Source organism: Psittacula echo (genome assembly GCF_963264785.1).
Source record: "Psittacula echo genome assembly, chromosome: 2".
Lineage (NCBI taxonomy): Eukaryota > Metazoa > Chordata > Aves > Psittaciformes > Psittacidae > Psittacula > Psittacula echo.
This window is the reverse complement of record NC_137737.1, coordinates 25329465-25393839: the sequence shown is the minus strand read 5'-3', so window position 1 is coordinate 25393839 and position 64375 is coordinate 25329465. Positions and strand designations below refer to the sequence as shown.

The following is a 64375-nucleotide window of genomic DNA, read 5'->3' as shown; positions in this document are numbered from 1 at the left end:
AACAGTATGTTTGACTGTTCTGGCAACTAGAAAAGTAAGTTATTAAGAGTTGCAAATAATGTCAACAATTAACAGCAATAATGTTGAATATTTTGTAATACTTCATGGGCCTAAAAATCTCTTCCATTACTCAAAATTAAATGGAAAGTGAGCATTTTACTTGAGGGTACTGCATGATTGTGAAATAGTTTTGAGTGAGGAGAGAAAGCTGTGCAACTTGCAAGTGTAAGAGTGTTGTTTGAGTTACATAGATAAACAGAGTATGTATTTCCCTTCTACACAGAAACATGCAGGGGAAGACTTTATTTTTCTAGTCAGAAGGCCAAGGAATGGATTCTCTTCTCAAGATAAATACAAAATAATTTTGCCAAAGGAGTATCCTGAGATTGACACTGCTATACTTGAGAAATTCATGCACATATTTGAGTCTCAAACATGAGTGAATGCAGCAGACCAGTAAAGCAATTATTTAATTATTCAGTTTCATTAACTGGGACATGGGATAACTACATGTGTCAAGAGCTAGAAAGAGGAAAGCTACTTTTAACATGCTTAGGTCCTGGGATTAGACAATCACCAGAATTTCTGCCTGAGGATTGTGGCACTGAAATCTACCAAAGGTTATTATCATAACCAAACACAGTGGTGGTGGCTGAGGAGAGCCTGTGTGATCTTAACTGCAGTTTCTGCCTCACTGCATTACCTTGTCACGACATTAGCGCATATTTTACATTCTGTGAGGGGAATGCTTCCCTCCTCCTCTGTGCTGCTTAGAAACAGTGAAGAGATGAGATCTGACACTTGAAAATGCTGTGACCTCATCAGGGTATAAGATGGTTTTAGTGGATGCAGAAAATTCAGCCGCCCTCAGTATTTTTGCTTTGTCCAGCTGATGTCCTGCCGTCTCCAGTAGGATCTGAAATACAAAGCTGCTTCCAGACAGCACTGCCTTGTTACACACTTGGCTTTACTGGCCTTGTCAGAGTTAACTGGATTTGTGACATAGTCAGACATTTACTTCTTGATTCTGTTGTCCCTTGCCTTACAGGACACATACAGCAGGGGAAGCTACAGTACATATAGCGCATACTAAAAACCTGAAGAGACACATGGACACTGTCAAAAGTTTTAGGAACTAAATTTAAGGAAATGTGTACTTAAAATACTTTTTATTATTATTCTAACCTATGCCAATATTGTCACTTGGCTCCTGATTTATCAAGACAATTGGAGCACTTAACAAATCTATTTATTTAAATATATCCATAGCTCTCTAGACAGTCTACTATTTCCCTCATTAGTTTGGTCAAGCATATAAGCCCAACTAAATCTTATTGAAGATGAATGATATTTTGGGGAAGAATGCACATAAAACACAAACATGAGGTTACATTTCTAGTAAAATCTTAGCTTTTTTAAGTATTAAAAAAACTATACTGTTTATTAAAGCCACTGCCCAAAGCCATGATTTTATCATCCCTTCTTTTGTGTATGAACTTAAATTTTGTATAAGAGATGACAGTCTCAGGCTATAAAATAGTTCTTGTGCAATTCACTTTCTAAATCTTTGCTACTATTACTAATGTGATATTTTGCTGTAAACATTTTAAAATACAGTGAAAACCAGGTATCAATAACTGTGATAAGCAGCAAGTGATTTAAAAGAAAAGCCACAAAAGAAGAGAACTCCATTTACATCTACCGCAAAAAGCATGAGTTTGGGCACAAATTCACTGGAAAGGATTTATTCTTAAATGCTGTCTACCTGATTACAGGAGTTTTGGTTAGATGAGGCACATGCATCGCCTTTGAGAACAGATAAACATACATGCACGCTCACACCCAGGGCATACCACTATAGAGGTCACAGTGGATATAGTCTCATATTTGGGCTTGAAACAAGAGTAAAAAACCACAGGTTTGGGTACAAAGTACATACAGAAATAGCTGAACATTCATATGTCAGCATAAGCTAAATTTCATGGCTTTTGTATGATGTTAAGAGCAACAAGAGAAGGAGAGACAGACTGACAAAGCAGTTAAGCATGGACTTTAAGCTTGTATCTAAATCCTTTGCAAAGTCTATAGCTATGCAGCTGGAGCTATGCCAGTATGTAGCTGATTATATGATTGTGAATGCTCCATCCTTGGCGGTCTTCAAGGCCAGGTTGGATGAGGCCTTGGGTGGCATGGTTTAGTGTGAGGTGTCCCTGCCCATGGCAGGGGGGTTGGAACTAGATGATCTTAAGGTCCTTTCCAACCCTAACTATTCTATGATTCTATGATCATAGTCTATTTTATATATGCATGTTGTTATTAAGTTTGTCAGCAGAAATGGAGTTAGGCAATTAATTTTAATCTGTGTTGTAAACCCAGTTAACAATACTTTCATATCAACTAGTGCAAAAATAATAACATCAAAGAGAAACTGCTTGTCATCATTTGAGCAAGAAATGAAGTGTATGATTTACTTCTATTTTGCTCTAAATTTATTATTAGCATAGCTCCAATGTTTTCAACACACATAGAGCTGGAGTAGCACAGAGGCAAAGCAGTTGAGCTTGGTTTCATTTTGGACAGCTCATTGGAGGCATCTGCTAAATGCACATCAAGGCCAACATTCTCCATCACAGTATATTGTATTACCTAAGAAACAGGCGAGGAGGTTTGGGTTTTTTTAAAATATGGTGCTTCCATACTTTGAACTGATTTTGATAAGCCATTGATCCAAGCAAATTCTTCAGTTCTTGCACTGCTAGGTATAGGCAAAAAGATTATCCATCTAGATTCTGAAACCACTATTCTACCCAACTAGGAATAAAGGAATGGACTTACTAACTTTAGTGGGGCAAGATATGAAGTAAAGTTGCTGAAAAAGTTACAAAGCTTGAGAAAAATCTACCAGTATGTCATCTTTTATAGCATCATTGTTTCTATTTGACAAATTTATGATAAGAAACATTAATTATATTATGCTCTAGTGTATTATGTTAATTAAAAATTCTTCGTTAATTTAATTGAGGGTAATTATATATAAAAATATATAATCTCCAGGCAACAGTCCATAAAATATTTGGTGTATCACAGTTGCTTCATTAATATGTCACTTTCAGTATCATTATTTAACCTTGGTAAAAGAGAGATTTGTTTGTTTATATGGCATCTAGGAGCAATCCACAAGCAGTAGCTGGAGCATAAAAAGTTCTTCTCTAACCATGCCTGCTGTTGTAGAATTGATTTATTTTTGGGTTAGAGCTCCATTAGGAAAGATAAGTTTTCTAACAAGCTATTTAAAATGCAGTGAACTATTAAAGAATAATCAGGAAAAGAAAGCAAAGTTGCTTTGTATGCTTTTATTATTAATTAACCTGCTTGAGTAATGGTTAGTACTTTACAATACACTATTCATTCCAAGGGTGTATTAACTATCATAAACATATAACCGATTAAAAATTTGCCTGTTAGTCCAAAAGATGTTGCTGAGGTCTGGATGAATCTAAAATAAGATTAGATGTTTGTAGGAGAAACAAAAACAATGTTAAGATAAAAAGAAAAGCCAAAATCCCAGCAAAACCTAGTACTCTGTCAGGAGCCAAATTCGAACTTAAAAAGCAACATTCCCCTACACATGCTGTTTCTTTTTGTGTCATTTCTACATGAACCTTGGAAAGCAGGACTGCTACAAAGTAACATGTTAAATGCATAAAGCCCTCTTCACGGATACAAGCTCTTCCTTAGTGCCAGGAATAGGATCTCCACTTGTAAACCAATTTCTTAGAAAATTACTAAAAGCTGGCACAAGATAAAACATCGCCAGACCTGAAGCTAACACCTTGCCGGGTAGCTGTCTGCACAGTACATCATCCCGTCACCATGGGGACCCTTTGAGTGATACCTGGGAGGAAGTCCATCTGGCCACCTGCTTCGGAGCCTGCAGCTCTGGAGGTGCTGCCATCCCTGATTCAGGGGGAGCTGCAGCTTTTGGAAGACTGGGCAACCTGCCACATGGATGGGTAGATGAGTTGGCATGAAATCAGCAAGTTTCTGGCAAAAGCCTGACAAGCTTGGGTTCCACAAGATTTCCCATTTAAAACATAAAAATTATGATTGCTATTCATACCAATGCACTAAATAGCTTATATTAGACAGTGCTTTTTGTAAAACTTCATTTTATCCCTTCAAAATACACACTGAATAGAATTTAGCCTGACAGTTTTTCATTAAGTTCAGCTAAAAACCACACAATATATGTCTAATTAAAATAAACAAATTAACATTGAAGTAAGTAGATCCATATAATCTACCTGGTAAGTCCATGCCTGCATAGTGCATTTTGGTGCATTCTAGAAATTCTGCAACTATTTCTAAGAGACACTGCTGAAATATCTCAAGCAATGTATCTGCTTAACTGTGGCACTTCCTCAAGGAGGCTATGGCCACACATGGCCAGACATTGACTATAAAAAAAAGGTTTAAAATGTTACCACTCTCCAAAGTTTTTGTTGGCTTCCCTTAGCTGGAACTAGTAAAAAGGATAATGTGATCTCTTGATTTAGCTCAGCATGAAGTTGCCTCAACACAAACTTTATCAGTCTCCAAAAGTATTTTAGACAAAGTAGCACATATTAATGGAGTTACACTGCTTATTGTATCCAAGCTAGAACCTTCAGCTTGGGTTGTGCAGAGTTTGCTTACGTATTTAGAAGAGCAGGAAAACTTATAGCACTTCCACTGCTAAACAGCATATTAATAAAGTAGTTAAGTAACAACTACTTAGCTCTTGGTATAGGCAAACTTCAAAGAAGTTTAGTAGCCTGTGTAAAACATTATTTTGGGACTGAAGGTTGAATCCAATTTTCCTTCACACTTTTGTCAGTGCTTTACACTCTGACAAGGTGGCTGGCAAGTCATGACACAAGTACATAGTGCTTTACAGTCAGGAGTTCGTGGTAAGAAATGCTGACAGAGTTGCCCCCTGTGAGTACCTGCATCTCACTGCATTTGGTTTTCAACATTCCTCTGCCATCTCAAAGCAAATGTATCCACTTTAGTATTACTTAGCTTGAGCCCTATCACTTGGGAGCAAAATAGCTTCATGCCATGTTATGTTCTTTCAGCTCTTAAAACTGCTAGAATCAGTTTCTGCTGTTTTGTATACTGTAACTTCTGCTTTTTTGCCAGAGCCTAAAGAATCTGTTAAGGAAGGTAGGAATCACTGTAGCAAAGAAGGATCCACATCAGATATTCTGTCCTTCCCCTACAAGAAAATACCAGCATATATGATACCCTTTTGCAACCTAGAGTTTCTGTCATACCAGTACGAGATTTCAGAGAAAAAATAGCTTGCAAAAGACAGTGAAAAACCTTGTCTCAAAGTCTCCATTTTATATATTCCACAATTTAATTTGTTTGACCAAGGAAGAAGGTGAAGGCCAACTCTTCTTCCCTGATAGCCAGCAGGGGGAATAGATCACAGAGGCAGTCAGTACACATTTTAGTGCACTGCTGTCTCACACGCTCTTGGAGCACCAAGAGAAACTTGTGTGATCCTTGTAAGGCTTCCACTTTGGTGAATCTCATCTGTTTGGCTCCCTTCCTAATCATGTCTAGCAGCATAAGCATTCATGCTCATATTGCACTAGAATATAACAATAATTCTGTAAATGTGGAAAAGACCCATATTTGCTGAAGTCAATGACTGCAGCTAGCAAAAGCCATACAACATATAAAGGACTATAGACTATACTGCAGACCACCTTGTGTAAGTCACAGCATTTTCTACAGAGAAAGATCCTTTATTTCACGCACTGGTATTAAGCTGAATTTCTTTTTCCATCTTACATGTCCTTGGTCACTGTCATTTTTCATGAGACAAAACAAATGCTGATTCTCTACGGTCTGTAAGGGAAAACAGCTGAAAGTTATAACAGGGGTTTCAAGAACACTTGGTCAACCAGTCCTCATAGAAGGTTAAAGTACCTCCAGACTACGTTACATCTGTCAAAGCAGCAGCAAATACAACAAAATGTAGAGTAGATCCGATTTTTAGTGTGTCAGTAGAATCAGCCTGCAGTTATTTTTAACTGCCTTGGAAAGCTTAGCAGGCAGATACAGTTAATCCTTTAAAGGATTTGCAGGTATTCATAGTTTAATAAGTAACCATAGTGGATTAAGCCAATAGAAGATGGTAGAGAGTCAAAGACAACTTTTATATGCTGTAATTCAACAAATAAAAAGAACAGTTTATTTCATATACTTTTTCCTGACAATCACTCTCAATTGTCTGTATGTGCCAGAATCCCATACACTGATAAAATAAAAATGTTAAAGCCATTAAACTCAATATATGTGATAATTAAATCATCAAACAGCAGTGAATGTTTGTTGTCATTTTCCCGTTGCCCAACAAACCTTTAGAATAGCAGAACTACATCAGGAAGATGAATTAAAAATGCATCTACTTACGCAATAAGTAAACAATTAAACTAAAATGGTAATATTGCATTTTAGGAAGAAGGGAAAAAAGGATGAGTGGCTTTTATAAGTCAGGGTTTACATGGCTTGTATTCTTCAGAATGAAATATTCACTATGAAACTCTCAGGGTTCGCAGACATAGGCCCAATTGAGAGTTTTGAGTCCTTCAGTATATTCATACATGATGTAGAAAAGTACACATAATAGAACAAAACCAAAAACCAAACAAACAAAAAAAACCCCACAAAAACACCAAACCACAACAGATGACACAAAACTATTGGGCTGAGGAAATCTAAAGCTGGCTATGAAAAGCTTCAGAGGATGGTTCAATAATGAATGGGTAACAAAATGCCAGAGGCTATTTAGCATCAGCAAGTGTACTACACATCAAGAGAGGAAGGGAAAATGCACATATACATATATACATAGGGTGTTAGTATCACCAGGAAAGAAATCTGAATACACCTGGTGCTTGAAGAAGCAAACAGAAATTTAGGAATTATATAAAAATTAACAGAGAATAAGCACAAAAGGTCCACATCTGTATACATTCAAGCCCCAGACACATTATGAATACCATATGCAGTTTCAGTCATTCCATTATCAAAAAGGTTATTGTAGAATTAGAAAAACTATCTGAAGGAGGATATGGTAGAGCTGTATTAAGTCATGAAGTTTATGAAAATGGGAGCTGGCGACAGTTATCACTGGTTTTCATAGTATAAATATTGGAAGGCATGCACTTTTTTGGTAATAATAAACTAATTTTCATCAGACATTGCAAGGCTCAAACTGCACATGGATCAAAAAATTCATGACTTTAGGAATCCAGTATTCTGTTCAGCAGGTCAGTGGTAACTATTAAACAAGAGTCTCCTAGCCACTGAAGGCTAGAAGAACATGATGGAAAAAATCACATAAGCATGACTGCCTCCATGCATTTTTTCTGGAAGTATCTACTTACTAAGACAGGATACTAGGTCAGGTGGACTTTTCTGTCTGAATTTAGCAGTTCTCAAGTCCTTATGACTAGAATGACTGAAATGTGTAAAAAAAAAGAAAAAAAAAAAAAAAGAAGCCAAACAATAGACAAAAAATGTGTGCAACCAGGACCTCTCTGGTTCTATCACTGTTATTTAAAAAGAAACAAGATTGAACAGAATTGTTTCATTTACTGTACAGCTAAAGAAGCCCAATTCCCTATGCGTTTTTAAGGTGTCTGACTCCCAGAGAACCCACTCCTTTCACCCTTCAACTCTGTTAACTGAAATACGTATATATACACACAATAGTTGAAATATATGGACAAAGATATGAGCAGGTTATTACTCCACAAGGTTATAATTAGGACTCTGCTCTTCCCACATTATTCAGTAGTAGAATTTATTGTTGACTCTGACACTTGAACAGAACTGTGAGACATAGGAGCACAGGAATAGAAGGGAACTCCTGAATGATCTGAACACTGCAGATGATCCACTCTTTCACTTACAGTCATATCATTTAATCCTCTTCAGAAGTTGACCAAATTCCCTCTTATAACTATTCAATCAGATGGCAATCTCAAGGCATCTCTGCCCTGACAGGAAATTCTTTTTGATTTTTAGACTCTATCCTATCCCTAGCCACTCAATGACTTACGCTTTTCTACTAACACTGTCCCTCAGTTTAAACAGAGCTTTCTCTCTCTGGTGGTACATTCAGAGAAAGAAATAATACTTTCCGTTAATACTCATTTTGCCTGGCTAATCAAGTCAAGATCCTTTATAGCACTTCTATCTTACAACATGGTATGCAACATGAAGAGGTTCAAGCTGACTTGGGAACTCATGCCAGTCTCTGCAGTATACTACAAGTACTCTAGACCTGTATGCCCCTGATTCCAAGAGCTGTATAAAATCTGCTAGTGCATTCCTTTTGAGCCGATGTGCCCTACCACCAAGACAGCCAATCTTCCTCTACAAGTATTCATGGCTGTACTAATTCACTTCTGGAAATAGTTTAGTGGTGGTTAGATCGATCATTTCTATACCATACTTCACTGTGTAGTGTAATTATGCTCCTAATCTCACACTGTACACTTCTAATCCCATAGATTACCATACTCTTCTCTTCACTGACTCTGTACTGATTTGCCTTTCTGGAAAGCAGAATTTCCATGAAGCAGGCTCCAGTTTTTTCATAATATCAAAGTCTATGATAATCTTTGACATGCAAAGTGAAAAGATTTTCAGGGTTTGCACTGACAGCTTTGCTGGAATGCTCAGCCCTACGAGCCACCACAAGACTGAAGCTTAGTGACAACTCCATTATAATGACATCCCTCATCATCTTGGAAGAAACATCTCCTTAATATAGCAGTGGCAGAAAACTGGTATCATCATCACTAAGTTCCTAAGAGATGCCCGAGAAGGGAAGAAATGCAGTTGTAACAGTAGGAAATGAAGATTGACAGAACACCTAAACAATGGTTCTCCACTTTTTTTGGTCCTTTCTTAAGAACAGTCTATCTTAATTTCTCACACATTCCAATCTTTGCTCTATACAATCCAATTTGCTTAGCCAGCCTGGACATTTTCCATTCTTCATGGCTTCTCTGGCTCTGTTCCACACTGCAGATCTGTTCTTGCGAGTCACTAACAGACACTGCACAGAGAACAGTCTCAGAAAGTCTACCATTTATATGACTGAATGTTCACTGTCATATTGGTTAGCACTTGTTTTGAATTGAGGAAAGGCAAGAGTCTAGGAATGGGAATGAGAGCAATTGCTTGGACAGCAGGCTTTGTCCTGACACAAGAATGAAGGAAAGACTCACAGAAAGATCAATATAAATCTTAACAAAAGGATTTGAGGACAGAAAAGGTAACACAAGGACATAGGAAAAGCTTTCTTACAAAGCAAAGAAAATATGAGAAGCTCCAGGACCCTAACGGCCCAGAGTGGCTTGGTGCGTGGAAGGATGAGGAGCTTTCATATTTCTAGAGTTGAATAAAATGCAGAGAGGAAAAGGGCTGTGAAAGACACAATGGATTAGGAAAAAGGACATGCTAAAAAAGCTGATTACACGCATTTTTTCTTGTGGAAGCAAGGCAAAATATTAAATCAAATATGCAGACTATATGTATTTACCACAATATGAAACCATGAAGTTTAAAGCAATTTATACTTCAAGATATGTTTTGAAAATATATAACATCTGAAATAAGACTACAGAAAGAGATCTGTATTTGCTTAGCAGAGGAAGCAGGGCAGTGGTTCTTCCTCATTCCCTTTATGCCATCATGATACACGTGCTATTGGCACTGTGCCTGGCTTCTGCGCGCCTCACATGCTGAAGAAATGAGTAAGAAGGATCAGCCTGCAGAAAGTTTCCATGCTTGACTATCCTTTCACACTCATTTTGTATTGCTGCAATACCTCTGGTTTAAGAGACGTTTCACATGATTTAGTTCAAGTTAAGAGAAGAATCAGCCCCACAATGTGCCTCACCACCACTGAACCATACACCTATGCAACAAGCCCTTAGCGCTCCTGACCAGCATTTTGAGTGTCTGTCTGAAGGCAAAACAAAGCAATTGAAGATTTCAGATGCAAACTGACTGTAATGTGATCTGAATCAGAGAGATTCTTCAACTGAAGAGCCACTGTTAACTTGTTTCCAACACAGGGAATATTGCATTAATAAACACCAATACTCATTTCAAAGCCTCAAGTACCTCACTAAAACACTTCCACTGTATTCCTACAATCAAAGTTCAGCAAGCTTCCACTATAAATGATAATTTAAAAGACAGCGATACATTGCATTTGCACATGCAAAGAATTTGAAGGAAAAAAATTCAACCAAACCCAGCAACCCCCAATGAGAAATGGAATGCTGCAGAGCCATCAATAAACACTTTTTTGACCAAAACTCCCACAAACAACCCAATCTGTAACTTCTTATAAAACATGCATAATGGATGAAATGGGAATATTACTTTATTTTCCTTGGTACTTTAAAAACTCAGGTGTTCTTGCTGTGAATCAGCTTCATAGCACGATACCCCCCTGAAGTAAGATTTGAACCCTTACTTTGACAAGATTCTTACCAAAGTAATGAGAAATATCAGCCATGAGGTGCAAGATTTTTTCCCTTTATTATGAGTAAATAAATATATACAAAACCCCCCTATTAAGAGTCTGGGGCTTTTTTCATTTTTATATAAAAATCTGAATCACAACTGCAGATAAAATTAACATTATTTTAAAAGATCAGTTAACCCTCAGGTATATCCATAGACTTGCTCCCATCATATGGGGATTAAGAATTAAACAGAGGCCTATTGACTACTGACTGCAGCTTCAGTGAGTGAAGGTCAGGGAGGAACCTGAGAGGGTGCTGTGAGAGGGACAAAAACAAAGCATCCGTTTCCCTGGGGATTTTTCTCTCCTCCCACACGTTAAAGAGAGGGATGCATATGAAGTGTGTACAGTGTTTATTTTTAGCCAGCCAGGCAAAGGGCCATGGCCCTGTCCCATTACTCTGTTTATCTCAAGGGCAGCGACAAATGCCTGGTGGCGAGATCCAATTTTGTCCACTCGCTACTTTTGAAATGTTGCCTTACAGGTTAAAAGTGTGCCTGGACAGTATGTCACTCTAGGTGCAGTTCTGCTAATTGGTTTTGCACATAACACCTCAGTACAACACAAGGATAGATTTTATCAGCACTTAAAGGAAAGCCAAACCGCCCACCACCGTCCCCCCGTCCCGTGTCCCTCCCCCCCCCCCCTCCCCCCCCCCCCCCCCCCCCCCCGCAAACAACCAGGCCTCTTTCCACTCTAAAGAACCTAAAGAATTCTGCTTACTCAATATATTATTTCTTTAAGGTCTGCTTTCAAGTAGGAACTCTTACTGCCAGTATTTCCCCTCTCATCACATTAATAACTTGTTTCCCAAACATCCTAAGATACTGTGAGGCTATTTTAAAACAATTCTCAATACTTCAGATTTTTGTTTATCTTCTGTTTGGGCTATATTTTTCTATCAATTTGCAGAGTAGAAAGCAGGTTAGTCTTACATTACTTGATTATACTAACCAAATTCATCCACTTATGCAGTTGTGAGGATGAAGATGATTTTAACAGGCAGTTTTATTGAAAAGGACATCATCTTTTCCAGAAATACTATTCACAATTCACAGAAAGAGAAATATGGAAGAGAATATCCTCCTCCAACATACAAAACAACATATCACTTAGTTAAAATATCAGTTTCTAATCTACTAGTTTAAGGAAGTGAGTATATATATATATATATGAACTCTGTAGACCTTCAATGACTGGAGTTTGAAGAGAAAGATGAAGGGAATCACATTAGTTCGTGTTAATAAAAATTAAAAATTTTGGAGTATGTTTTATTTAACAGATAGCAAGCTGAAAGTAGAGATGTCTTTTGGCAAGTAGTAAAACCTGTAACAAAATGTCTCCTATGAAGAGCTAAGATAAAATGGGAGTAGGTCTTAAGATCATTAAATCACTGAGATGATAGAAACCTAAACCCAATATATTTAATACAATACTCACATAATTAGAATAGTTTTTTCCAAGTTAAGCCCTCTAGAATGCTTACTTAAGTGGCAGCTAAAAATGCTTAGTGTCAAAGGAGGACTCCAAATTTTGAAACACTACCCCCTTTCAAGGATTTTATAGGTTTTGGAAATACCACCCAAGGACTAGGCCTGAGGGAAATGACCAATTAGAAACCAAGTCCTGCAGATGAGATTCTCAGACCACACAACAGAGCAGTTAGGTGATGGTGTGGCAGCCCCAGCTTAGAAGAGCATGTTTCACGTTTACATTAATTATGGGCAAGGCAGCCTGAGTACACATTTGCACTTTTGTAGATACTCTGCATCAACTGTCTCTATGAACACTCTCATTTTGCTGACTGGAAAAGTGGAAATATAACCCCCATTTTTGAAAAAGGGAAAAAAGGAAGACCCAGTCAGTCTCACCCCAGTACCTGGCAAGATCACTGAGCAGATACTCCTGGAAACTATGCTAAGTCACAAGGATAATAAGGGGGTGACTGGTGACAGCCAACATGCACTCACAAAGGGCAAATTGTGCTTGACCAGTTTGGTCTCAGTAGGGCCACAGCATTGGTGGATAAGAGAAGAGCAACTGACTTCATATACCTGGACTTGTGCAAAGCATTTGACACTGTCGCACACAACATCCTTATCTCTATAAATGCACAGCAAGCACATATTTTTAATCATCAGCCAGACAGGCAAAGAACATCTTAAATTCCATTGACTCCAAGTAAATTTCAGGGTGTACTTAAACACATGTTAAGGTGTTCTGCTGCATCTGCTGCAGAACAGTAACAAATTTAGTTTGAAGAAATAAAACATTGTCTCTGAAATGAAACAGTCTTTATCTTCTTTGCAGCAAGCCATAATACTCTGCTTCATAAGATCAGTTATCCCTGCACATTCGTAAAAATTTACAGTGCAGTATGTAGAAAATAAATGTAGAAGTACATTGCTGCATGCTCTGCAGAGCTTGTATTGCCAACCAGCAAAAAAACCCCATAATTGGATGAAGACTTAGGTTCAAATGAAGGTCAAATGAAACCCACAAATGTGATATGCAAAACTGGCCATAGCCTAATATTAGTTATGGATTCATCCCATGAGGTCTCCTGAGACATTTTTGTTACTCCTAAGTATTATCCAGTTTATGTTAACAAGTGTCAGCATACAGACTGAAATGTTAAACCTGTGTTGAAGTTGCCCATTTGCAATTTGTGCTGTTGTCATCTGCTCAGCTAAGTCATACAAGATTTTTCATTTCCTGACAGAATAACTTGAGCGTTGTAAAGAAGGAAAATTACCAGTAACTCACTTTCAAGATTAAATGATGATTAGCTGTTGATATTAAAACACTTTCAAAAGTCATTACCATCTCCATGAATGCTTTCTGGATATTGATTGCACATAAATTCAAATAATGACAATTCACTTTTTCCTCTTTTTAAGGTTTATTTTTGTACTTTTTATAAACTACAGCCAAAGGCAACAAAACATCCTGTCGGAAATTGTATGTATTCTACTTTTTCATTTCTGCCTTTTCAAAGAGATTCTTTCTGCACCGCAAATTACTGCTGTGTATTGAGCACTGTGACCTTTATGATTTTGGTTTCAACAGAAGGTCAACACTGCTAAGAAGGCAGTTTTGCCTTCAAGGCAAAACCTCTCTAACAACCCAAAATGGATCTTCTAAATGTAATTGAATATAACAATTCATTTCCATAGGCTTATGACAAAAATGCATTCTAAACTCATAACCAATTTTAGAGTATTTAGCCACTGACAATAACTGCAGAGAAGCTGGCCCATTACTTTTTGGATTTCATACAATGCTAATTCAGACAAAAGTTTTTATGTGAAAAGAGACAGCCAACAAGGAACCCTCTGTTAAGAACAAGCAGAGGGGTACAGAATAATCAAAGCACATCAGAAACTGAAAAGGCACAGAATATGAGAGAAACCACGAGTCCGTTCCCACAATCGCTAGCCAGCTGTGCACAGGAGGTGCTGGTCCTTTCTTGGTCAGCATGGCATAGCAAGCTCACAGCTACACAACTGACTCCCTCTTGGGGTCTGCACTTTGCCATCACCCCACAGCAGCTCACAGAAGGATGTGAATCTTGCTTGTATTAGTAAATGACATCATTTCACCAATGACATGTCATAGCTTGCCATTATTTATGCATAGTTAAGCCATTGGCAATACTTTTTCCAAGTTAAAACTGTTGCTAATGATCAACAGCTGAAACATCACAGTTGATGGACCTGATTTTTCATTATCTTGTCTTTTATAGTCATACCTACTCTCTAAGTGTAACAGCGATTTGGTGCAAGATACTATCAAACCAAAATGGTAATTTTAGGTAAGAAAACATAGTTTAAACTTGTAACTTCAAAACTTAAAATTTGATAGTCTGGATAAATAGCTAAAAGTTGAATGAGGTAGGAGAAAATGAGGCTTTTATGTTTGCTAGGTATCGTTAACATCAGTTCCTGTCCACAGCTACCTTTTGGAAAAAGCTGTGTGGAATGTTGTTCCCATATATTCACAAGATCACTTTGCCAGACAGAAAATTATTTCACAGGAAAGAATGTCTTATTGATTCCCTCTCCCCTTTTTTATGGTTACTTCATCTTCATTACAGGCTTTTCCTTAATTTCCTCTTCCTATAATGCTGCACAGCTAACTCTATGAATAATTCAATCAAGATACTGTATCAGCATACTGAAGTTGATGAAGACTTCATTTTCTCAACATTTTTGTTTCCATTTTGATTCTTTAACCTAATCTGAGAGGATGACCACCAAGCATTTCCATTTTCACCTTCACCTCTGCAGCTCCTGAGACAGAAATAAAATGGAGAGGAGGCAGAATAGGAGGGAGGGATTGCTTCTGGTAAAGGTAGCAAATATACCACACAAGCATCATCAGAACTGTTAGGTGTGACAAGCTGGTAAGTGAATCCTCAGAGAATTTTGACTGCGCACATCTCTTTCAAAGGGACACAGCAAAATCCTCCATTACAAGAGCATGAGACAGTGAAAGCCACCTTAAAAAGACTCCAGAGTGAATGGATGTCAGTGAAAGAAGGAGGGGAGAAAGAAAAGAAGTGGTCTGTCTCTCACTATGAATAATCTTCGGTAGATTTACAATCACCATATATATATATATGTATCTTTTTTTTTTTTTTTTTCCCAACTAGCAACATTAGCAGGAAAACTGCACCATTTTTCTCAACATCAGCATGTTCCCTATTAAGCACAAAGCAACATGCTGTTATTATTTTTCCACGTAGCCTTTTATTTTCTACAACTTTCACATTATTATTTACTTAATTATAAATTGTTATAATAATTTATAATTATTATATACACATTCTGGTTTCAAAAAGTTGTAAGGGAATATAATTTACATACCTCAAGTTTATATAATTCACACGCCAACAATATGATATGGAGTATTAAAATAACAAGTAACATGAAATAGTTCAACACTCTTGTTATTTTTGGTGCCTTTGGAGTGAGGTGCTAACAGCTAATTCATTGAATTTTAGAGATTCTTAGAAAGGCTTCACAAAAATCTCAAGACCACACATCAGGATAAATAGCAATCTATTTCTATGATTGTGTTAAAACAAATGTAATCCTTTTTGATTGAAAAAGGTTGCTAAAGTGTAGACTCTTCAAACTTGTTTCAGTTAGAAAATGTACGACAGAATCTGCTGGGGTTTTAAGTTCGGTTTTTCCTTTCTCTGAGAACTGCAACTTGACCTGCAACTGAGCTGACCTAACAGTTTACTGTAACTGAAATGGCATTCCCATCCCTCTGCTTTCCAAATTCTAACTCCTTCTGCTCTTCCTTCTCTCCTTACTCTCTGGTCAGTTCTGTTCCCCACCCTGTGCTCTGGCTCTGCCACTCAAACCCTTTTCCATGGCTGATTCCACTCACTAAAGTGGAATAGTTCTTCCACCATGCCAGTAATCAATTTTCTGCTATTACAGTGATTTAAATCAGTTGATCTGGCAGTGATAAAACCCAAAGATAACAGAAGAAGGGAGTTCACAGCAGGCCACAAGAAGGCCTTGCAGAGGCATGCAGCAAATGCTTTTTTCCTAGTGGCTTTTCAGCTCTATTTAGTTAAAACTGTTTACTGGATGACACATCTCCACCAAAACTTTGACAGTTTTCTGCAGCTGCTGTCTCTCCAAAACAAAATACTTTGGTCCAATAACTCTGTTATGGACCTGTGCCTCTGTTATGACAAATATCTGTAATTCAGTATATGGCACCTATTTTATACCTAATGAGCCTCACCAAAATTTACTTTCAGATTGGTGACCTACAAATTCCAATATCTGATCTCTACTAAAACAACACATGAAAGGAACATCTTTAGTTTGGGCTGCAAAGCAACAGAAAGCCATTGAGAGAAACACATAGATTTAAAAATAATAACAATCCTGGTTTAAAATACTACTTTGAAAGCAGTCTTTTCTGAATGAATAAATAAATGCAGGAACAAGAAAAAACCTGCAAGCAGGAACTGCTGACATACATAAACTGTTAACACTGACACTACCCTTCTGTATATCCAGGGGCTCTGGGAACGTTCCTCCTTTGTTAGAAAGGATGTACACAAGGAAGCACCCCCGTGTTACGTTTTTCCTGAACCGAAGGGGTAAAACTCGCCCAAGGGGTTTTTAAAGCATTTAAAGCTGCTCATGTGTTACCCTAGCAAACATGTTACCTCTGTAAATAAAGGGAAAAGACTTGACATGCTTGCTTGCTTCTTCTGGGACTTCTAGCAGGAATCGAGTTGTGAAAACGATAGCGATTTGACCCATCTTCTCCCAGCTCTAAAACGATACTTGTGAGAGAACAAGTAACAGGAAGGCCTCTCGGAGAAGAGAGGACACCCCTGTCCTCCCCAAAATGCATATCTCACCCCCAGCCGCACTTACTCTCCTGGATGCGAGGTGCCTCCTCTAGGGCTGCGGCTGCCTAGGGAACGGAGGGCACTCTGCCCACAACACCTCACCGCGGCAACCGGCGCAAAGGCGGACAACGACCACTTTCCCTCGCTCCACCGGGACAGGATGGGACGGCCCATCCCGTAGGGCTGCGACTCGCACTGCAGAGAGCCCGAAGGAAAAGCACCCGCTCCCTTTCACTCTACTCTGCTCTCCCAGAGCAGCTGGCAAGGACAGACCCGAGCAACCAAGACCCTCCAGCTCAGGCGCAGCGCCCTCAGAGGAGTAGGTGGAAGGGGAGCCGCTCGAGCATGGAACTCCGCCCCCCGCCCTCCCAACATCCGGGTTCCTGTGAGCCGCCGCGGCGCCGCCGCCCGCTTCGTGTCTCAGGGAAGCAAAGGGGCAGGGAGGAGGCAGGGAAGATGGCGGCGGCGGTGGGGAGAGCCGGTTCCTTTGGCTCCTCTTCGTCCGGACTCGGTTCGGTTGCCGGTTTTTCTTCCTCTTCGTCAGCCACTACGGCCACGACCAACAACAACGCGGAGCTGCGGGCAGGCGGCGATGAGGACGATGGGCAGAACCTCTGGTAATCCCCCGCCCCGCGGTCGAGCAGCTGGCTTTGCCGCCCTCGGCGCGGCTTCTTGCCCTTCGGGGGAGGTGGGATGGTTAATCCCCCCTGCTGGCGCTCGGCCCCTCTCAGTCACTGAGCTGGGGGGGCAGGAGAGGCTCCTCCCCTTGGTGGTGGCAGCTCCTGCCCTGCCCACCACCCCGATGCTGCTCCTGTACCCACCGCGGAGGTGGTGGGGTGTGAACCCCCGGCAGCGCCTTCCTAAGGGTTGTCTTCTCTCCGCCCCAGGTCGTGCATCCTCAGTGAGGTGTCCACTCGGTCCCGCTCTAAGCTACCTTCGGGGAAGAACGTCCTCCTGCTTGGTGAGGAAAGCATCCTGATCCCTTCCCTGCCGCACGCTGGTTTGCTCCTTCACCTGCTTTTGAGCGTCTGGGGCTTCTGTTTAGTGCTCGAAGGGGGGTGGTGTCGGGGCTGTGATGGTGGAAGGGTACTGACTTAACCCTCTCGCTTCTTCCCTTGTATGTTTTTCCTTCATTTTGAATATCCAGCATCCAGAGATGCTTTAGATATCCCTCTCGTTGTAGGTGCCTCGCCATAATACCCTTACTATCCTCCCCCCACCCTACCTCCTTAGGTAGACATGGCTTGGAAGGCTGGTTTCTATTGTCTTTCTCCCCTGATGAGTGTTGAGTTCGGGGACCTGTTACGAGACCTCCCCAGTTCATGCAGCCCGTGTTGCTTGCTGGTCCTTATGGTGTGTCATGCAGACACAAAAATCGCTTCCGTGGCCCCAGCGGTGTCAATGACGGATGCTGCCTGTTGGCCGGAGGGCGGAGTAGTCTGTATGGGCGTGTTGGCTGTGTCCTGCCCACACGCACCGAGCTTGTCAGCAGCAATATCATCAGCAAGTTGTGCGACAGCAGCGGCAGCGTTTGGCTGCTGGCTTTTATTGTGTTCTCTTATCTCCACCCAGTGTGTTAGTGCAACCTCGCGTTTGGCAGGGTTAGGAGTAACAATGGGACTATGGTAGGGCAATAGTGAGAGACACAGCTATTTTTCAGTGTTGAGAGGGAAAGAGGAGAAATGATTATGCCAAGCAAAACCAAAAACTTTGTGGAGGAGGAGGAGAAATGGATGCTCCCAAGTGTATGTGTGTTAACTGCTATTATATATATGTCTGAAAGACTAGTAAACAATACTACCAGTAGACAATTCAATGAATCTGAGTGGATGGATTTGTCAACTAGCTGCTTCTTCCCTCTTTTGCCAACATCCCTGTCCTTAGCAAGAGTTATGAATTGCTAGTATTTGGAAACCTGGTTAAAACCCAGTAAAGATATTCATGTGGACCCTATGCACACTATGATTCTGTGTAGTCATGTGGTTTGTACTCTTTTGAGGTTTTTCAAGTTAGGTTTTTTCCTCCATAATCCTAAAGCAATCACTGTGACTCTTTTTATCCAGTTTTGATAAGCTGAGTGACTTAAAACTGACCATGATGAAGACTGTACAAGGTTTAGTGAATCTGTTACAGGACTTCCTAGCCTTTAATTTGTTGGCCTTTATCTTACATGATTAAGTAGGATATTGAGATTGGAAGTTCTGTTGCTATTAAAGAAAGGAAAGATTTCATAATCATTGACAGCTTTTATGTGATATTTTGAAATTAACTTGGATGATTGTCCTGCTTGAAGTTGCAAGATTCTTCTTAAAACCGCGAACCTTGACAAGAAGATTACACTCTTGTTCTTTCTGTCTCTGTAGTCAGGCAATCCTTAGTACTCTGTAACTTGAGACCATGCTTCCTTCAGAACTAGAGGGGGCACAGACCACAGAATGCTTCTAAATGCTCACTTAGTTTGTGATGTTGAATTTTTTCTATAGAAAATTTCTTTTTACCTGTTTATATAGAGCTTATGGAATTATTTCCTTTAATGCTTTTATTTTTCTTTTTTGACTGACGCATTTTTTTAAAAGACTGGCAGATTTGTAGAAGAAATGCTAGTTCTTTCTCAGGAATCATGTTTTTTAGAAGGCCACAGTCCAAGGGAGAAAAAACAGTTTGTCATGTGTTTAGGGGAAAAATCATCAGATGTGAGGACTGGCCAGTAAGGACCACAGGCATGTTCTTTGTGAAGATACCTAATCCATGTGTTACACTTTGCTGCTCACTTGCAAGTCCTGATGCTGCTCCTGAAGCACACTAGCACAGGAAGATGAGAGCTCTTATGTATTCTGTGTTGGACAAATTCAGTATGTGAAGTTCTGTCTCTTCAGGTTCTTGAGCTGTGTGTTTGCAACTTTTGTTACCTCACATTTCTGCTGTTTCTAAGCTCTGTTCCTTCAGTTTTGTGCTAGCTTTTGTTGTTAACATAGGTCACTTCTTGCCATGACTATTTTTAGTTTTGTTGTTCTTGGAATACTTTTTAAGCAGGAGTTGTAAAGTTGGCCAGGGTCTTGATGGTTTTCACTGGTTTTGTGGTAGGCAAACATTTGCAGTATAAACAGTTATATTGGTCAAAATTCCCAGCTGAAACATGAGACGTAGTGATAAATGAGTGCTTATTCTCAATACAAACTGCATTAAACAAAGCAAATTCTCTAGGCCTTCAACACACCTCACCACAACCCCTGCCCAAAAACAAACCCCACAGAAAGACCAACCAGAAAAACCCATCACTTGTAGTTTTTTTGTCTGCTAGGACAAGTTTTCTAATTTGCCTGCAGAATTTATATTTCTCAAACCCTGCATGTACTCGTACACCCAGTTGTTCGGGAACCTGGATGTGTCTGGCATGCTAATTCTGTTATTTCAGTCTTTATTTTTTAGCTATATTAACATTGTGTTTTTAAGAACCTGGTGTCGTGGTTTAAGCCCAGCACGTATCTCAGAACCACGCAGCCGCTTGCTCACTCCCCCCCCCCGCCTTCCTCCCCCCACTCCCCAGAGAGCTGAACCCAGGACACCTGGAAAGCAATTCAAGACATCACAGAAATAACTGAAGGAAACTGGAATGCCAAATGTTAATCTCTAGATGTGGCACGTAGTTTTGTGAAGTGAAGGTTAATGTCTAATTCTGGTAATTCTCTGCTCAAAATCAGCCCCCCCAAATTAATTAACTTACAGTTCTACTTCTCCAAATTGTTTCACTTATAGATATTTCTTCAATATTATTTTCGTGTGAAGACTTTAAACTTTGATTGGCACGATGTGTAGCATAAAAGGATTTTTCTGTTCTTGTATGAACAGATAATAGAAATGGAAGTTTTCCTAACTTTTCTGTAAGGCAGGGATGCTCTGATTCCTGGGTAGCTCTTCATAGTGACCGTAGCTACCTCATTTAGTAAACTATTCCAGCAGAAAATGTAAGATGTCCCTGCTTTCTTAAGGAAATTAGGTGCTGTCAGTGACATTTCTAGCTGTTTTTTACAGATAGCCAAAGGAGTGTGGCTTTCTTCTTGTTGCTTGGTTGGGTTTGGTTTTCTCTTTTTTCTCTCCTGGACTATCTTCTCTTCTCACTTGTGTAACAAAGGTAGCTGATCAGAGGAGATGCTTTTTGCTGAGCTTCATGAGAAAACTGATGCTTATAACTGGAACCTCTCTTGTTCATTCCCTTGCTGGTGTATCTGAACCAGCAAGTAGAATAGAGGGAGCAGCTAAAAAGTCATCATTGCAGGTTATGGATGGAATCCATCATGCTTGGATGCAGGAGCTTGAGCTAGTCATTTATGCAGTAAACTGCAGCATGCATTCACGCAGTGATGGTCAAAGTCATTCCAGGCTGCACAAGACAACAGGCTCCCAGCCTGCAAGTGAACTGAGTAGTTGCTTTCTATCTGGCTCTGTATTTCATCCACTCCTCTCTCTGAAGCATAGTAGATTCTTGGCCTGCAATTCTAATGATGTCAGACCATGTGGTGACACATGTATACCTGACTGCAAGTGTCTGTGTTGCATACTTACACTTCTACTGAATCGCCAGCATTTTGATTTTATTCATGCATTTTACCCCACTTGATGACAAAGGCTTTGAGTTTAAAGGGCAGTGAGCATTCAACTGCCTTGTGTCCATGTTTTCTCTTTACCCCAGATATCTCAGTCTTCAGGGCCAGGCGTGTTCGTTTGAGTCTTTGAGCTCTGCTCCTGTCCAGTGGCTGTCAGGATGCCTGAGAAGAAGTTTTCACAACCCACAGCTAACTTACAGATACACTTTTCTATGTGTACACGTATTGGGAATGGCTGTTACTGTAGAAAATGGTGCATCTTGAAGAGCAGTTTTAGCTTGCTGCTTTCTTTTAGTGGACACATGCAATATAGTGAACTTCAAAATTAAGTTCTGATACACCATGAGAGTATGTACAATCACTATAAAAGCTGCTTGCTTGAATTTGTACTCAATGCTAGGAAAAGTAATTTTCTTCTTTATTTTTTCCAATTCATATAGCTGAAAGTTTTGCTGTGATCATTTAGTCATTACAATTGATGAAATACTGTCTGTTGATACTGTCCATATTGTTCATCACAAATGTTCCTTAATTCTCTAGTACTGCAGAAGTTGTCAGATTCTTTTCCTCTTCTTGCTACTTCTTCACCTTCTACAGGCTATGAAAGGCTTCCAAATATAGCCAATTTCTGTTTCAATCAGCAGAGCTACGCTGTGAAAGTGTCAATTGTTTTGATGGGGCATTGACCTAGATAAAATTCTAATTGCTTGTTTTGCAGTTACGTTTGTTTAGAACTAAGTAGTACTTCTTCATAATATCCTTGCTGCTGGAATACCTTTCCAAAAAGCCAGAGTTACATGGATGTTGCGTAGCAAAATTTACTTAGAACAGTTATTGAATTGCATTTACTGTAATTTGCCTCTGCTTTGCCAGAGGTGCTGCTGGTTACTGGTTATATCTCTGAAATAGCTCCAAAGGTGAGGAATAGTGAAAGGAATTGTGCTTGTGTTTTCCAGTCAGGTTAGTGGCAGAAGTACCAATAAAGATGTCCCTTTAATAGCAGCACAGGACTATTCTGTTTTGGTAGCAAGCCTGGACAAAATACACTGGATCATTTACTGCCGCGTAAAAGAAAAAGGCTTGCATTAGAGATGTATGCTGTTCATATTCTCTGCAACATTTGGTTTTCTCTGTCTGTGGGTTTCTCCATAAGTAACACTGTTACTCCTGTACCTGTTTTCACAGTCAGACTGTGTATTCTTGTGGTGCAGGACTTGACAAAAGGCATGCTGGAACATTGTTTTCAGTCTGCTTTCTATCATGTTGTAATGCAGAAGGGCAATTAAGGTGCGCTTTGGAAAAGTTATTTCATCTTTCAGTGCCACAAAGATACCAAATAAATCACATGTGAGGGCAAAGACTTATCTGGTGGAGTAAAACAAACTTAGAGGAGGAGAAGTTTTTTTGTCCAATAAGTAAATCATAATTTAATGACAACTTATTTGAGGATTTAATATGACCTCCTCATTGTGAACTTCCATGTCGTTTGGAGGGATTCTGGAGAAGGATCACATCAGCATAATTAATTTTGTTCTTCATTTCTCTGAAACGAAACTTAATTTGGCTTACCCTGATTATTTGGGCTTTGTTTTGCAAAAAGCAGTCTTCGATTAGTATAGTATGTGTAAACAAGTCTCTTCCACTAATGTGTGGCTGAGTAGAGGGTTATTAAATTCTCACAAGTTATTAACTTGTTATTAATCACAGTTATTAACTTGTAAGAAGTATTTTATATTGAAAATAACTGTAGTACATATGCATTTGGTTCTGGTAGGAAGAAGGCTGTTACATTTCCACTCTATGCACTTCCTGCATTAGGATTCAGACATTCAACATGGTGCAGAATAGAGACTGCTCTGTGATTCTGAGAAGGCAGAATCATGTCTGTCGTGGAGGTAACACAATGATTACTTTCATATACAGACTTCGAGAAGTAAGAAATGCCTTGGTTTAAGACAAGTGAAAATGTACTTGTTTTCATTTTCTAAATGGAAAGAAATATGGAAATAGCATGAGTAGTAAATATTCTTAATTTTAAAATGTTCAGTTGGAAGTTTAGCAAAGTTCTGTAACAGAGAGCCTAACTTCTCTCTAACATAATAATTTATGGTTGAACAGTTCAAGTAGCAGCTCATAGATAAGGGCCTGCTTGCCTGCATTCACAGAAGGCAATTCATCCACCTCATTGCGCCTTCCCATCTATGGGCGCCCGTTTTGCTAGATTGGTATTGTAGCAGAGCATTCAGTGATACTCCATTTTCTGGCTCAATAAACATACTTTTCTGCCTGGAGTAGTGAGAAGGGAGGAGGCTGGGCAGGCTTTTGTATTATGGCTTCAGATATCTTTGAGGGCAGCAACAAGAAGGATGTCATCAAACTCTGTTTTGTAGACAGAGCAGCACCTTGGACAGAGAAGCTTTGACAAGCACTACCCCAAACTTGAGCTCCTCAGAGAGGTGAAGTGTAGCAGCATGAGGATAACAATGAAACAGCTTTTTTTCAGTCAAGTATAAGAATTTCCATTTTGTTAACAAGATGGTGAAATACTGTGTGGAAGCAGATTGGTTTGGCTTTGTTTCAACTGCTTCCTAGCCTGGCTTTTCTGCAAAATTTAATCTGTTGTCCCTCTTTTACTTGTCTTCAGCTTTGTTGTGATGCTTCTAGCAAGCAGTGCTACACATTTCCTCACTGTAGTATTAACTTGTGAGTGCAGTTTAATGTAATGAGGAATTTTAGTTCTTTAGGATTTACTCTGGAAGAGGAGGACCTTTTATGTTACTTGCAGAGGAGGTATTCAGGATCTTAAATGTGCATCAATCTACTTGATTTTTATTCTACTTTGCTATTCTATATTTAGAACCATGTGTAAGAAATCCTTTGCTCTGTAAGCTTATGTACGGAAGTCAGTTGTTAATTTGATTGTCACAAAGTTAGAAATAAAGAAGCAGCTAAAGGATTTTCCATCTCAGTTTTGGAGGAAAGAGGAGGAGGAAGATGATGACTTTCTGAAGGTGCATGAGGCTCTGTTACATATTGCTTCAGTAGCACTTAAAAATAATTCTGTTCCATAATTTTAACATGCAATGATGTTCAAATCTGGGGAATATGAATCACGGAATCCTTAGGTTTAGAAGAGATCTCTGGAGATCATCTAGTCCAGCCCCCCTGCCAAGGCAGGGCCACCCAGAGCAGGGGCACACTGCCAACTCATAGTCAACTTGTCATCAACCAATACTCCCAGCTCCTTCTCAGCTGAACTGCTCTCTAGTAGGTCAGTCCCTAACCTGTACTGGTATTTGGAGTTCTTTCCTCCTTAGGTGCAGTACTCTACACTCGCCCTTGTTGAATCTCATTAGGTTTCTCTCTGCCGAGTTCTCCAGCCTATCAAGGTCCTGCTGAATGGCAGCACAGCCTTCAGGTGTATCAGCTGTAACAAGGATACCAATACATTTGCAGCCATCACAATTTCAAATGCTATCTGCAACACACTAAAAATGGAAAGTAGAGGTGGATGGAACCTCAAGTCTTTGCAAGTTCTCTCAGCCAAGGCAGTCATCTTTTCCTAATATTTTGAGAATTGTGTGGGCAAAAAGGAGGAAATCCTTATGTTGTGTAGGATGGTCCTGGTTTTACTTTCTGACAACTTTTTCCAGAATATTGACTCTAACATGGCTTACGTTTGTTGAGAGCTCTGGATCTGTGGAACAGGGCATGTTTGGTTAGGCAGCTGTCTTGCACCCTTGGAAGTGAGCTGTTCTATTTGTATATTAGCTGGTTTATGCATTGCTAATTTGTTTTGGACCACTTGTTGGTATTGCTTCTGACCCTTTTCCCCACAGATCTCTTGGTTTATCTTACATCATCTACAAGCCACGCTATTATTCTCATATACCTGAATAATTAATGAAAGGAGTACCAGTCCTTTCAAACATCAGCGATGTGTCATTCTGGCTTTCTAGTGAATGATGAGTATTGCTTTTGACATGCAGTAACTTGTATTAACTGACAGTTATGTCTGTCAGTGACCCACCTACCTATTCTTGGTGGATATTGAAATGGGTGGATATTTGGTAAGGAGAAGGCAGAAGAGAATCTTCTTCACAGAACAGATTAAATGTAAATAATTCTGTGATGGGTGGCTGAAACGACTACTGTGTGTGCATGAGAGGAAACAGGACTGCCTCCTCCAGGCCCAAACTGTGCAGGGGCCTCAGGCGTCCCCTGAAGCTCATGGAGGAGTGGAGGAGGCTGTCAACCCAGGAAGCTGGGAAATAGTAACAACAAAAAACAACAAAAAAAAGAGGAAGAGGACAATTAAAAACAAGGGGCTTCCTCCTAAAGCTGTTGTCCCCACCCAGAACCGCTTTGCTGTCCTGCAGGGTGCTAAGAAGGAAGGGCACTGGCACCAGAAACAACCGGCTGGTGCGCCGGTAAAGAAGATCACTACTGGTGCTGCCAGGAAAAAGAGACGAGTCATAGTGGTAGGGGACTCTACTTTGAAAGGGACAGAGGCACTCATCTGTTGGCCTGACCCGGTCTCGAGGGAGGTGTGTTGCCTACCTGGAGCACGGATCAGGGATGTTGCAGAGAGGCTGCCTACTCTAGTGAGACCCACGGACTATTACCCACTTCTGGTGATCCATGTGGGTGCTAGCGATGTTGATAGGCTGGAGAACATAAAGAAGGACTACAGAGCCCTAGGAGAGGTGGTTAGGGGCTCTGGAGCTCAGATTGTCTTTTCATCAATTCTCCAGGATACAGGGGGAGACCTTTTTGAGAGCTGGGAGAGCTTTTTGCTAGGAGGATTGGCCAAGTTAATAAATGGTTAAAAGGATGGTGCCATAGTCAGGGGTTTGGGTGTTCTGAATACGGGACCCAAGTTAGTAGGCCAGGTCTACTGGGGCTGGTAAAGCTGATCTGACAAAGAAGAGGAAGAGTGGTTTTGGTAGGAGGCTTGCCAGGCTGGTCAAGGTTTCTTTAAACTAGATGTGTTGGGGGAGGGTGGCATCGTTCCATCCCAACACACCCAGTCAGTTGCCAGCACCTACAATAAATGCTCGGAGCGATGCAGAGATATTCCAGCTGCTCCAGCCAATGAGCTGGCTTCATTTGAAGCTCGGCTCAGATGCCTCCATACAAACGCCCGTAGCATGGGGAACAAACAAGAGGAATTAGAGATGTGTGCACGACTACGGGAATATGATATAGCAGGCATCACAGAAACATGGTGGGATGGCTCCTACGACTGGAGTGTTGGAATGGAAGGTTACAGGCTCTTTAGAAAAGACAGGCCTGGCAGGCAGGGAGGGGGAGTTGCTATTTATGTTAGAGATAGGCTGGAGAGTATGGAACTCTGTCTGGGGACGGGTGAGCAGTTGACAGAGAGTTTGTGGGTCAGGGTCAAAGAGAGAACAGCAATGGGGGACATTACTGTGGGGATCTGTTACAGACCGCCTGATCAAGGGGAATCTGTGGATGAAGTGCTCTATAGGCAGATAGGAACAGCCTCACGCTCACAGGCCCTTGTTCTCATGGGAGACTTCAACCACCCTGACATCTGTTGGAGTGAAGGTACGGCCCGGCACAAGTAATCCAGGAGGTTCCTCGATTGTGTGGAAGACAACTTTCTTCTGCAAGTAATAGAGGAGCTGACAAGGAGAGGTGCCGTGCTTGACCTCGTGCTCACCAACAGGGAGGGGCTGGTTAGAAATGTGACGCTCCAGGGCAGCCTTGGTTGCAGTGACCACGAGATGGTCGAATTCGAGATCCTTGGGACAGTGAAAAGAGCGTGTAGCAAGCTCACTGCCCTGGACTTCAAGAGAGCAGACTTTGGCCTCTTCAGGAGCCTGCTTAGTAAGGTTCCATAGGACACAGCCCTAGAGAGCAGGGGGGCCCAAGACTCTTGGTTGTTATTCAAGGATCACCTGCTCCAAGCTCAGGAGTGTTGCATCCCAACTAGAAGGAAGTGCAGCAAGAGGGCCAGGAGACCTCCTTGGATGGATAAGGAGCTGCTCAGGAAAATTCAAAGGAAAAAAGAGGCTTATAGAAGGTGGAAACAGGGACAGGCAGCCTGGGAAGAATACAGGGATGCTGTCTGGGAAGCTAGGGACCAGGTGAGGAAGACTAAGGCCCAGTTAGAATTGAACTTGGCTAGGGATGTTAAGGATAATAGGAAGGGATTCTATAGGTACGTAGTGAGTAAAAGACAGACTAGGGACAACGTAGGCCCCCTTCAGAAGATATCGGGAGAACTGGCTACCCAGGATTTGGAGAAGGCTGAGGTTCTTAATGACTTCTTTGCCTCGGTCTTCACTGGCAAAGTCTCTGACCGCACCACCCAAGTCTTGGAAGGCGAACGCAGGGACTATGAGAATGAAGACCCTAGGCCCACTGTAGGAGAGGATCTGGTTCGAGACCATCTTAAAAACCTAAACGTACACAAGTCCATGGGACCTGACGAAATCCATCCACAGGTCCTGAAGGAGCTGGCGAATGAAGTTGCTAAGCCACTGGCCATCATATTTGAAAAATCATGGCAGTCAGTTCCCAATGACTGGAAGAAGGGAAATATAACCCCCATTTTCAAGAAGGGGAAAATGGATGACCCGGGGAATTACAGACCAGTCAGTCTCACTTCTGTGCCTGGCAAAACTCTTGGAGCAGATTCTCCTGGAAGACATGCTAAGGCACATGAAAAACAAGGAGGTGGTTGGTGACAGCCAGCATGGCTTCACTAAAGGGAAATCTTGCCTGACCAATTTGGTGGCCTTCTATGATGGGGCTACGAAACTGATGGACAGGGGCAGAGCAGTTGATGTCATCTACCTGGATTTGTGCAAAGCCTTTGACACTGTCCCACATGACATCCTTGTCTCTAAATTGGAGAGACATCAATTTGATGGGTGGACCACTCGGTGGATAAAGAACTGGCTGGATGGCGGCATGCAAAGAGTTGTGGTCAATGGCTCAATGTCCGGCTGGAGATCAGTAACGAGTGGTGTCCCTCAGGGATCGGTGTTGGGACCGGTCTTGTTCAACATCTTTGTCGGTGACATGGACAGTGGGATTGAGTGCGCCCTCAGCAAGTTTGCCAATGACACCAAGCTGTGTGGTTCGGTTGATACGCCGGAGGGAAGGGATGCCATCCAGAGGGACCTTGACACGCTTGTGAGGTGGGCCGATGCCAACCTTATGAAGTTTAACCATGCCAAGTGCAAGGTCCTGCACCTGGGTGGGAGCAATCCCAGGCACAGCTACAGGTTGGGCAGAGAAGAGATTCAGAGCAGCCCTGCAGAGAAGGACTTGGGGGTGTTGGTCGATGAGAAAATGAACATGAGCTGGCTTCAGTGTGCGCTCGCAGCCCAGAAAGCCAACCGTATCCTGGGCTGCATCAAGAGGAGTGTGACCAGCAGGTCGAAGGAGGTGATCCTGCCCCTCTACTCTGCTCTTGTGAGACCTCCCTTGGAGTATTGTGTACAGTTCTGGTGTCCTCAGCATAAAAAGGACATGGAACTGTTGGAACAAGTCCAGAGGAGGGCCACGAGGATGATCAGGGGACTGGAGCACCTCCCGTATGGAGACAGGCTGAGAAAGCTGGGGCTGTTCAACCTGGAGAAGAGAAGGCTGCGTGGAGACCTCATAGCAGCCTTCCAGTATCTGAAGGGGGCCTACAAGGATGCTGGGGATGGACTATTCATCAGGGACTGTAGTGACGGGACAAGGGGTAACGGGTTCAAACTTAAACAGGGGAAGTTTAGATTGGATATAAGGAAGAAATTCTTTACTGAGAGGGTGGTGAGGCACTGGAATGGGTTGCCCAGGGAGGCTGTGAATGCTCCATCCTTGGCGGTGTTCAAAGCCAGGTTAGATGAGGCCTTGGGTGGCATGGTTTAGTGTGGGGTGTCCCTGCCCATGTCAGGGGGGTTGGAACTAGATGATCTCAAGGTCCTTTCCAACCCTAACTATTCTATGATTGTATGTGTCCAAAGGTACTAATTTTATGTCAAAAAAACTTGTCTTATGCTGTATAGGTAACTTCTTTCTTTGTAGGGTCTGAACGTAATTACTGGAAAACTCGAGGAGGGAAAATAAAATTCCAGCTCTCAATTTACCGTAAGATATTAACTTAACAGTATTGAACTTCAGTTCACTTCAGGCATTTAGAAATGCTGGGTTGGGGAGGAAATCATGCTACACAACCATGATGAGTAAGGGCCTTGTGGGATATTAGCAAGAACACTTCCAAACAATCAAGTTGCATATATATTAGCATTAGTTTAATTATAATTGTTTGATTTAGACTGCTGAAGTGTATCTTTTGTCATGTTTACGACTTTTCATAACCACAGATGTTTCTTAAACCCTTAAGTTGTAGCCACTTTTGTAAAGAACTGGCAGATGTACTTCACAGAAGATGCTAACCTTTCCTAGCACAAATAGTTGTAATCTTTATTGCCACCTATGTGAAGCAAACTGATATGCAAGAGAAGTCAACTGTTCTGAGAACTTAGGAAAGCTGAAAAGTGCAACCCCTCTTTAAAAGGAGTATCAAATTTAGTTTTGTCTTACCTTTTGAGCTTTCTGCTGGCACAAAATAACTGAAGCTGTCTGTTTAAGAAGGTAAAATAACACAATGAATCACACAGAAATTGTTGGCAAAAGTAATGGCAACTTCAGCAGCACAACATGTCAATGCAGCCGCTCTTAATAAAGCCTCCCAGTTATTTGTAGATGGCAAATTTAAGAAGCTTGAATAAGTACTTCGGTGAAGGCAGAGGAGGAATTGTAATTCATCTCTTGTGATGAAGCTTGAACTCTTCACTGCTTGGGCAGAATTGTTATTTAAGAGAATATCGTCACAAGAAGAAGAGTTTAATGTACAAGTAGAAAATAGCTGTGCTTTCCAAAGCTTATTTAAAACTAGCTATAGCTGTTTAGTTATGTGTGTGTTGATTTATTATAGTTAAGGAACTACCAAACAAACTCTTAAATGTTGAAAAAGTTAGACTGATACAACTTCATTTTTCACCTAAGTTCTCTATACTTAACCAGATTGTAACCTTCAGTTCTGGTCTTGTTTTTCTTTCTCTCTTTTATTATTTTTTAATTTATTTATTAATTTTTTTTTTAAAAGGGGAGGGGCAAAAAACCCCTTTTCATTCCATTGAGTAAAATCCTCTGGGCTATATAGAGTAAAAGGTCTTATGCTTTCTGGCAGCTTCTACACTATTAGTGAAATCTGAAAATAAGGCTGAACTCTAAACTGAAGACTTCACGTGGTAATCTTGGGGATGATATGTTGAGTAAATTCAAAATCAGTCCATGACAGTATCATTATTCTGCTCCCTTCTGTGCTTCTGTCTGTAGTCTTTTTAACTTAGACATAACATTGTCTACAAGCTCACGATCAGTTTTCTTTAAAGGGAAACCTTCATTACAGTTAGCAGTGGAAATTACTGTCCTTGAACTCTTCTCTTTGTTATGTAGTTAAAAGCAAGTGTTTATACTCCCCTGGGCAGGAAAGACTTCGGAAAAAATACTTTGGCATAAAACTGATAAGGTGCTTCTAACTTGTGTGTGAGTTCCAAGGATTTTCTAATGTCTAACTGTTATGTACCCATCATACTGCCAAATTCAAGTAGCAATACCCCTCTTAATGTCCAAATTCAGCTTGGTTACTCTTTCAAACTGGAAAAACTGCATGCATATGAATATAATATGAAATAAATGAAATAATATGAAATAAATATTATAATATAATATGAAATAAAAGTTTTTCAAGAAAAGTCTCCGGCAATAGCTGAGGTGTTCACACTTTGCACATGCTGTAAGGTTTAATGGTTATCCAAGCTCCCACTGGAGGAGTGAATGGACTCAGATTGCAGGCTTGTCACTGTGTGTCGACCTAATCACACATGTACTGTAAGGCAAGAGGCTTACTGTTTGTCACCACTTTGTAAGATTTCTTTAGACCTGTAACAGAGAAAAGATTCAAAGAAATCAACCCATAAAACCCTAAGGAAATAGATTTGCCTTGCTCAGCCTGATGGTGTGTGCTATTTGATAGGAGAGAGTTCCAAATAATACTTTTCTGATAGCAAGATGAGCTTACTGTGGCATGAACGCTACTTTAGAAAGACTTTGTTACCACTTTGGTTGCAATTGAAAGACTGTAATTGTTTGTGGTATTTAACTACCTTAAGGTATCTGCTTAAAGATACATGTAAGAGCCTAATTCAGATAGGATAGTTAGTGGCAAAATTGTATTTATCAGTAATTAGAAGATTTGAAGCTTAGGCATGTGCTCTGAGCAGATGGCTGAGTTGGGCAAAGCCCACTGTATTTCAAAGCTTTAATGAGCTCAGTTACCCTCTTAGTATATGGTTTCCTTCTTGCCCCAGGTGGTTTTTAATATGTAGCTGTGAGTAAAGATTGAGTGGTATCTAACTTCTGTTTCTCCAGGTGAAGATGGAGCAGGTAAAACTAGCTTAATAGGAAAAATTCAAGGAATAGAGGAATACAAAAAAGGAAGAGGAATGGAGTATTTGTACTTAAATGTGCATGATGAAGATCGAGATGGTAAGTTTTTATTTCTAATAATATCTTAAACCAATTTGAAAGAAAAATCAGGAGTGTAATACTTGGAATGACAGTGGGATGTTTTTCTTTCTTTGTAAGTTGCAGGAGTCCAGCTTAGGTCACAAGTAATTTGTATCCTGAGGAAGTTTCTTGGTGTAATTCTTTTAGCATATACCATGAAGCAGTCAAAAGAAAAGCCTGGGGAAAAAAATTAAGAGCAGGGAAGCAGTCTTAGCTGCAGTGTTCTGGATAGATGCGCATTCCTCAGCCCTAGAGGAAAAGGTGCTCTTGCCTTGTGTTTCAAATACTGTAGCAAGTATTTTTCTCTTTTTGAATATACAAAGAAGCGTTTGTCTTGGTGGTATGAGAATCTGCAAGATTATGTATCATAAATTGATAGGTAGGAAAATATGCACAGTGCTAAAGGAAATTTAAAAAACAAACAACAAAAGACTGCCAAACCACCAACACAAAAATTTGGAGGAAGGAGAAATAAGTAAAAGGTGTATTTCAGCTGGCTTGAGTTTGCTTATGGCTACAAGGTAAAAAAGATGTTTAAGATCCAGCCTCAATATACCTGCAGTTATGGGATGGATATTTACTGCTTATATATGGGGAAACAAGGGAAGGAGTATGACCAGGTTCTGTAGAGGTGCAGTGAATTATCTAGATGGCAATACTTGGTGAGCTGTGCATAAGGACATACTGGGAGCTGTGGGGGAAAAATGGGAGCTCTTGTCTAAACTGTATGAGCAAATACAGATAGAAGGAGAAGGAGAAGCAGAACCAGAAGTTGGGCCTTTTCTGACTCCCATGTCTGGCTGTTGGTTTCCAAGATGATTTGACCAGGGTGTTTGGTCTAAATGTTTTCCTCAGAACTTCTGTAACCAGTACAAAAAACTTACCTGAAGGCAAAATGTAATTATGTTAAGCTCTCTAATTTTGAATCAGCAGCTCCTCATTTACTGCAGAAGTGTTTCTGAATATTGTTTGTTGTTTGGGGAGAAAAAAGCAGTGGGATGGTCTGTCTGTATGGTGATTGGCCTTTTGCAAATCTGAAAAAATAACTTTATCCATAAAGTCCATCTAAATAATGAAAAACTTGCAGTTCTGCTCTGGTTTTCTGAAAGGTGAAGGTACATTCTGTACTTCAAAAAATCTATAGGCATATCACATTGGAGTTTTGAAGGGGAGATGTCAATCCTTGAACTGAGCAGGCCAACGGCTGAGAAAGGGTGGCTTAATTCGCCCAATTCCCCCCCTTCTAAGTTGCATCTTGAAGAAAACTTTTTCCCTCTCTAAAACGGTGAACATGAAATTTGGAAATGCTGAATGCTGTCTCTGGATTCTCACTTACAGATAATAAATTTAAGATCTTCAGTTACCAGCCATTAAACATCAGGGTCTGGAAGACAAGGAGCTTGTCCCCAAAAGCTCTAGTTTGCTCTGTTGCTATGCATTTTAATTGACTGATAAAACAAGTCAGCTGCTTTCTTCCTTATATTTTATATGTCTGAAGAAGATTTAATAGCTCTGTTATGTAGTGGACTGTTTCCAGTAAGTCTCATAAAATGTTTTTCCTTTGTAGACCAAACAAGATGTAATGTATGGATTTTAGATGGTGACTTGTATCACAAAGGTCTTCTTAAATTTGCAATGGAAGCAAGCTCTCTAAAGGACACTCTAATTATGTTGGTAGTAGACATGTCTAGGCCTTGGACTGCACTGGATTCTTTACAAAAATGGGCGAGTGTTGTAAGAGAACATATTGACAAGTTAAAAATTCCTCCTGAAGAAATGAAAGAAATGGAACAAAAGTGTGAGTATTCTGCAAATATGTAGGAATCCATTTAATCAAATATGCTTAATACTTTCTGCACCATTTAATCTCTCCATTACAGTTCTTTTCATGCTTTGGAAATGTTACTTAAAATTAGGAGTTATCAAGCAAGTCAAGCTTCAGATAAGTCTCAATATGTGAGTGATACTGGTATTTCTTTCTAACAGAAGTAGGGGTGGAAGCTTTCAGAATGAACACAGCTGATTGTACATTCTTGCGTCTTACAGTTTTTTCTAGATAAGATTCTTGAAGGAAAAAGAAAGCTTCTTAGCTTTCAATTATTTATGTATTTATTTTAAAGGCAAATCACTGCATCAGTTTCTTAACTGTTCCTGTAATTAGTCTGTCTAGAGAACCTGAGACCTGATCTCTGCCTACCAAAAGTGTAATTGTTGGGAGGATTCATGACATTACCATAATGTCTGGGCCCTTTCTATTTGAAGAGTTTTATCATCATTATTATTGACAGTAATGCAGATGTAATTTTATTTTGGCATGGATATGATATAGCTCTTTGTCCTCTTAGTTTTAAACACGCAGAACACAAAGATTTTGCAGGATTCCTTAAGCTATATGACTGAACTCACTAACATCATAATTCTGTATTACTTCTGGGCAGCCTCTGTGTTTCCCTGAGGGTACCAAAACATGAGTCTTTGCTGTTCATCTCTTGGTGAATCACTACAAGGAAGAGTGTTTGAGAAAGCCATGTGTTAAGATCAAATAGCATGATTAAACTTTGTGTGTAAGTCTGAAGTTGCTCTCGGGACTGTATGTTCTTAAGCAATTGACTGCCAGTTTGCTGAATAGCTTTTTCAGCAGTGGAAGTTGTAGCTCTGCTGTGATAAAGTAGTCCATGAGGTGGCAGTTGTAGATACTCTGGGGGGAGTTAATTTATTCTTTTGAGAGAGAGATTCTTCTAAGGGAAGTATCATCCTTGAGAATCATATTTTCCACAAGAAGAACTTGTGTAGGAGGGAGGAGCTGAGAAATTCTGGATGTGGTTTTAGGTTCTGTTTGGTTTGTTTTCAGGGGGTGGTGTGTGTGCATATTGAACACTTCCCCGAGGCAGTTTCAGGATAGGATTTTATTGGATGAAAGTAGTAAGGGTGCAGCATCTCCATTATCAAAAATGTGTAGCTGAGAGTTTTGCTTCTTTACTAATGGAGTGAACAGAAGAGGGGAACTATAAAATCCAGAAAATGTGATTGAGTCAAGAAAAACAGCTACTCATTAAAAGTTTTGTCTGCTTTGTTGTTCTTTTGTCATCTGCTCTAATTCTTACAGATGCTGATGGTATGCGACTTGGGTGTAACAGAAGCCCTGGACACAATCCAGATATGACTGGAAGCTGCTTTTGTTTTGAACCTCTTGTAATGTGGCTTCATGCATTGCTAGGCAGGCAGCAGCCTGACATTGCCAAGAGGAGGAGGGAGGAATCTTGCTTGCCTGACTTCTGGCTATATGGTCCCACTTAATTCTTGTGCCAGGCTCAGTGCTCCTGAGAGGCTCCTGTGAACTGACTTAACGTGCTGACAGGACTGAAATCTACGGAGGGTTTGTGTGTGTAGTTTTCTGGAGGTGTGCTGCTGTTTTCCTGTTCTAGCAACTTCATTCCACTTACAAACAGACCCTGTGAGGACCAAGACTGGTATGGGAAGGCATTAGGGGATACATACCTGCTGTGTGTGAAGGGTTGGAATAGCTCTTCCTGCTACAAAATTCTTCTGAGCCTAACAATGCCTTGTAGCCTCTTCACTTTAATTTTTTTTCTAAGAAAGCTTCTAGCACTGCAGTAGTGTGACTTTTATCTTAGGCATGTAGTTTTCCCAAAGCAGACAGGATGCTGTGTAGGAAAGGCTCCCTAGAGTGGCTGGCGTATCATGGTAAGAGCTCTGTATTTAAAACATGGTTAATTTGGGAGGCTCTTGGAACTCTGAGACCAGACTGAAGTAGCAGCATTCCCTGAATAAGAGGCTAAGTTGTCTGTTCGAGTAGAAATGATAGTCAGTGCATGTGCTTTTTGTTATTGTAAACTCAAAGAAAATCTGTGGAAAACTTGAATAATCTTGGCATAATACATCTTTTTCTCTAAGGTGCTGAAATAAGTCTTGCTCTGGTAATTCAACTAACACATTGCTAGGTATGAACTCAGAGGGTTTCAATCAGTTTAGTGAAGGTGTAGCAGTGGATAATGTAAATCAGAGGAAAGCAGTGAGAATGTACTGGAGTACTTAGCTGCTAGTGGGCACAGTGCAGCTGAATTGTCTTACTGCCTGATTTGTTTCGCCTGAATTGGGATGTGCTACTCGTGGAAAATAATTAGTAGCGGGGTTTGGTAGAGTGCTGTTTCTGTTAGGTGAAACAGGAGGCTTGGTGTGAAACGTACAGATGTTTTATGCCTAATACTGCATCCCTGACTATAGGAATAGTAAGTGACCATGTGATTATAGCTTTTTGGGTGTATGCACTGGAATGTGACAGGAAAAAGTTAGCCACACTTGTTAACTTTATCTTTTTTTTTTCTAATTCTTGTTATACTCTGACTTGCCCTCCTTGCTAAATTTTAAGTAGTGTCTGATCTATTGTAAAAGCATACAAAATATTTCATATGCTATGAAGTAATTATAAAGCTAGTTAATAACTCATGTTTGTGTATTCTATTCTTTTTACTTATTACTACTGTAGATTCACTGTACAGAGAGAGGGAAGTGTGGAGAAGGGGTTTTAGCTAAGCTGCTGTGTAACACTTAATTCTTGTTAGTTTTAACAAACCATTCCATTAATTTTGCCAAGAAAAATGGAATGAAACATATCAGACAGTAATAGTTAATAGCAACTGCCAAGTGGTTCCACAGTGGTAAAATAAAAATGGTTCAATGCTGTCCTTATGGAGAGTCTTACCTGGTTGTGTTCCTCTAGCTGGCCATCAAGCAGATCTCAGACTTACTAGTCTTGTGCTCTCTTGTGCTGCACAGAGTAAACAAATAGTTAGTACTTGGTGCATGCTCAACTTTTTAACATAAAGAAGCAGGAGTATTATATGATCAATAGTGCTAGAGCTCAATGGCAGTGAAAATCATTGTTGAATAATAGAATAAAATAGCTGATCTGTTAATATAACTTTTTTTACTTTCAGTGGTAAGAGACTTCCAGGAATACATAGAACCAGGCGAGGATTTTCCAGCTTCTCCGCAGAGAAGAAATACTTCATTACAGGAAGACAAAGATGACAGTGTGATTTTACCCCTTGGTGCAGATACACTAACATGTAACTTAGGCATTCCAGTAGTAGTAGTTTGTACAAAGGTTTGTTTGACATTTCAGTTTTTTTGCATATTTTATTTAAGCAACTTTGTCAGTTATGGGTGGGAAGCACATAGTTATTTTTCACTCTGAATACCTTGCATAAGAATTCTTTAAAAATGTGTAATGCTGAAGGTTGGTTATCTTCAGGAAGCCCCGATTTCATGTCATTTTGGGATTAATTTTTCCTTTAGTTCTACCAGTTTTAAAGGAATTGAGAAACAATTCAGATCTAGTTTTGCTCACAGAAGTCAGCTGGTCAGTCAGCAGCTAGGATTCCCCTTGGTCTCCACAGTCCTTGTGATTCTGCAAATAGTGGTTTGGTAGGGTTGTTTTTAATATTTCAGATCTTTTTCTGAATATTAATATATTTGAGGGCTCTAGTTAGTTAAGTGCTGCTCTGTTAACTTTCCTCAGTTCTTGGGATGTTTCTGTGATCTCTTTTGCTTTTTGTTAGGTATGTAACTATATTCTTAGCCATACCTTTAGATTGTTTTGTTGGTTTGGTTGTTTTTCCCACCTGAGTTCTCATTGGCATTAAGCGTACTGCATCTGCAGCCTCTGCTGGCCCACAGTGAAAGAATAAACCTTTTGATGAATATATTGTTCCTTCACTGGAATGCAAACCTTCTTATTTGTCTTTTTCTCATCTGCTAGTTCTGGTGTTCACTTTTTTTTTTTTTTGTGCTTCCACGTTTCTTGATTTTGCCTCCCTTTGCCAAAGGGCTGGTTAGTAACCGGATAAAAAACCCCGCTATGTCCTGTACTACCACAGTGTGTAAAAATATATTTGGAAGAAAATGGTGGTATCATTCAGTGGGTCAGTCTTTCAACAGAGACTTTTGAGTTGCTGCTTTATGGGGGAGTGAATGAAAAATGGCAATCCCTTGATCTCCCAAGTTAGGGCTGATCACATATATATTATATATTATATATTATTTAAAAAAAAAAAAGTTTAAATTATGCTTTTAAACTATCTTAGCAGTTTTGCGATTTTTTTTTTTTTTTTTTCTGCACCACCCGCCCCAGTCCATCCCCCTTGTCCAGCTGTGAACTGGATGTGTAGTAGCACTGCTATTTCAACAGGTAACTGAAAGTGGTGTGTTCATGTTGTGTGTTTTGATAGTGTGATGCCATCAGCGTTCTGGAAAAAGAACATGACTACAGAGATGAACACTTTGACTTCATTCAGTCACATATCAGACGGTTTTGCTTACAGTGTATCCTTTGTCACATCTTAAAGATGATAGTGAGTCAATTATGACAAGCTTAAAAGAATATTTGCACCTGGACCAAAGTAGAATGCAACTTCTTTACTGTAGCTGGCAGTCTGCTTCAGCTACACCTACAAGCAATGTTGAATTCAACTTTTCTGGGCTTTTTTTAATGTTGGTTTGGTGGGGTTTTTTAAAGAGCTGCAAGACTCTAGTGTGTCCCCTTACCAGGAATTTCTTTACTTGCCTTTGTTCCCATGTTTGGGAGTCAGTTTGCAAATCAGCACACGTTGCTGCCAAGCTCCCTCAAATAACAAAAGATAATTCATTTAAGTATGATCTTGCTTCAGATGCAAATAAGGCATGTTATTCTTTTCAACCTAAATATGCAGTCTCTTCAGGGTTCAGTAATTGCACAAGATGAGGTGATAAGGGAAGGAAAGAAGTGTGAATTGCTGTAGGAAGGATCTACTGGCTTCTCTGTGTTGCTACAGAGACAATGCACATAAACAGTAATAGCACAGCAACCGATTTTAAACTTCTTTAAACAAAATGCATAAAATTCTCTTGAGTGTTGTTTAGTCAGCAAGACATGCTGAGACCTAGATTTGTAGATGCCGGGAATACGCATACATCGTGTCATAATAATTTGTGCTGTGGTAAAGGGAAGTTTAAATGCAATTGCAGAGACCACACTTAACAGATGGACACATTAGTTCAAGAACCTGAGGACTCAGTTGAACACTAGGGGATAGCACTTCCTTCAGTGGGCTTCAAAGATCTAATTTTTCAAATTGGAATTAGGAACAATTGTGATAGGTCTTGTGGATGAAGAATGCAGAATGCTAGTAGGTATTAGTCTCTGTAATGGTATATACCATGTACAACTTGGAATTCTATTCTAAACATCACTGAATGGGAATCAGATCCGACTATATAACTTTCTTCTAGAATTTAAATTGCATGCATGTAGAAATACATTAGGGGGGTTGGCATTTTTATAATCCCAAAAAAAGTAAAAATAACAGAAAACTTCCCAGGCTGCTTTCATTAATCCTGTGCAAAAACTGTGTTAATTTGACACTGAACCATGTTAGAATGTAAGTACTCCCTTGGTCTTTTAGTAATTGATATACAGCACAATTTGTTTGCCTTCGTTTTGTTCGAAAGCAGGTCACTGTATAATGTAAGAACTTCCTCCCCTAATTTAAAAACCCAGGTGGGGAAGTGGAAGATCTTTGGCATTTCTGAAGCTGTATTAATGCCTCATTAATGCTGTAGTGTCCCTGTTGCAGGGTGGGCTAATGACAAGATACAAGGCTATGGCACGAACATTTTTCTTCACTAAAAGCAGAAGACAGTTTTGAAAGTATCGTAATGAAATTGTTGGTATTATGGACTTTGAAAATGAGAAGAGCGTATACTTTATTCTAAAAGTGATGGCTGAGTTGGCCTAAAACAAATGCAAAAGATTTAAATTACTAAGTAGCCTATTTAAAAAATTAAGTGTCAGGAGCTGTTTGACTTATTTGATCTTGTATTCCCCCTCTAAATTCTACAAAGTAAATAACCTTTAAACTAGTAAAAAGAAAGTAACTTTAGTATCTCTTATTAACCACTAAACTGAGTTTTCTTTAACAAGTTTATTCAGATGGGGCAGCACTTATTTACACTTCTGTAAAGGAGAACAAAAACATTGATTTAGTGTATAAATACATAGTCCAGAAGTTGTATGGATTTCCTTTCAGTGTTCCAGCTGTTGTTGTGGAAAAAGATGCAGTATTTATGTAAGTTACCTGCATTATTATGTGTATTTGAGTACGGAATGTATTTTTGCAATTTAGAACCATTTAGAACTCTTTTTGTTTCTGCTTTCTAAAGTTCTGTAACATTCTCATGAACTGGAGTTTGGTGAGCACCAGTGGATTGAGGTTACAAATATTTGCTGCCTCAGAGAGAAATGTTAACCCAGAGATTTTGCTCCTCTCTGTTATGGTGAACCAGTCCCTGACTATCTGTACAGACCAATATTAGCCCTCACAGGAGAGCAGGAGCTATGAGAACTTCTCTGGTTTTCAGTTCTGTACACTTCAGGATTGCATCCAAGATCAACCTGAAGTAACAGAATTTAAAGCCAAATAATCCTTCATCTAGTCCTTCAGGTTGGGATAATGACAAGAAGATAGGAATACTGCACGAGAACTTTCAGACACTAAAAGCAGACGACAATTTTGAGGATATCATAACAAAACCACCAGTCAGAAAGGTAAATTGAAATGTTTTGGCATTCAACTTCTTGTCTATTTATTTACCTGTCAGTTTTTTGACTGTTTCTCTTTCTCTGGGACTTAGCTTCCAGCTTATCATAAGAGTGTGATGAAATGGGGGGCGTGGGGGTGGGGGGTGTCCTTATTTTGTCTTTATTTTTTAATTTTCTTTCATTGTCAAAAAATCCTGTATTCTTGTTCTGTACAGCTCTTCTCCACCTTACACTGTTGTGTTGGTTTTGTTTTTTTCTGCCACTGTTACATTGTTCAAGACTACAAATATATCTGTTTTGCTTTTAATACATATTTTGTATTGAACGGTGTTATTTAACTTGGTCAGGTTGAGTTAGTATTTTTTAAGTACACTATATTTTGCTCCAAGTTGCCCATAACTTCATAATGCTTTCTGTTGGGAGTATTTAAAATAAAAAATCTTGAGGCAGTGTAAAATGAAAAATAAACATGAGAAAACAGGTTCTACCTATTCAGTATATTTTCTCTCTCCTACTATTTAACAAAAGGCTTTGGCAGAACTACCTGAAAACACATGTGAGGTGGTTGAATAAAATGCCAGCAGCAGTGGACCTCAGGCATACAAAAGTTACTGAAGGCAACTATTTCTATGGCTTTTTCTAACAAAGCTAAGGATTTGGGACTAGTCATATTTCCAAGTGTGAATTATTTTAGCTGACAAAAAGAATACTGTGTATTTTCTGCAATCCTTAGGGGAAAAGTCAGGACATACATAGTAGCGTGTTAAAGAAGCGTCCAAGGAATGTATAACTGATGAGGCTTCTTTGCATGCTTATACACTTCAGGCCTAGATTATAACCTTTGATATTGATATTTGCTGTGCTTGTTTTGGCAGGTTTTGTAGTGAGCTTATTTGTAGGGAGAGTGCTTGTGATTTGATGCTTACAACTGGGATCTGAGATGTCTTTGTCCAATTTACTTGCATTGCATTAGACTTGTATATGAAGAGTCACTTTTGCCATAGTTATCTATAAACCGATATCAAGGTGGGGCCTCTTAAGAGAGAAGTGAGCGTGCTGCGGAAGGTGGGATCTGTCTTTGTTTCTTATTGATCCCAAGGCCCCTGAATGTGCCTTGTAATCATTTCCTTTGTTCTTCTTTCATTGAAAAATTTAATGAACTTTTTAATGGTCCTTTCTACAAGTACATCTGGAGACTTATGCCTGCCAGGTCAAAGTTGTTAATGATTCTTCTATTTGCTCCTAGTTAACTGAGCTTAAATGGAATCATGAGGTAGCGGTCTTAAATATAGGAAATGTGGTCTGCAGTAAATGTATTTCACACACTTACTTGATTACTGAAGGCCTTGGTTGTATTCAGCAGGGGGTATCAAAGGAAATAATTGTCTTTCTTTCAGGCAAAATGATGTTAATGTTTTTGTATTGCAGTTTGTTCATGAAAAAGAAATTGTAGCAGAAGATGACCAAGTGTTTCTTATGAAGCAGCAGGTAACTTTTTGTGTATAAAACAAGTACGCAGTGTGTCACTTAACAATGTTCTCAATAGAAATTTTGGGTTGTATTCTTAGTCACAATAATATCTAACACTACATGGCTTTGCTTGGTTTTTTGCAGTCACAGTTGGCGAAACAACCACCTACTGCTGCAGGAAGGCCAGTGGTTAGTAACAAAACTTAAATATCATCACGTGAACATGAATCACGTTCATATATACAGAGGGTTGCTTGTTTTAATTGCACTGTCAAATATTTTTCAATCTAATTTTTTTAAACTACTTGGTATTTAAAGTCTACATTGTATACTGCTCTAAAATAATGCTTCCTTACAGCTAGTCATGACAGCTTGTATTGACAGCAAGGGCTACATGTCATGGCTTTACTTTTCATGTTAGAATGCATCTAAGCAGTTAGTTGGCTCCCACTATCTCTCTAGGAATATTAAGACTCTAGCATAAAATTAAGGTCAAATGAAAACTATGATACCATCTACATTTAAAATACAAGCAAAATAACTAAAAAGCAAGAAAAGTTTAATGGAGAGCATGTGATCTTACAAAGGTAGCTTCATTTTTTTAGATGAACTGCAAACATGACTTGTCCTTGAAGTAATGAGTAATGATTTTTCTCCTGGCTGCATTTAGTCCTTCCCAGAGTATTGGTGGTATGTGGTGACGTCCCAAGAAATTTGGTGTAGTTCATCTATGATCTAATTAGTGCCATTGTCGTTATGGTCAGAGGCACTCCTGAGTAACAGTGAGTAACTGAGTTCAAGTTTCTCATTGGGATAAAATGAAAAGCTTCACTAGTGCTTTAGTTGCACTAAAGTTAATATTTTTAAGAATGTTACGCAAGTGTGAAAGCTCATACACAATCAGCAAAATGGAATCCTGTGTCCTTCCAGTTGCATGGGATACTATATTATTAAAACAAAAAAGATTAGGAACTGAGAAATAACTGAAGGCTTCATTTAATGTACACCTACACTGCATGGTTTAATTCTGTAGCAGATTGACCTTCGGAAATGTTTATTTTTTTGCATAGGATGCCTCTCCAAGAGTCCCTGGTGGATCTCCTAGGACACCAAATAGATCCGTAACATCAAACGTTGCCAGTGTTACACCTATTCCTACTGGGTCAAAAAAAATTGATCCTAATATGAAAGGTACCTTTTCTTATGAGGGCACAAATGTAGTAGGGAAGTAAAATATGTGCTTTGCCTGCTCTTTAATGTGCTCATTTAGATTAATACGCTAAATCAGTGTTTGCTTAGAAAATCTGTTTTGTCTTGTGTTTGTTTTTTTTCCTCCCTCCCCTTGTAGCTGGAGCTACTAGTGAAGGAGTCCTGGCCAACTTCTTCAATAGTCTCCTAAGCAAGAAAACTAGTTCCCCTGGTGGCCCTGGTAGTGTTGGTGGCAGTCCAGGAGGAGGTGGCACTGGAGGTGCTGGCAGCAACTTGACACCATCAGCAAAAAAGTCAGGTATGATTAATGATAGATTAACTCTAAATTGAGAGTGGTGGATCATCCCTATTAGTATAGTTTCTCAGAAGTATGAACACTATTTGACTAAATGTTTTATGGGCTATAGGATTTGGTTTTGATTTCACAGCAGTTTGGTGTTGCCTTTTTATGGCACTCTGAGAGTCGGGAAAAACTTCACGTAGCTCTTTAAGCATGAATTAAGTCCACACAAGTTCTTCATTTTGCCTTTGATCCCTACCATCACAATAGTATGGTTTATGCTATAAGCCACTTTTAATATTATTCAGATATACTGCAACTGAAATTTAAGTTGATTTTTGTTAACAATACAGTAAGCATTAAAATAATTTTAAATTTTCATGGAGTGATCAAGCTCCAATGTGATGAAGGCTTTCAGTTTGTTGATAGTCTGTAAAAATACATATTTTCTGTTGATAGCCTTTTTTACATGATGTGATTATTGATTCAAATTAATCAAAAAATGCCTAATAGTTAGTGCTCCAATGCTAGATGCAAGACTACTCTGGTGCTTCTTGCCATTCCAGATTAAAATGTTTCTGTATTACTTAAGAACATACTTATTCTGACACTTTCCCTAATGACTTCCCCAGAGGGTAGCAGTGCAGCACCTAGATGAGAACACTGGTGTTCCATTGATACTTGGTGTTAGTGCTTACTTTGATGTAGTAAGAGAAAACACTTCTCACTAACATTTTGTGTAGACTGATTATTTTTTTATGTGTGTGCACTTCCCTTTTTTAAATGCAAAGTTCAGTTGGCTGAGTAAAGTTTGAGCACTCCTGAGCCTGCTGCAGGCCCAGTCCACAGTGCTGGTCTGAACTACATGTGGAGATTGTTCACACAAGTGCTGCTGACGCAGAGAGCTCCACTGCAGAATCAGTGCAGACAGAGGCAGCACTCCAGAAACATATTGTGTTCAGAGCCTTGGCAGGAACTTCAGGAGCAGAATTAAACTATTAAGGAGCAAAAATGTTCTCAGACATTTCCTAACATGCAGCAAATTAAGGGTTAGGGTGTAGCCAGTTTATGTCACAAAGGATTAGGTTTTCAAGGAATTGCTGTAAGTTTGGCTGAGATGTAGCCTCTTCGCCTGCCGTAGTATGTGCTGTCATGTGATTAGTGTCATCCATGCCACTCACTCTTTGAATCTGGAAATTGGCTGTTAAGACAGTAGTTTAGGATTTGAGAATTACTTTTCCCCTCAGCAGCTATGGAAAATCCTCTGCTGGAATATTAGCTGCTCTGATTCTGATACAGTATTAGCTTTCATTAAAGCATTTGAAGAGCAGCATAGTACATTAACAGGATAGTTCCTGTTAATTTGCATCTTCAGAAAGCATGCTGGGACCTTGCTAAAACTCCATGTGGATCAGAATTTTCCTTCACAGCTTGAGATATGCACAGCTTGAGCACACGTTATGGCAGTAGACTCTTAATATTCTGCACTGCCTTTTTCCATATTTTCTTCTTCATTCTTGTGGTAGAACCTGGCAGGATAAAAATCTAAACAGGAGAATAAGAGTTAAAATGGTGGGGGGTGAGGGGGAAATTGTGTGTGCCAAGTTTGGATCAGGTCTAAGTGTGACTGCAGAGATGTCTGTGCCATTCCAAGTTAGGGGGGAAGGAAGTGGGTGGGGAGAGAAAGGGATTTGCCACCTGCAGTTCTGTGTGCACCCATGAGCAACAGTGTCAGGTCTGCACTGACCACATACGCTGAACTGACTTCACTGGTCTGTGGTGAAATTCCTGATTTACATTCAGATTTATTTAAAACACATATGATGCAGAAAATGGTGTAGGAGTGCTCGCCTTAGTAGACTTCTGTATTTTATACTTTAACTCTTCATATACTGATAATTAATATATAATTATGGAAGTTTCTTTGAGAAACTGAAAATACAGAAGGGTGTGACTTTCTGTCTACTGTTTCCTTTATTTCTTTTGGGTTTTGGCCTTACACCTTTACACTGAAAATGTGCAGTAACAATAGTTAGGATTTGCCCAATTTGAGAATTAAAGATACTATAGGCTTTCCCAGAACTGTTTCATAAACATGACTGGATGATGTGCATTTATCCTGTAGGTCAGAAGCCAGTTTTAACAGATGTTCAGGCAGAACTGGACAGAATTTCTCGAAAACCTGAAATGGTCTCTCCTACAACACCTACATCTCCTACAGAAGGTGAAGCATCTTGAAGACACCAAATAAAACCAATTGTTGAGTTTTCTGGGATAATTCAAACTTGCCTCTGCCTCTTCCTTCAGTGACTGGAACTAAAGAACTGAAATATCTTTCCAAACACAGCTGATGTCTGTCTGTCTTTCATATGTGTTGCCCAACTTTACAAAAGGGAGCTATACAGCTGGGAAACGGTTATCGTATTATGTAGGAGTACTGTCCACAGGGCAAGAATAGTAACATGATTTTCTTCTGGGTTTTGTTGAAAAGTCAGCATAATTCTGTAAAATTGCAAGTATCTCCACCTAAGTGATAGGGGCTGCTTAGAGCAGGAAAACCCATGCACACCACAGGCACTTAATTTATGTTGATTTACCAACCTCTTAGGCAAGTTTAAGACTACCTTAAATAGATTAACCTCTACATGAGGGAAGAACTACTGGGTTTTGGAAGAGAAAAATAACTGCACGAAGCTGTAACAACAACACACTTCAGTTATACTTGAACACTTCATTTGGAGTATGGCTTAAAAAAATCTCTTTGATCTCAACTGAGATTTACACTGCATTCAAAAACCCATGCAAAAGCTGATTCAGATATAAGACTAAATTAGTGTCCAGGTTTTGTTTTTTTTTTTTTTTCTCTTTGATTAATTTCAAACACTGAATAACAGATGTGTAAAGAAAAAGCAGAGGTTAAATGTACAGATTATCAGTATCCAGATTTGTCTATATATATATGGCTCAGCCTTAATGTCTCCCACATTAGTTATGGTTAAAAATTGGTCATCAAAACTGTAATCAGTTAATAAAGTATTCTCTGCATTCAAATTTAACTAACTTTCCTTGAAGCCATGGTGTTCCTTTTTTTATCTACAGTGAAACATAAGGATGTGGTATAAAATGTCATAAACCATGCTTTTTATATTTTACCTCTCAGTGAATAATATCACTGGTAGATATTTAAACTTCCTTAAACATTGTTTCTGGGAGAAAGTAGGTAAGTCAATGATGTTTGTTCCTAGGAGTAAAACTGGCTTATCCAAGGTCGGTGGTTTCTGCTGTGCTGTGTGTTAAAAGCACACTACTTACACCAAGGATCCTGCTGATGCCTCCAGTATATTGTCTGAGAGGTAGTTGACTGAGGTTAGGACTTGGTCTAAGCTTTCAGTACACAAACATCAAGCATCACTTTGCTGTCTAGTGTGAAATTTGTGGTCGATTTCTACTGATAGCCAATGAATAGGAAGCCTGAAAAGCTTATCCTGACCAAGTGTCCAAGCTGAGAGACTTTAATGAGCTCAGCTTTCGAGTTTTTTAAATTGCTAAGTCTTATGTTAATTTCTCTGATTATTTAGAAAACTTCTGAAAAGTCTGAAGAGGAGGGGGCAAATCATCTTTATTCTGCACATGGTGGTGCTCTTCTCCTCCAATTCCTGCACTCTGTAGTGGGTCTAGTGAATTACTTCTATATTTTCTTCCTAAGTTTACTCAAGAACAACACATATTCTTTTGTCCATTGAGCTCCCTAAATTTAAACATACTTGTTAAAATTGACTCTAAGGATGGAATTGTGAACTGAAAAGTTTCAGTAGAGATCAACTATGGATTAGTTGTTCAAAATGGAGTCCTAATAAACTTTTGCTTTGCAATGATTCAGTAAGGGTGGCACATGGGGCAATGCATGACCTGCTGATGAACAACTGTATAGGATAAATTATGTCTTGAAGGAAAAAAAATAAAGCTTCCAATCATGGATGCATGGCCTGCACCAGCATCAGAGCACTTCTCTAGATTCTGTATGGGAATTTGATACAGAATTTGAAAGGCGCTTGAAAGTATAAGTCCTGTCTGAATCGTCACCACCACCCTTCCTCCTACAGCTGCAGTGGTATCTGGTGGTAGGGTGAAACTGGATTTGAGGGCAACATCTTAAACTAGTTGGTACTCTCCAAGTTTTTGAATGGAAACTTTAGCTTCTGCAATCTTTTATTCGTTTCAGCATCTCTCAAAGCACAGCACCTTAACAAAGCTAGAAAACTAGACATGCAATATGTTAAGAACTATTGCATTGGGTGCCCTTTTTTTGTGAAGGCTGGGACAGGGGAAAACATGACTTACGACTCATAATTTCACTTCTCAAAATAAGGTTGGAAAATTTTACTTCTGCATATTTAAAGCTTCTAAGTTTATGTCTTCCCTAAACTGATGGCTCTTTTGTTCTTTTCGGTTTTGTTTTGTTATTTACAAGGAGGCTGTGTCCCTAACATGCCTTTTCATTCTACAAGATTAAAGCAACCTGCTTCCCTCCAAAATCTCAAGTTCAAATTTTCTTACCACTGCTTACTCTCTGCAGCCTGCTCATACTGTTGGGAGTTAAAAAAAGACTTCAGGGTATCTTTATCACAAAAGGGAAACATCAGAGAATGTGTTTCTGTGTAACTTGATGGCATTGGCTTGTTTCTGTCTGGTAAGACCAAGACTACTGAGCTGGTTGCTTTGCTCTCTTGAGTTACCTTCTGCTTTGATGAGAGTAGGCAACTAAGGTGGGTTTTACCAGAACTATAATGTAAAACAAGTCTTTGTGACAGGAGGCCCTTTTCACAAGATATGTTATACCAGTCCATCTTTCTTTCTGGTTTCCTTCCTTCACAAGTCAGGCAAGTAAGAAATAAATTGAATAAAGCTAATTTGTCAGGGATACTTACTGCCATTTCACCACCAAAGCTGAGGATGGGTTAGATTTGTGATGACCCCAGTTTTAAAAAGAGTAATGGTATAAATAATTTTCCTTCCAGTCACTCTTGTGTGCCTTTAATACTTCAGTGTTACTTGGTACAAAGTTTTCAGTCTACCACACAAGATGCAGAAAGCAAAGGGGTAATACAAGAACTGCAGGGGATGATTTTTTGATAAAGAGCAATTAACACTTTTTAAATGCTTTGCAGTGTGAATACTGCAAAAACACTGCAACATAAATAAACTAAATAAATTCCTTTACACCTTCAGGGCTAGTTCTGGGTAGACAAAGAGCTGATTCACTTCAAACTAAACTGGTTTAGGGGAATTTCACAAATCTCTTCTTCCTTCTTCTCTCTTCCATGTTCCTATATCAGTTCTTTGAGTATACTGATTGTAATAAAGCTGTTCTGTGGATTTTAAGCTTGAAAATTCCAAGTAAAAGGCCACTTCATTTCCAGACAGTTCATATTTTTCATTTGAAAATAGCAGTCTCCAAAATGTGCAGGTGACTTCTAGGTTAAATGGACTAATCACCATACTGCACTAACCTTAAATTCCTAGCAATACATCTGAAATGCAAGTACCTGTTGGGCTGAAGTCTCTTCTTAGGGAGGAAACTTAATTTGCAGTAAGACACATGCAGCTGCAGAACTGCTGCCTATTGAATCTCACAGCTTTGTGCTCCATGCCATGCAGACATTGACAAGAGCTGGCCTAACCCTGCGTTTGGGAAATGTGTTGAATCAAGGGATTTTCTTCTCTTGTGCCATAAGGGATACTCGGAAATAGCTGCTAAAAATGCCAATTCTTCATCTTCAGCTGTTTAAAAATTACACATTCTAGCATGTTAGTATGGTGATCAGGGCTTCTGAAGTTCAGTTAAAATACTGAACCCAAAAATAGAGTCTCCAGAGCTGAAGACACTTCAGCAGATGCAACACATTCAAGTCTTTTTCTGAGCTGTTGTTGCAGTACTTGGAATATTCCATTTAGTCATCCTGTATTTACTTCATGTAACACACAGGGCAAGAGTCATGAACAAAAGCTCTTGAGGTGCCTGTGTGGGAGCCAGGCCAGAGAGAAAGCTGTGCCTCTGACTGGCTAACTTCAGTGGAGCTCCCCAAGTTGTGCAGTAGCATAAAACCTCACCACCCTTCTAAAGAAACCGGGCCTGGCTCCTTCAGTGGTTTGGGCTTTTCAGTTGCTTTCCCATTCCTCTACTTCTGTCTTCCCTTGCCTTTTGAGAAAACAGGCAAAAAATCCCATAGCTGCATTTAGGAACATGGGAAAAGGAGACTGTTCATTCATAAGGTCAGTGGAGCCCTGCTGCCAGTTCTGAGTGTGAGGGACTTACGCTCTGGTGTCATCCTGTAACACAGCATGCTAGTGCCAGTGAGCCAACAGGGCATCACTTGTTGGAAACAGTGATGCAGTCCTGGCCTGTATGCCCCTTATAAACTAACCTTTAAAAACCTTACAGCCTTTAAACTGAAAAAGGGTAGATTTAGATTAGATATTAGGGGAAAAAATGTTCACTACCACAGGGTAGTGAGAGACTGGCACAGGTTGTCCAGAGAATTTGTGGCTGCCCCATCCCTGGCAGTGTTCAAGGCCAGGTTGGATGGTGCTTAGAAAAGTAAGTCACCTGTCATTAACCTGTTTCCACTGATCTCCCACTCTGCCTGGACATGTTACTGTAGCTCACGATCTAACTCCAGGGCTGCTTCTCTGCCACTGTGTCTTGTCCTGCCATTACAGCAGAGGCCGTGGAAGGGTAAGAAAGACCTAAATTTCTGGAAAACTCTGTGAAGTGCAGCACATAAACAGAAGGAAATGCATAGATGTATGTCTGGAATGGGATTTCCACTACATCACAGCAAGATAATTGTAGTTATCTGCATTAAGCAGGCTTGTTATTTATCACAACTGGTGTTGTGATTTGCATTTCCTCCTTAAAGAATTTTATACTTTCAAGGCAGGGCTGATGAAAAGGGTGAAGAACCACTGCAGTTTGTGTGAATAGCAGTATTTGTATGTTTTAACATAATGCTTGAAGCATTTTTAAGCTATCAGGTCCTATGTTGCTGTCCAGTTTTCATTCCTTCTCTGTCACATGATCTTACATTTCCTGTAGCTTTGCTGTTGTTTTTGGAAAACCTCCAAGTCATAAATAAATGAAGTGACCTAATAAGTTAGGCTTGAAATGGCAAGCTAGCTTTTATAATTCATGCATCATTGATATGTATTTCCTGGAGAAGGCCTGAACAGGAAAAAACAACTTTTAAAGACAGCAGTAACTAGAAAATGTTGCCATATATTTTATCTTTTGTAGGCTGGTCTTGCTCTTCTGTGACTCCTTAAAGAGCAGTCTTCAATACTAATATTATGTTCATGATCTATCAATGTTGCGTTAAGACACTGGTAATGATTCAAAAGGAAACAACTACTAAATAGCCTCAGATGCTACCAAACACCTTAAAAGAACTATCTTGCTTCTATCTCCTGTCCTGTCCTGTCATTAAGTCCTGTCTCTCTCAAACCACTGCATAGCCTAAACACACACTTTTTGGCTTTAGAGCTATTCAGCCAGTTTTGAGATATTATCAAGGAAGAAAACAAAACAAAAAGATTATTTCCATCAGAAGAGAGATGCCAGCCATGTAATGTAATCTTATTTATAATGTACTAATACAAAGAAAAGGTACTGAAGGCACTGGGGACTCATAGGTGGTAACAGTAAATGACTACCTGCTCAGTCCTGCAGTTAAACTCATTCCAACCCCCATGGGCAGAAGGTAGGGCACACCCGTGGTGATGCCTTACTTATTTTAGCAAAAACTCCCATGCCTTGGGAATTACAGAGCCTGCCCTACCCATTTGCCTGTCAAGCCAGTTCCTGCAGCCAGACATTGTTTATGGCACAGACAATTCTGCACCATCCTGCCTGGGTACCCTGCACGTCTTACTGGGAGAGGCGATGCACACAGCCTGCTGGTAGGTGTTCAGCACGCAGCATGGCCTGACTGCATTTATCTGGCTCATACTGTCCCATCTGTGCAGTTAACGGTGGCCCTTGGTGGAGTTAAAAATAGCACCTACCTCATGAGTCACACATCTTTCCACTTCACTGTGTGGTTCTGAAACGAAGACAGTGCCCGAACAGCCTGCTCTGTCACCTCAGCATGTATACAGCTATGGTTAAGAAAGGAAATTGCCGTCTTTTCGGTCAGTAGATTGTATCTGACTGGATTTAAGTAAGTGAAGTATAACTGAACTTGCCTATAAAGGATAGTAATAGTTCTGTGGATAAAACATGAATAATATAAAAGTGAACTTAACACACCTTTGCTTGCATACAGTGGACTCGATCTGCTCTTCTGCAGGCACCAAAAGCTGTAGCTTCTTTTTGTTATAAAAATTCAGTCTTAGCCACGACTGATTCCAAATATTTATTTTATTTAGATTGTTTAAGGGTAAGAGGCAATAAGCAAGCAGCGCTGGGTGCGCAGGGGAGTCTCCGCTCCACCAAAGACGCACACCTCAGTGTTGTTTCCCAGTACATTTATCCTCTAAAGTTACACGTCTATACATATTCATGATCTATCCCCGCTTCGTATTATAATGAGCTAAAAGGTCCTTTGCACATGCGCAGTGCCTCCCCCTGGTCATGGGCGAGGATCTGAGAATGAAGTAAATGAGTCTTCCTCTTGTGAGTAGGGGTCTTCACGATGAAGTAAACGAGTCTTCCTCTTCTTAAACTTTTCACCTTTGGCACAGTTGGACCCCCCAGTAGTCACACAATTAGCTGAAACCAGCCATATCTATAATTCTTCTGTTAACTAGCAAAGATTTAGAACAGGGTGACCTTCCTGCAAAATTTATTGCAGGAAAGGGCAGGCAAGGAGTATCTCAAGGTAGCAAATGTTTGGACGGCTCTGTCTGATAAGTAGAAAGGATGGTGTGAAATGTTATACTTTAGAAGGCTAGTGTAAAACAATTAACTCATGTTTAGTGGGGCCCCTAAATTCCACAGACTTAAAGTACTTTAACTCTATATTCCCAGGCACTGGCGTTTCTTATATCAAGCCCTCTGTATCAGTTTGACACTTACACAAAACTTAAATCCATTCACTCAATATCAACATTACAAAACCTATAGCCGTATAATACACAAACTTTACTTGATCAGCAAATTAAACATTTAAGTTTATTACATTTTAAAAGCTGATCTGAGCAAAGGAATGGAAGTATATTAGTAGAGACTCAGGGATGCTAATGTTTTATCAGACTGATAGCAGAGAAAGGTTTGGTTTAAAAAACCCTCCTCATACCGTAATCTCGTGTGGCAACAGGAGGGTATAATCTTGTAAACTTCTTAATAAGCTGCCTTACGAAGCAGAGAGCAGCAAAAGGCCCGAGGGGACCTTGCGCCGCCGCCCTTGGCCCGGCCCTGCTTCGCCCGCCTCCCGCAGCGCTCGGCACCCACTCCCACTGGCCACCGGGGAGCGCGAGAGCGCCCGCTACGGGACACGCCTTTGGCTAGGCGGGCCGCCGCCTTCTCCACCTCCTCCTTCTCCTCCGCTGCTGCTGCCGCCGCCTTTTTGCTTTCTCTTTCCCTCAACTGGCAGGCGGCGGCGGCGCGGCCATGGACAACGGCAACGTCTACAACGAGACCACCGAGCCGCAGGCCAAACCCTCCCGCTGCTTCGGATGTACCCTGCGGCACCTGTGGGGATGGCGGCTGCCGGCCAAAGCGCTCCAAGTGGTGAGTCGTCCCGCTCCACGCCGCTGCCCTGCTCTCCTCAGCCCGGAGAGGAGCGAGGCCAGCGTGGCGGTTGCGGACGGGCTTCCCGCGCGCTTCCACAGGCGGTGGCCGGGACGCGCCGGGCCTTGCGCGCAGCGAGCACCCACTGTCAGAATGGCTGCCGGGAAAGGCGGGGAGAGGCCGAGAGCCTCACCGGGGTGCGCGGGGCCTGGCGGCGGCGGCGTACAAGTGAGGAGAACAGCGGGCGGCGCTCCGCTTCGCCGGCTGGGCGCGGTCCCGCCGTGTCATTGCTCCACCCACCTGCTCTGCAGGTGTCCCTGCTTGGCCACAGGGCAGCGCTGGGACAGGAACGAGTGCGTTATGGAAACATCCAGCTTCAGCGCAGTCTCCCACCGCTTACCAATGAAACTGCCCTGGTAAAGTGCAGGCCGGGAAAGGTGGATATAATTTCAGGTTGTTAGTTGGTTATGCCTGTCCGTCAGGAAAGGGCGCGCTCCACCAGGAAACCTGACTTCAGGCGTTGCAGAAGCAAAGCCTGCCGTTGTTGTTGGTCAGTAAAGCTGAGCAGACTTGTAACTTAGATGGAAAGTAGATGTAGTCTCTTACAGTGCCGTCATCTCTACAGGTTCAGATTAGTTTAAGGTGGGGAAGTAACGGGGTTGTTCCTGTTTCATGTTCTAACTACCAGAGCAGATGCTGACATCTGATGGTTGGTTGATTAAGGTTTGTGACATTGATGGTTATTTATACAAGCTGCCGTGCAGCTGCCTGCTGTCATAATGGTTTAAAATCAGAGAGAAATCTCTCAGGAAACTTTGTATTTTCTTCTTAGGGCCATGTTGGATTCAAAACAGGAGACAGAAACCTTTGGTTGGATCTCAGGGTAGGACAGTAAAACTAGGAAGGGCTTGCTCAGTTGTCAGATCCTAACCTCCTTCTCTTGCTGCTCCAGCAGCCCATTTATAAGCTTTTCATGCTGCACTAACTCTGCTAAAATCAGAGCACTCATTTCTGCCATGATTTGTGGTAGAAAATTGCTCTAGAAACGTGCAGTGTTGATGGTGGCCTATTGTATGAGACATTGCAGTACATCACTTCATGTTGGACGGTCCTGTGCCCACTAGGAAATAGAAGACTTGCATCCTACTTGTGTTTTGCTCAGGAAAGTTATTGCTGAACGGATTCAGCAGCTGGGCACATGATTCAGACTGCTGTCTGTTCTGTGCTCAGAGATAGGCCAGTGTGACTGCTGATAGGAATACAAGGAGCATCATTCTTGAGTACTGGTGGAGAGGCAGTGAAATCTACAGCGGGAAAGAAAGGGCAGCAGACCCTAAGTATCTGTTAGGATACATTTTTCAAGCAGCAAAGTGGCTTTTTAGTCAGATGTCTCATGTTCAGGGGAATTTAGGTGATTTCCAACCCTTTCTCATTACTGCAGCATTGCAGAAAAGGGGATGTTTGGTTTTTAAACTTTGTCTCACACACAGTCAGAGCCCTCAGCCAGAAATGTAGTATTCTTAAATCCTTGTAAAAGTAACAGTAAAACTGCCAAAAAGACTGTTGTCTTGAGATAATAAAAAAAAAAAATCACACCTGAGAATGATTTAAATAAGTAAATAAAATAGGACATAAACTTTTACATCAACTACTATTCATAAGGTAAGATCTGTAGCTAGATCAGATCAGATCTGTTGCTCTCAGACAAACAGAGTGTTTATGTAAGTAGGTTTACCAACTAAAACTGTCAGTTACACAAATGTACTGGTGTACCAAAGTCTTAAACTGTTTACCTGAACAGAGACATTATGTAAAGAGCTTTCTGGGTAGGAAAAAAAGGAAAAATACGGTTATCCTGAACAGGATGAACAGCTGCTTGATATGCTTCTAAAGAATTAGCAATAGCAGTTTATGGCCTACACCTATGCTTCAATGAGAGGAAAATGAAAATGGAGTTACAGTCATTCACCCTCCTAATTTCCAACATTTTCCCCCTCCTTTTTTGTATCCCTTTATCAAAATGCACAGATCTTGGAGTTCTTAGTCAAAACCCTTTAAACATCCTCAGAAATTCCTAAAGGTGGAAGCCTCAGTATCTGCAGTAAGAAAAATGTTCCTGTTTTGGGAGAGTGATAATTTTTGGAAATGCCAGCAATGATGCTGGTCATTAACATCTATTAGCTTTGTGTCACAAGAATAGTGGCAGTTACTGTGATTATGCACTGATAATCACTCGTGTGGACTGTGGAATGGGGCATTGCGCTTAGAAAATCGGTGGTCTTCATTATAGACATGACCAAACCCATGTTTTCTATATTGTTTTCTTCTTCTTCTTTTTTTTTTTTTTTTTTTTTTTAATAGGTCAAATGTTTTTGTTAATCCATGTCTGGTTCAGATTGTGCACAAAGGTAAATGGCACAGCACATATTGTGCCAAGATTGAGATAGAAACAAATTCTTATCTAAAGCAGAAATCCTTGTCATCAACTATTGTTTGACTTTACCTAAAATGCCCTAACTGGAAAGGAAAATTGTAATTCAGTCTTAAACATCTCTTTTTCTAAGTTGTTCTCTTCCTATAGTAGGAAGTCCTGAATGTGGAGACTTACAGGATTAGTACATGCACCCATCTGAATGAGAAGATTCTGTACTGGGAATAGCACTGCTGAGCATTTTCACAGGCCTGCTGGAAAGCTCATTGATATGCTTTATTTCCATAGCACTCATTTGTAGCCTTTCACTTGCTAAATCTACTTTAGACACTTGACACTTGTGTAGAAACTTTCAACATTAATGTCAGTATTAATGAATAACTTCTTGCTAGTAAGGGGCAGATGAAGATGTTTGATTTATGGTGTACATATGGACAGGTAGGACTAAAAACTGTGTCTCCACCATGCAGCCAGGGCAGGCTCTGAGCTGTGCCCTGACCCATGTGCTGAGTAAGCTCTGCCTGCCCACCAGTGCTGGCAGTGCAGGGCTCTGGACAAGAGAGAAGGAAGGTGGCAGCTGCTGGTTCTTGTCTTCAGGTCTTGCCCTGGGCTTTAGGGTGAAAGAAACTCTGCCCAGGTTTTGCTCTCAAGAAAATGAGGAGTTGCTGACCTGCCCCTTTTCACTCTTTATTGGCAGAAGCAGTAGTGATATTCTGGGCATTGCCTGTTAGGGATCTCTATGGGATTGGTGTGGAGAAGGCAGATAAAAAAAAAACGGAAGGAGCTTTGGCTGCTTCATGTAAGCCTGTAGAGGCCTGCACTCATCCCAGGACTAATGCTGATGGACAAAGTTGGATCTCTGGCAGAACAGTTCTTGGGAAACTGAATGAAATGTGGAATCTTCTGGCTTGGTGAAAGCGGCACTATATCTAATGGCAGGATGTAACTAAAATGCAGATGAGTACTAGAGACAGTAATCTGGCTAATACTAGTAAAAACTTCTTGCTATATTATATAGCTGTAAGCATATAAACTGAAGTTAGGAACTATTCTTTTAGTGGTATTTAAAACTATTCTTTTGTTGTAGTAGGAAAACAGAGTAATGCCTTTTGTTTCTCATAGTGATATCAAGAAGCAAGTTAAGAAACCCAAGCAGAGTTCTCTGGCAGCTTATAAATGTGCTGCTGATACACTACTTTAATGGAAGTTCTTGAAGCCAAAGCTTTTTTAATTATGTACTCTCTTTTGTTATTCAGCTTATCAACAAAAAATGAATATTGACTTGGACAAGTCCCACATAGGACTCCACTTGCTAAATCTCATGTGTTTTATACTGAACCCTTTATAGCTTTTCTCTTGAGTGAGACTTTTTTTTCTACTTGTTTGTATACTCAGCGGAGAAGGGTTTTTTCAGTTATTTGGTTCATATTATGGTTATCTGGGCCTATAAATTCTTTTAAGGGGAGGTTTATTTCCTTTCTGTACTGTTGCATCCTAAGTGAAGGGAATGGCATTCAGTTTTCAGTGTTAATAAAAAGAGCTAGAACTATACCTGAAAACGTATCTCTCACTTTAGCTGACCTTGTGGAAAATGTGAAATGGAAAGTGATTAGACACAGCTGAAAGCAAATCTTTTGAAATGAAAATGACACTTAAAGATTGAAAATTTAGAGTTCAACACATTCCTCACCCACTGTAGTCACTGGCTTAGGTGTGAGGGCTGCTGAGGAGTTTGCTTTGCTAGCTGCTGCGGGACAGAAGGGAAGTATGTGGAGGCCTGATAGTAATATTGCAGTTTCCCAGCTCAGGTTCTCTCCCTTTCTGAGATCCTGTTTACTTTGTGATCAGCATTTTGAAAACATGATGCTTTGAAGTGTTTTGCATGGTCTGGCTTAGCTGGGGAAGTTTACAGTTCCCACGTGCTAAATTGTTGTTATTTTTGCTGTCAGAAAACTGAAACCCAAGGCTGGTGGTTATTTTCAAGAACAATTCTGAATTTTAGAATGTGATTATTTAAGAAAGCCCATCAGCTTCATTATTGCCTATATACTCTTATTAAAAATATGTTCTTATACTCTTATTAAAATATACTTTTATTAAAAGTATGATCATCATCCTTGTATCAGTCTCAATTTTATGACAGAGTCTGATTCCTACTACTACTACTACTACTTGTTTTAATTTTGTGAACTCCTTACTATAATGCTGTGTCAACTGTGGGATCAAGGAAAAGCAAGAAGTGGCCAAAATGAGAGAACATTTAAATAAAGCAGTATTCCTTCCTGTACACTGAAATAGAAAATTCAGCAGCAGATGAATGGTGACTGTATAGGAATGAACTTGCATTATTCCCTCAAAACACACTGTAGCATGAAGGTGAACATAAGCTTCTGCATAGCTTAAACACTGTCCAGCATAGCTTAAAATTTTGGTTCCTGCAAGTACAGCTGAGCTGCTGTTGTTACTGAGTTATTAGGTACATATGCTTTCTTTGAAGTGTTAACAAGGGTGGTAACTTCAGTTGTAAACTCTCAGGGAGGGAGCTGACTGTGTCAGTGCTGTCCAGTTTCCCCCTCAGCCCTGGACCCAAATGCATTTAAAATTAAATGCAGTTGTAAGCAGTGAGCAGTAGCATTTGAGCCTGTTCAGAGCAGGATGTGTGCCCTCCATGCTGCCTGCCTCATCTGCCTCCAACTGACAGTTGCACAAACCCACAAATTGTGAATCTTGACTGTCTAATCAAGAAGCCTGTATTAGGTGATGTGTGCTCAGCTCATCTGAATGTAGTTTACTGACCAACTTTAAGAGCAAGTAAAAACCATGAAGACAGGCTGAGAAAGTTGGGGCTGTTCAGCCTGGAGAAGAGAAGCTGCATGGAGACCTCATAGCAGCCTTCCAAGTATCTGAAGGGGGGTACAAGGATGCCGGAGAGGGACTCTTCATCAGGGACTGTAGCAATAGGACAAGGGTTAATTGGTTTAAACTTAAACAGGGGAAGTTCAAGTTAGATATAAGGAAGAAGTTCTTTACTGTGAGGGTGGTGAGGCACTGGCGCAGGTTGCCAAGGAAGTGGTAAATGCTCCATTCCTGGCAGTGTTCAAGGCCAGATTGCACAGAGCCCTGGGCAACATGGTGCAGTGTGAGGTGTCCCTGCCCATTGCAGGGGGCTTGGAACTGTGTGATCTTAAAGTCATTTCCAACCCAAACTATGCTATGATCTTATGAAATAATTATTTCTGCCTGTAAGAAAATAGTGCAGAATTTTACTGGGTTCTTTGTACATGGAGGATTTTCCTTACAGCTGCCTTTATTGATGTTCATATTATATTAATGTTTGCGTAAGATGTTGGAGACTTGATCCAACTCAAGCATGTTATTTGTTTGCAGATTCTCTCTCTTCTGGCTGTTATTTGTGAAGAAATGGTGGAGAATTGTATCAACTGTGGTGGGCTTTACTTCTTTGAATTCATAAGCTGCGCTGCCTTTCTTTTGAGCCTCCTGATCCTGTGTGTGTATTGCACTAACGCATATGAAGTATTTGGGAAAGATAAAGTAGGGAATGTGGTAAGGATTTAATTTATTTTTATTTTTTTTTAACAAATCTTATAAGTGCTGAAAGACTATTCTGAAGTAAAAAGGCTATGCAGAATGGATCTCCTTTTATTCTCTATTTAAAGGGTAGATTAAAGCAGATTATTTTTAAAGAATAAATCAACTTTGAGAGTCCCTTTTATATTGACAACTTTTCAAAATTGTTGTGGTGGTTAACTGCAGGATTTTAGGACCTGTGTGGAAGTTTCTCACACAGACTAATACTACTGCATAGTCGTCACATCTATGCACCTATATGGAGCACACTTTACTGCCAGCATGATACTTTTAACTTGCCTGTTTATCTATTTTCCTAATTGGTATAGCCTAGCTCCTTTTTATAATAGTCATACTCATTACAGTTTATGCTCTTTTGTATTTCAGAAGACCCAACAGTGGCACAAAGGTGCTTTGTAATGTCAGTAAGAATATTGTACTGTTCTACGAGCGTCCCTTCCTATTTGTCATCAGAGCAAACAGTAGGATTTTTTTTATGTGAAGAATACAGATAAGGGAGTGTAGTAAGAGATCTGAATGAGCATTTGAATGATTTGAATGAGATTTGAATGAGGTTTCTGATTTCCCAGATGCTTTACATAGGGGAATAATGGTTGACGTGAGCTTGAATTTGATTGTGAAAGAAGTTAGATCAAATGAATGGAGTTCTTGCAGAAGACAAAACCAGGGGCGTATCTAATGCAGGCTCTTTTAAATAGTTGTTAATGTTGAATGTTTTTTGGGATGTAGTTGTAAAATATATTTTTCTGAAGCTTATATTAGCACGAGAGTTTCAAAGCATAAGTTCACTGGTGGGATTAACTCAGCTGCTGTTATGATGCTTGTTCTTTTTAAGGTAGAATATCAACAATTCTGTAACATGCATCTTTTTATATTTGCAGAACATTTGGCTTGTGTCAGCCATAGGTGTCTGTTTTCTGGTAGCAACAACAGCACTTGGTGCTACCAGCTCTGAGTCTGCTGCTGGAAAAGCTGCATGCGTAAGTCTTCAAATTGCATGATTTACCTTGTATTTATCTTGTATGTGAATTTCTCTGCCCTCTAAACTACTCAATTTACAGGGAAGAAACTGGGCAGGGAACAGAACTCAGCACAGTATGATTTTTCAGGAGGAATTAGCTACTTCAGACCTCCCAGAAACTTACCATAGGAAATCCAAAAAGCAGGCATTTCTCAGGATTGCTGGAAAGCTCTGCATCCACTTGCAGCTCCTCAGCATTTGCAGCTTGCTTCTGGCTTCCTCAGATCTCACTGCTTTGGCTCCATCATTTTGATGTTGGCATCTCTCATAGCTTACTCAGTTCTCACATCCCGTCTCTGAAATGCCTCCTTTTCCCTCAATTGTCCTTCATAATTCCACCCCTCACGAAGTCAGCAAGAAAACCACGTCTTTTGCCAGGCCTTATAAAGCGTATGTGGAGAATGCTGACCTGCAAAGGCTGCAGTAAGAGCAGCAGTTCCCTCAGTGCCAGAAATAGAACAACAGGGCATGCGTCTCCTAGGGAACACTGAAGGAGCTCAGAGCAAGACACTGAAGAGGCTTTGGGATGCTGTGGATGTCAATTCCTCACTCATTTGGCACTTCTGTTGAATAACCTTGGAATTGTGAATGTGTGAGATTAAAAGATCAAATTTTGAGTTTTCTTCTTGAATGAGAAAAAATGAGTTAGAAAAGAAAGAATAATTCTGTGCACAGGCAGAAGGAGCTATTAGAGATACTCATTTTTGTGTAGTCATGTTCTGTGATGTTGATCCATTCGCACCTAATGGTTTGAGTATAAAATCTTTTAGGATTGTGTTCTGGTTTTCTGGTTACTATTTTCTGGAACTGGGAAAACAAAGACTATTGTGATTTAAGACTTACTAGTGTCAAATTGCTTTGGGGCAAACCAGTCTTGTAAAATTAGAATAATGTATATGTTTCTTTCCTTGTTTGAAAGAAGCTGGTAAAGTCAGCCTTCTCCTTACCCCTATCTTGCCATGTCTAATAATGAAATATCATTAACAGAATATCATTACATCGTCCCCTTGCTAACCCAGTAAGGATTTGCTTAGGCTCTGCAGATCTGATGGCCCTTCACCTTCCATGTGGTTCTCTTCTTCACATAATCCCTTTAATCAGCAGCTATCTCTTGGAGATAGCTCTACTACCTGTGCCATGCTGCTTTAATAACTAATTTTTGCAATAAAATTAATATACTTTTACTATTAAGGGCTGTTTGGAACATATTGTAAGTTTCACACTTGATTAAGAAAATGAGAACTTAAAAAACTTTTGCATTAAGTGTGCTAGAATTATGATTTCTGATCTGAAACTCCTGATTTAAAGAGGACTGTAATCTTCTTACATAAACATTATGAACGTATGGAAATAGTCCAGCAAATCTCTCCAAACAATGTTAGAATACTGTTAATGTTTACACATTTTAGAATCATCTATTCCTTTTGCTTTCACAGGTATTTGGATTTCTTGCAAGTACTGCATTTTTAGCTGAAAGTATTAGAGACTACTTTCACCGTCGGAAACAACACGTTGATGGACACTCTGAAAATCCTGCCCACACTCCGGGTGCCACAGAAAATCAGCCATTAAATCAGCAAAGCTAACTTTCTGGAATTCATTCTTTTCCTTTTTTTTTTTTTTGGACTGGAGCAAACTAAAATGAACTTTCAGTGCACTGTAGGTAACAACTTCTGTCTCTTTATTCCAGTCTATTTTGTACGCATTGGTCATTGCAAATCTTGATAGACCCTTAGGTCAAGTAATGGCATCCTGAGCATCATGTTCTAAGGTAACTGGTCCTGCCACCCGTGCAGGTGACATAGACTAAAACCACTCGTGTCTAAATAGAGTAGCTTAAGGATAATGATGTGCTGATCTGGTTTTGACAGAGGAGACTAATGTGTGATGCGTAAATTCTGAGCTATATCCTAAAGATATTTTCTCTATAAATGGACCAGATATTTCTGTTGAGAGTTATAATTAGTATGGCAGAATTAATTTTTATACTTACTGGTCAAACTGTGAAGGAAAAGAGATACCTAACTGGAGCCTTATAGCAATGCTTGTTCTTAAATGAGGGCTTTTTTTTTTTACTATTCATATATCTCAGTTAAGTCTGTGGAGATCAGTTCAATGGAACAGCAACTATAGGGGTTTTATGGGGAGGGGAATGTAATGGTGTATTAAGGAGGCAATTTTGCACCCTATTATTGTCAAAGTTTGCACTTGTGTGCTAGAATCTTCTTTCAGATTGTTTCAAAAGCTGTATAAGTTGCAGGAAGAAACTTGAAAAGCCAGCTGTGAGAGGAAAAAGATGAAGAATAAGTATTTTCACAAACTAACCCCAAAAGTAACAATCTGAACATCAGTGGGAATATTGTTGTACATTGATAGTGGTGACTATTACTTCCCAGGTTAATACCATATGCAGCTTTTTCATGCATAGATAATAGTAAGTTTTGGCAGGATGGCTATGGACCCCACTATTTTCTTAGTTTATAAATATGGCACTAGCTTGAGACTTTTTGCTGCTGACTAGCTCAGGTGGTAAACAGGGAAATAAGCGTTGTGCCTTTGATTTGTCTTAAAAGCGACTGCAAGAAACACTACTGATGCAACACGTGTCAGGCAAGTGACGGACATATTGGGCCACATGTTGATGGCTGCAAAGGAAATGCAGTGATGAAAAGGTATTGTGTAAGATAGAAGCAAGACTGCTAGACTTCACTTAAGAGGAAAGCTCTTCAAAAGTAGAGCAAATTGCTGTAAGCCAGGAGATGTTCTAAAATACCAAAGTAAATGAGAAAAGGGCAATTATGCAAAAACAATTCTTGTTTGAGTGCTTGTGATGTTTGCCATGTCTTCCAGGCAGTAACTCCATTTCATCAATACCCTAGTCTGACAAATTTATGCTCCTGTAACCTGCTGTGGCAGGATTGAGACTAAGCCCTCCAGAAATTGTCTGAGCAAGCTGTACTTGGAAAAGGTTGAGGAAGCTGTTGTAAGACAAAGGACTGTAAAAGAAGGTCAGTTTTTTTCCAGTGCTGCCACTTTCTGATGCACGTGAATTTGTGATGTTCTCTCTCTAAGGTCTGAGACTTAAACCTAGCACTGCACTCTTTGCTTGGAGGATGTAAAATTTTAGCAAGTGTGTGAAGCATCAAGTTTTAGCTGTAGCTTGGTTTCAGAGCTGTGCATAAAAGACGGACTTTACGTCATAGAATTTCTTACTTTGTGAAGAACTCTTTAGGCAGGCCTTTTTTATTTTTATTTCGTTGTTGTCCATTTGCCCTAAAGCCTGATCTCATTCTGGGTGTACAGAGCTTGCTGTAGCTGCCTCTGAATCATAGAATCAACTGGGCTGGAAAAGACCTTTAAGATCAGGTTCAACCATTACCCCAGGGCTGCGAAGACCACCACTAAACCATGTCACTAAGGGCCTCATCTACACAGTGTTTGAACACTTCCAGGGACGGTGATTCCACCACTGCCCTGGGCAGCCTCTTCCAATGCCTGAGCACCCTCTCTGTGAAGGAATTTTTCCTAATAGCCACCCTAAACCTCCCCTGGCCCAGCTTGAGGCTGTTTCCTCTTGTCCTAGTGCTTGCTACCTGGGAGAAGAGACTGACCCCACCTCACTGCAACCTCCTTTCAGGTAGTTGTAGAGAGCATAATGTCCCCCCTCCGAGCCTTCTCTTCGCCAGACTAAACCCCCCAGTTCCCTCAGCTATTCCTCATCACACTTGTGCTCCAGGCTCTCCACCAGCTCCGCTGCCCTTCTCTGGCTCCACTCCAGCACCTCAATGTCTCTCTTGTAGTGAGGGGCCCAGAACCGAACACAGGATTTGAG

At 40.2% G+C, this 64375-nt stretch overlaps 2 protein-coding genes across 3 annotated transcripts; both read left to right on the top strand.

Moving 5' to 3' along the window:
- The first annotated feature begins 17424 nt into the window (after positions 1-17424).
- Positions 17425-47166, top strand: DYNC1LI1 (dynein cytoplasmic 1 light intermediate chain 1). Of its 2 annotated transcripts, XM_080611729.1 has the most exons (13): positions 17425-17611; positions 17882-17955; positions 32060-32176; positions 33765-33995; positions 37156-37325; positions 38449-38542; positions 40188-40323; positions 40691-40802; positions 42225-42284; positions 42411-42455; positions 43337-43457; positions 43615-43773; positions 45881-47166. In XM_080611729.1, exons 1-13 carry the CDS (start codon positions 17451-17453, stop codon positions 45991-45993), a joined length of 1593 nt encoding a protein of 530 aa, XP_080467855.1. In that variant the 5' UTR covers positions 17425-17450; the 3' UTR covers positions 45994-47166. The 2 variants fall into 2 exon arrangements, with proteins under 2 accessions (XP_080467855.1, XP_080467856.1); XM_080611730.1 differs by lacking the exon at positions 42411-42455.
- Positions 47167-53354: 6188 nt separating this feature from the next.
- Positions 53355-62988, top strand: CMTM6 (CKLF like MARVEL transmembrane domain containing 6). Its single transcript, XM_080609598.1, has 4 exons — positions 53355-53482; positions 59301-59483; positions 60404-60502; positions 61980-62988. The coding sequence occupies exons 1-4, from the start codon at positions 53363-53365 to the stop codon at positions 62127-62129; spliced, it is 552 nt and encodes a 183-aa protein (XP_080465724.1). The 5' UTR covers positions 53355-53362; the 3' UTR covers positions 62130-62988.
- The last annotated feature ends 1387 nt before the right edge of the window (positions 62989-64375 follow it).

Coding starts and splice junctions, on each gene's coding strand:
- CMTM6 (XM_080609598.1), top strand. CDS start 53,363: ATGGACAACGGCAACGTCTACAACGAGACCACCGAGCCGCAGGCCAAA. Junction 53,483..59,300: donor CGGCCAAAGCGCTCCAAGTG/GTGAGTCGTCCC, acceptor ATTTGTTTGCAG/ATTCTCTCTCTTCTGGCTGT. Junction 59,484..60,403: donor AAGTAGGGAATGTGGTAAGG/ATTTAATTTATT, acceptor TTATATTTGCAG/AACATTTGGCTTGTGTCAGC.
- DYNC1LI1 (XM_080611729.1), top strand. CDS start 17,451: ATGGCGGCGGCGGTGGGGAGAGCCGGTTCCTTTGGCTCCTCTTCGTCC. Junction 17,612..17,881: donor GACGATGGGCAGAACCTCTG/GTAATCCCCCGC, acceptor TCTCCGCCCCAG/GTCGTGCATCCTCAGTGAGG. Junction 32,177..33,764: donor GCATGATGAAGATCGAGATG/GTAAGTTTTTAT, acceptor TTTCCTTTGTAG/ACCAAACAAGATGTAATGTA.